We start from the raw sequence: 72,089 nt of genomic DNA on the forward strand, positions 1-72,089 counted from the left end.
ATAGCAAACGATCTCCAATTTTAACAAAACAAAACCTAAATCTAACTTTAAAAGCCTTCTGGATACAATGGAACAAATGAAAAATTTCTTTGAGATACCAAAATGCTATATTTTACCATTTTAGAGAAAACATGCACATGCATATATAGAGGCTATAGTACTTTCTTTAATCCTAAATTGATTCTCCAAACCATTTGAAGATGAGAGTGAATAGTGTATATGGTGAAAATGGATAACAATAATAACAATATTGAAAGGCTAAATGAATTCAACCACCAAACCCTAGCCCAACAACAACAAAGATCCACCATAACATATGAAGATTACCTAAGACAATGCAAATCACATGAAATCACAAAGATTATACCATCACATGTCCAATAGGGTTTTGATCTCCATTCTTCCTATCTCCATTGATCTTGCTTGATATATTTGCTCTCAGATTTTATATGCACAAGAGCTCAACAAAGAACGGAATGTGGTTGTAAGTAGGATCGTAGTGTAGTCAAGTCCTCTCAATTGTTGATTAGGATAATTGATTAGGGTTTGATAATGAAGGAAGCATCTTCTTAAATAGAAGACACAATATGAAATGGAGGGATAAGATTGAGAGGTGTAAAAGGAGGTCGGCTAGGATTAGAGGGTAGGTAGAAGAAATAATAAAATAATGAAAGGGGTAGGTAGTGTATGAATTAAGAGATGAATGACATGTGTCATGTGTAGAAAAGGTTAATGAATTAATTAAATAAATAAAGATTTATTTAATTAATAGAAGAAGCAGGATAATTAAATAAATAAGATATTTATTTAATCTAGGAAAATGATAATTTAAATAAATAAATGTATTTATTTAAATGAGAAATAAAGCTAGAAGAGGATAAATGAATTAATTAAATAAATAAGGATTTATTTAATTAATAGAAGAATTAGGCTTAGATAATTAAATAAATAAAATATTTATTTAATTAGACATGACAATTTTAGGTGTCTACATTTTGCCCCTCTTTGAGACAATGCGGCTTGCCGCGTTGTTTCAAAGAAGATAAGATGAACTGATACAGAGTTGCCCCAGTATGAGAATAATATGCCCCCTCGAGAAATTGGATGAAAATGTTTGAAAAGATTGCAGACAATCTCTCGATAAGAAAGAAAGGCTAGAATGGATTGACTGGATAAAGTGACAGAGTCACGGGATAATGAAGACTGACTCGGGAAATGAAGGCTAAGGCTAGGGTAGGCTATAAGATAGACCACGGGCAAAAGACATCCTCATTGTCATCTACACCATCACGAGATCAAAGTGCAGAGCGAGAAAAGAGCAGGAGCAATCAGCAGCGATGGCTTCCGTGCATAGATTCGACCGCGTTCGACGATTTCAGAGGCTAGCAGAGGCAGGAGAGCCGGTAAGTACCACCAAGCCTCCTCGTACTTTGATGCATTTCTTGTTGTCATTAATGCATGCTAGTTAGAGCAATAAATGCGCTTAGGAATAGGGTACAAAAAAAATCTGAAAACGTGTAACCGTGTCTGCGTCGGTGCCAGGCGCGTCTGTGTTCGACAGGCGCATCTGTGTCGGTGTCAGGCACGTCTGTGTCTGGAACCGCGTTTGCGCCAAATGCAGGCGCGTCTGCGTTGTGCAGGGGCGTCTGCGTTGTGCAGGGGCGTCTGCGTTGTGCAGGGGCGTCTGCAATGTATAGTCGCATTTATGCATAGCCTAGGCACGTCTATGTCCTACAGGCGCGTCTATGTTTTTCAGGCGCGCTTGTGCAGTCTGTAGGCGCTTTTGTGTCAGTCAAGCGCGTTTGTGTTAAAAAAAAATGCAAGTTTGGTCTTCTAGGTCAAATCGGCAGTTCTGTGATAAACATACGCTGTCGATTGGATAAACTGCTGAGAGGATACGCTCAAGCAGGTCCTCTAGGAAGACTAGGATAGATCAAGGCACTTTGTGATGAACAGTGAGTACCAAGATAGAGTACTTTGTGATGAACAGGGAGTACCCCAAAGTATGAGCAGCACTTTGTGATGAACAGAGAGTGCAAATGTGAGTAACACTTTGTGATGAACAGGGAGTGTCACACACGTAGTACTTTGTGATGAATAAGGAGTACTACTAGAATAGAAGTAACACTTTGTGATGAACAGTGAGTGTCACTAGGATAGATAACCATATGCATTTAGATAAAAAAAGTAGCATTTTGTGATGAACAGTGAATGCCACTATAACTGACATGATTGATTTGCTTGACTGCAGGAGTACTTGCCTATGCTAGAGTCACGGAAGAGATTCCCGTCGACACAGAGATTGCGACCTGAGTTGTCGTTTCAGGATAGAGCTGCCATCGAGGAGATGGGTTTGAGACATGTGTTGTATGTGCCTGAGTTTCGGGCGAACATGGGATTGCTGACTGCGCTGACTAAGAGATGGACTCTGAGACATGCACGTTCCATTTACCGATGGGTGAGATGACAGTCACCCTTGAGGATGTCTAAAGGATTCTGCATATACCGATTGATGGAGATTTGATTCCATATGATCGAGATGGTGACAGAGAGGCATTGAGACGGGTGTTTCAGGATCCCGGCCTAGAGATGAGGGCTGGTCATGTGGCATGGGACACCATGACAGCCACAGGGTTAGCATTGCCAGTTGTGATCGGAGGAGTGATTAGTGGGTTCTTGTGTCCGGATAGGGCGACACGGGGATTGGTAGTGGGCTGGGGCGGAGCATTGGAGACACTGGTGACGCAAACACACCAGATATGCTTGGGGACCATGTGTGTTGGCCCACTTATATTATGAGCTTCACAAGTTTGTATACCATGGGTCAGTTGGATTGGGCTGCGGGGTGACACTACTGCAGGTTTGGGCCTACGAGCATCTGCCAGTGACGAGGCCGATACACTTCCGAGGCAGGGGACATGGACGCAGCTTTGTTCATTTGTACGACATGATCACCTCACAGCCGTGGATTGGCAGGTTAGAGCATTGGCGGCGAGTGCTGGATGATATTGATGTAGTCATCTGGAGATCGTATCTAGGATGCGAGGAGTGGGAGGATGACGCAGTGGAGTTGCCATACACCTTCCGGAGCAGGTACCTGATTGGGCGGACGCCCTATGTGTTAGAGAGGCAGCTTGTGGACAAGGTATGCAGGCAGTATGGCAGGATCCAGAGGATGCCACGAGGCTCGGGTATGTATGCCCGTACAGTTAGGGATCAGGCGCAGTTTGGGCCTTTATTGTCATATGATCAAGCGGTCACACAGCTGGCAGAGATGGTACCCCTACCCTGGGACATGTGGCCAGCGGTCGACGATGCTGGGATGGATGCTGAGTATTCAGCATATTGGGCGGAGCATCCATTCCCACGACTGACAGATCCAGGGGAGCTGTTGGAGGGAGATGGAGGAGGAGATGATGATGATGATGGCGGAGGTGATGGGGGTAGAGGCCAACAGAGGCGGAGGGGAGTATTTGGGGAGAGAAGGGTTGCACCTCGGAGAGAGGGTGGAGAGGAGCGGCAAGCTCAGGTGGTGAGGGGTCGCGGAGGATTACCCCTACAGGTACCAGCAGCACAGGATCCCAGGCAGAGATAGGGATAGGGACAGGTGCAAGGACAGAGGCATGCACAGAGACAGGTACCCGTACAGGCACCAGTACAGGTACCGATACAGGGGCAGGCACCTGCAGAGGGAGAGCCACAGGCCGAGGCAGAGGGTGGGGATCCAGAGGAGGATGAGCTGATTGAGCTCAGGGAGATCTGCCAGGGTCAGGCAGATGAGATACAGGAGTTGGAGAGGGAGAGAGACCGACTCAGGATGAGGCTCAGGGATACTTAGCGGGAGAGAGATCAGCGATTCAGCGCTACACAGAGGCTGAGACAGCGCTGAGGGCAGGGAGGCAGGCGGCGGACACAGGGGCAAGCTATGCATATGTCCTGCGGGCCGGAGAGGAGATAGGGTACTGGAGGGACCTCTACTACGGTGCGGTGCCAGCAGATCAGTGGACGAGGAGCTTCCATAGACCGTCGCGTACAACGACAATTACGGGAGGGAGTCGGAGGGGGCAGGCATCTAGTGGTGGGGTCATGGGTCCTCCACCACCACCAGATAGAGGGGGTAGGCGGGATGATCCTGGGGCGGGTCCTTCAGGGGCTCAGATTCCGTCGAGGCCAAGTGGCTCCGAGGGAGGGAGTTCATCATAGCCTTAGAGGGCTCCCATTGTATCAGTGTTGTACCATTCTTTTGTATTGTAGACACCTGCGGGTGATTGTAGCCATATGATTTTGACATCATTGTATCATGACATTTTTTATTATATATATGTGAGATGATTCATCTTTGCGGAAGCTATATGCATGTGTACCTATGTGATGAGATGTTCTTATGTGATGCTTATGATATGGATGCAAATATGTATATAATGCAATATTTTTGTTCTTTTATGTTTTAAAATGTTATGCCAATGCAAATGTAAATGTATGTAATGCATATGAATATGATAATGCAAATGTAAATTGTGCTAACAGGTGTTGTGTGCGGGATGTGATGCAGTTGTGATATCTATATGTATGTATGAAATGCTTATATGTGGTAATGTAGGTGCAACTACATGAAATGCAAATATTTTTGGCATGTCATTATACTCAGTCATGTGATAGCAGGCTACACGGACTCAAGAAGGGCGATGGAAGTCAATCGAGAAAGGGGGATGGAAGACAGAAGATATGAAAGTGAAAGAGCTTCTTGTGCGTTATCATCATTGAGCTTTATTATGGCAAGTAGGTTATGACAATTGAGGCATATGTTCGACCCAGAAAGTCATTGTACCTGTTTGCATGGAGATAAGACAGTCACAAACAAGGAATGCCCCAGTTCACACTAGACTCACAGTATCCTCATATCCTTGGACAAGTCATAGCATTACTAAGAAACAATCCACAGACAGCAAATACAAATAGGTGACGATACCCCATCCTCGCTTTTCTAGTCAAAGACATCCTGGAGATAGAATCTCTAGTCAGAGACATCTTGGAAAAGCTAAAAGACATGTCACTAAAAGATAAAATAAAAAGAAAACCAAGACTCGACACCAACATCCACTGTAGTCCTCAAGTTTAGTGTCTCTTGTCACTTGTATAAGTCTTATTTAATTGTGGTCACACTGTTTACTTTCACAGAAAGGATAGATAGCACTGAACCATAATGTTGTCTGAGTCTGTTGAAAGATTTGATTTGTTGAAGCCCATTGTTGCTGCTGTGTCTCATCTGAAACTGACTGAATCCATGAAACTGATACTTATTGCGGAGAAGATGAAACTTTATTGTGGAGCTGTGATGCAGATGTTGCTTTATTGCGGATTTGTGCACGGATAGACTGAAGGAAGCTAGAAGAAACTGTACTCCTCGAAGCATGTGATGTTCTCAGTTCCACACCCACCACTAGATGTAGGATTTTGCCTTAGCCACAAATAGGATCTGATTTATTATGGATGGAAAGGGAGGTTTATTATGAATGGCTAACCAATCTTGGGTAGATCAATAACAAGCCATGATGGGAATGGGTAAGTTTGTTATGGATGAATTGGTCGTGAGTGTGTGCCAAGTGAAGTGATGAAAGCGAATCCTGAAGGAGGGAGGAGCAATGTCTCTACACATGGCGCTGGTGGCCCAATTTTCACCATGGTACTTTCCCAGGGCGCCACCGAAGTGGTTTTCACTGTTGGACGAAATTATTTCCCTTTACTTTTTTCGATTTTTTCAATTTTTTTTTGTGTCACAAGGCGCCTGTTTGCCAGGTTTTTACCAAGTAACGATTTTTTTTGTTTTATAATTTTTTTTTTTGTATTTTTGAAATTTTTTTCTGATTTTTTTGTATTTTTGAATTTTTTGATTTCTTTTTGCATTTTTGAATTAGGATATTCCGAAGAGCTATGTGCAGAACCTGCGAAGGTGCATGCTGTTGATAGGATCCTCCAAAGGTTCACCTTCTGTAGTTGAGAGCTGATATGCACCAGATCCATATGCTGCTGTAATGATGTAAGGACCCAGCCAGTTTGGTTCGAACTTGCCCTTCTTCTCTCTATCTTGCTGATTCTTGGGGTTTTCTTTGAGAACCAAGTCACCTACCTCAAATGTGCGAGGCTTGACCTTGTGATTGTAGTTGCATTGTTCCTTGACTGAATGATGTGTAGCTTGAGTGACTGTCTTCCTTGATAAAGGAACTGAGATAGAATTACTAGTGTGTAGACTACGTTTGCCCATATGCGTGTCACCTGAAGAAGTTTGGGCACCTCTGATAACAAAGTCCTTCAAGGAAGCTCCATTAAAGGTCCATGATGTATCGCCAAAAGGGAAAGGATGTGTGGAACAAGTAGATGAGTGATGAAGGCTTATGATTGTGAAAAGAAGTGAAAGTAGGATAGCATGATGGAGACTTAGGATCAACAAGTATGCTTTTTGATTTAGAATTGTAGAACTTTTGCCCCCAGTTATTTTGATATTAGGGGAGATCAACTCTTTCTCTTTTTGCTTCATAGGATTTTTATCCTTGACTTTGATTTTTGTAGAGTCCAATAGCTTTTGATTTTGATTTGGACTTAAGGACTTTTCTTTAGTTTTGACTTTTAGATTTTTCTTTTGAAAGCTTGATTTTTGATCCCCAATGAGTGAGGGCTTTTGTAATTCTTGTTGATCCAAGTCTGGAAGTGGAGTGGAAATGGAATGAGTGGATGAAATGGTAAGGCTATGTGAGTTATCAAGAGGGCTAGTAATACGCTCAATAGATTCTTCGCTGGAACCACTCTTAGGACTGTTGATATCAAGAGATGCTTGCACCACTAGAGGAGATTTGCATTCGGACTTAGTAGCCACAACACTAGGTGGTTCACACCTAATTCTTTGGCATTGCAAATTGTTTGTAGGTTGTTCCTGTTGATAGAATACCTCAGGAGATAATGGGAGTTGGTCAACATGAAATATATACTCACCACATCCTAGGTCTTTAATCTTGAATTTTTCTTTGTGTTTTGTTTGTTTGGATGTAGAAGCCAAAATGTATATGGTGAAAATGGATAACAATAATAACAATATTGAAAGGCTAAATGAATTCAACCACCAAACCCTAGCCTAACAACAACAAAGATCCACCATAACATATGAAGATTACCTAAGACAATGCAAATCACATGAAATCACAAAGATTATACCATCACATGTCCAATAGGGTTTTGATCTCCATTCTTCCTATCTCCATTGATCTTGCTTGATATATTTGCTCTCAGATTTTATATGCACAAGAGCTCAACAAAGAACGGAATGTGGTTGTAAGTAGGATCGTAGTGTAGTCAAGTCCTCTCAATTGTTGATTAGGATAATTGATTAGGGTTTGATAATGAAGGAAGCATCTTCTTAAATAGAAGACACAATATGAAATGGAGGGATAAGATTGAGAGGTGTAAAAGGAGGTCGGCTAGGATTAGAGGGTAGGTAGAAGAAATAATAAAATAATGAAAGGGGTAGGTAGTGTATGAATTAAGAGATGAATGACATGTGTCATGTGTAGAAAAGGTTAATGAATTAATTAAATAAATAAAGATTTATTTAATTAATAGAAGAAGCAGGATAATTAAATAAATAAGATATTTATTTAATCTAGGAAAATGATAATTTAAATAAATAAATGTATTTATTTAAATGAGAAATAAAGCTAGAAGAGGATAAATGAATTAATTAAATAAATAAGGATTTATTTAATTAATAGAAGAATTAGGCTTAGATAATTAAATAAATAAAATATTTATTTAATTAGACATGACAATTTTAGGTGTCTACAAATAGTATATTAGGTTTTTAGAAAATCAACATGCAATTTAGTTAATCTTTCAAATCTCCTAAATGTGAAAGCTATAAAAATTCTATCCTAACACTTATGCTCTAATACCATGTTAGAATCAGCGATAAGATCTATAACCTAGAATTGTGTGTATAAAGAATATATTAAATTGACTCAATAAATACAACCATGCATGTTAAAATCTCAAGAAATGGAAATAGCTCACAAATTCTTTTTTCATTATTCAAATTATATACAACAAAGAAAAAGCTACAGATACATTGTCTTATAGTTTCCAAATCCAATTATAATACGGATAAGGATTTAAAGAAAAAATCTAAAAAGCTAGAGATTGCTTATCCAAGTTTCCAATCCATGAGGATAAGAAAAAAAGTAGAATCCTATGGATTTTGCAACTCATTATCCTATACTAGCTAAATACAAGCTTACTAAATCCTTCACCAAAAGGTCTTATATGTTTCCCATAACTCATCAAACTCTCCATATTACTCACACACACCACAACAGATATATTTCTCTTAAGGTTTTTATTTTTTGGGATTTAAATTACATCTTCCACTCTATATCATTGCATTTGAGTATCACACACTTTAGAATTCACTAAGGCTTTGTTGAGGTTGAAAGAAACCATTTAAGAGGCTTAGGTAGTCTCTTAAACAATCTAATAAAATTTCTGCTTCCCTATAGATTCAAATGAAAAATTTCAATCACCAAGAACAATATAAGGAACTCTACTAACACATTTTCAATCTAGATAAAGGGAGGAACATTCAAAAATTAGTGTAAGCCTTTGTGAGAAATAAACATTAACATCAGATTATAAAAGTGACCAACACTAGTGGTAGGCATCAAAATTGGTTAACACTAGCTCCCAAGGGGTGTTTGTGGCCAACAAGAGCACCCACCTTTAACATTTGTGATTTGTGAGTGTGTCAAGGCTCAACATTCATGTCTTAGAGATTGACATAAAGACAAAAATTTCTAGGATTTTTTGCTCGCATTGCTTCCTTTTTAGGCCTTCAATTAGTTTCAATTTTTGAAACACTTTGGGATGTGCATCTTCACTTTCTTCTTGCCATTTGCAAGTTTTTTCATTCCCAACTATTTACATTAATTTGTTTAAGTTATAAATTTGAAGTCATCTATGCATTTTGTTGAATATTAGTAGCTTTGGCTTAAAAACTAATAATGCAAGAAAGATTTGGATTGCGGTTAAGTTTTTACACACAAAACAACCTAAAAATGTTAGGTTTCCTAAAACATATATTTCAATTTGAAACAATTAAAGTCCAAACCCTAATTAAAATTAATCAATAAAGTAATTGGCTGAATACACACCCTAATAAAATATGAAATGAAGGTTTATCAATCAAATGTAAAAATTATACAAACAAGAAGGAAAACCCTAGAATGTACCAAGAGGGGTTTGAATGTTGGGTTCATAAAAAACTTTAAAAAATAAAGTAATTTCGAACAATAAAATTAAGTTTAATGCATATGTTAAGCAATACATTCTACTTAATTGCAAGTTGTCACATATCATGCAATACAAATTAGAAAAAGTAGAAATTGAAAGAAACAAAACTAAATCGATTTTAAGGTCAATAAATAAGTGTCTAATATATTTGATTATAGTTTTGAATTGCAACATATTAGTTTTGATTATGTAAAAGCAGGTATTTGAAAGGTACTCGAACCTTGTACAAACCAGGAGAAAGAACTGCTAAAAAAAGTGCCTGGTCACTTCAAAAAACAAAATGAACCCACCGAAAGGGATCAACATAACACAACATTACATAATAAAGTATCTCAGTACAGACATCAAAAGGAAAATTGCAACATATTAGTTACATTTAAAGTAGAATAAAATTTATTATGAATTGGGCCATTCTCATAAATTGATAGGTCAAGTATGTGAGTTGTAGAAATGAATTGGATTGGATTCATAAATTGTAGGTTTGTGTAAGAATTTGTCAAGTATAGCCAAGATCTAGGACACAATGAATAGCTCAAGAGAGAGACAAAAGATTTGATAAGAATAAACTGTATTCTAATAAAGATGCAAACACTATCAACTGGATCATTACATACAATGTAGATGAGACTGCTTATAAAGGCAAGGCCATATGAATATGTGAGCACACAATCATGACATGTGGCTCAATGAGATACAAGGGTAGGTAGGGGTAGGTAGGAGAAATAATAAAATATTCCACAAGAGGTGGATCACCAATCAAAGGTGGAATGCAACAACAAGATAGGACCACAAAAGGTGAAATTTCTCCTACATACATCATCCCTATGTGCACACTTCCCTAAGTGTCTCATATCCAAACTACTATGAAATGCATTACACTAAGTCAACTTAAGTAGAGTGTAATTATGAGACATAATTTACACCAACAATTTCAACCCTACACAAAAAATGAACCTTGAGTCACATATCTAATCTGACATGATGGATATGAATTTCTCTAAATCTTAGATTTGAAAGTTGCTCATCTTGATTGTTTGAAATTGCATAAAAAATTGGTTACGTGGTCGAGAGTTTTTTCGATGGTTAGGAATATGTTTCCCTTTGGTCAAGCCCCTAAGGATATTGATTTAATAATTTTGTAGAAAGATTCAAATAACAAGTAGTCATGAATATGCCCTAAAATGTTGATGTATATGTTGACATTACATGAAAATAATTCGATGCTCCTTGATGCATGCAAGAGACATTCTTAATGCACTTTAGATTCTTGATGTGCAAAAATTAGTCCTTAAATACAAATCGAAGGATATACGTAAAATATTTCACATTTTAAGTAGGTACATTATGATTAAATAGAGGGAGAATAAATGACTTCAACATTTAAATTTAAAATTATTTTATAAATCACACATCTACCTCAATAATATACACAAACTGTAAAATTAATTTTACAAATAAATGAATTGAGAATCAAAACCAATTCTTAATAATATACAATAAAATAAATATGATTTGAATTACATCAATTGATAAGAAAAATCACACCACTCATATACTAATTATTTTATTAAAAAAGAATTCACAAATCCAAAATAATATAGTTGCTTCTGAACAACTTTTTCTATTGTTCATTTGTTGATCAGTTGTATTTGGAGAAAGAGAAAGAGCTTATTTTAACGTCCACAGAGCTAAAAATAGCCTATGGGACATATCGCCTCACAAAATGATTTCTCCATTTTAGCCCTTTTCCATTTGTAATTTTTTTCCTTTTCAATAACAAAATGAAAGAGAAAAGTGCAAATGCAATTTTCACCCTCACTAATATTGGGGTTGCTCCATTTCAACACGGTTCCTTATGATATCATGTTGGTTGAAACTAGGGCTACTCTAATCGAAGCAATTACTATGGCGTGCTTTGAAGTTACTTAAAAAGAATTGAGCAAATGAAAGAAAGTAGATGGCCTAATATTGTTTCCAGTGATGTATTGTGGAAAATAAAGAAGACTTGGATGCGACAAAACAAAACATGGATGAGTAAATAGAATATATACTTGGACATGTGCCCCACAACTAATAAGGAGATAAATGCTTCTGTGATGGATAAGTTCCACAAGCGTATTTGGGATAAAAGGCTAGGGAGAAAGAAGAAGTATTATATCAATAAGTTCAATCCCACTTTTGACAATCATCAAAAAACATATATTGGGGCTAATATTTTGTTGAGAGCCAAATTCTTATTACCTAATTAAGAACTAACTCTCATCAACTTCATTGTGAAACTGAATGTTGGAAAAGGCCAAAAGCATTGTGAGAAGAAAGAATGTGTATTTTTTGCACCTCCAAGAATGTGGAAATAGAAAAGCATTTCATTTTGGAGTGTGATGCCTTCAAGGACAATGGGGACAATTATGCGCATATCTTGACAGCTGGCTTCTCGTATAATTTATTCAATGAAAAATTTGTTGAGAAGTTAAGGACGCTCATCATCACCTTTCATAAGAAGAAGATGAATTGCGAAAATCAATTTGATTAGACGATCTGTCCATAGACTATTGTTAACTTTGTGAATGTTAAATTTTATCTCTCTTCTTCTAGTTAGGTTATAAAACAATGAAACTCCCTATTCTTGGTAACCATGGTTAGTCGGTTAGTCGGTCAACTCAACTTAAAGTCTTCGAGTTAATATTATCTCCCATGCATATTACTCTTTGAAAAAGGTTTTCGACTTTAGCTTTTTTGGCGCAAGGGTTAAGACTGCTGCGTTTTTTCTCTCCAACTGTATCCTATAGACAAAACTCGTCACATAAGGCGCAAATTTTCTTTTTGCAGCCGATTAATCAAGTGATCTTGAATTGAGTTTCTCTCTTCTTGAGCGGGAGGAGCGAAAATGGTCTGTATAAGATTTCCCAGTTCTCTGTTATAAACCATTCCATTGTTTTAAATTTTTTCTTATCTTTTAATCATTGTTGATGATCGTTGCGTTCATATTTCGTCGCTTTTTTCTGGCTCTTTTTTTATACCCGAATAAGGTAATTGGAAAGCTTGCAATCATTTCGTGTATGGGTTGTTTCTGAAGTATAAAATTGTTTCAGTGTTGAAATCTAATAGCCAGGTTCCTTATTTTTAGGGTTCGTTGTATTATGGGTGGTTTGGATTCGGTAGATTTACGCCCTTGACAGAAACTTAATGGCTTGATTTGTTTTGCTTGTATGATATGATTTTGGTACTATGTGAATGACTCAGGTGGCATGTGGTTGAGTATTTCAGTTTTAGGGTTCTGTTTTGCAAGATTGATCCAAATGTTTGCCGATAGGTCCCGTTGGTTTTTCACTGTGTAGAGGCATTAATATGTTAATCATCCAAATTTGGTGTAGGTTGAAGGATTGCCGTAGATATAAGCATGTTTAATCGAATTGATATCAATAAATCTTTCTAATGAAGTCAAAATTGCAACAGGGGACAACATGAATTTTTCCTTGTGATATTTTTCTTTCTTTTGAATATTAACTTCTCAATAGTTGTCTTTACTCTTTAATTCCTAGTTAAAATAGACTGGCTAGAATTTGAACAGAGGACCTCCTAGATAACGGTCTGTATGCTCTACTAAGTTCTCAATCCTATTTGTTTAGCCATTTCAAATAAAAGTTTAACATTTTTTTGCTTGGTCAATCTTGGGTGACTTAAGTTTTTGATGGGTTAAACTTTGGATCACCCACTTAAAGTTCTGTTAACATTGGGTCACGCCCTTAAATGTGCCTAATAAATGTTGCATCAGAACCTTGCTATGTCTCCTGCTGGAGTTATGAGCGGTAGCCCTATTGTGATGAGGGTGTTATGCAACTCTTTGGAGTGCCCGACTTTACCTTTACTTTGCCCTTTGGACTCCCACTCTTGATTACAAGGAAATATTTCCTTAAAGAGTTGCATTCGAATGTCAATCTAATAGCTAGGTGGGGAACTCCCTGTAATGAAGATTTGAAAGATTTGTGCCAGCATTGATTGACAAATTTTTATTGATTTGTCTGGGGTTGAAACCTGGCCACTAGGTTAGCTCTCTGAATTCATACCACAGACCACCACCCCTACTGTGTTCTACCACAACAGTTGCATCCAGAATGAATGCAGCCTTGCCAATATACATGGCATTCACTAGCATTGATCCATCTTGTCTCAGTACGATGTGATTAGATGTGTCCAGAAGACTCAAGGTGCTAGTTCCCGTTTTTCGCAGCCACAATACTATATTTTAAATTTTTCCAAGGAGTGAAAACGCAGGGAATGACACTTGGGTTTAAGAAAGATATGGCACTTGGCCTAGTTCAGTACACTCTAAATTTTGGTCACATAATGTGTTCTTATTTGTCTAGCTATTCTCTTGAGACAATGAGCTAGATTGAAGTGAAGATTTCAAAATATTTCCGCCCGAGTTCAATTTGCATATTTAATGTAATTAGTTGAACTTATTCAATTCCACAATAAATATAGAAGAGCAACAGAATGGTAGAGAAAACTTATATGGCTGTTTATTCTTAAATAGTTACTCATTTCTGATAAATTTGCTAAAAGGATTTTTTAATTTAAAAAGGAAAGATCTTTAAAATAACAAGCATCTTTATGCTATCACTTCTCAATGTCCCATTTGTTTGTTTATATCGTTTAAGTTTCTTTGTTAGTTATTATGATTTGATAAGGTTACTGGATACTTCATCCCTGCTCTCCCACCCTTCCCTGCTCAGGTACATGTATCTTAGCACTGAATATGGATGCGATACTGCATACATATTGTATCTATATGCAACTATATATGAGTCCATATCTAGGCCATATCCAATACATACATAAATTATACTAGGCCTTTTGGAGCTGGGTTATTAAAAACATTTAATTTAATTATATAAATGTAAATTTAAATCTTGAAAAGATATGAATACTGTAGAAAAAATAAATGTTATGAAATTAAACATTAAAACAACAATATATTTGTGTATATATGCACATACATATTGCTTTAGTTCTATGCCTGTTGTAATAGCGAGCTAGATTCATATTGGGTGATCTTCAAATTTGCTGTATCTGTATCAGATACTGTATTCACTTCCACATATACTTTTTTTGAAAATCTTCCCCTTAGCCCATCCAGACTAGTATTAGAAACAGTTTACCAATCTTTTATGAGGAAATTGAAAGTTTATATTAATATCACTATCATACAATTTTTGTGGTGTTGTCTGTGTAGTTAGTAACACCAATCACTGAAAAACTGTTGTTGAATTATCATCATATAACCTTTGATAGTAGCTTGGGTTCATTTATTTTTTTACCAATTTTTCTTATGGTTGGGTTCGATTTAGGAGGAGCAATAAGCTGCTACACAGAATTTGTATGGTGCAGCCAGTAGGATGTGTGTGTACATATACACACATTCTTTGCACAAAATCTACAAAATTAAAGAGAAATCAAAATGGTTAATAGTGCAAGTGCACACGGAGAATCAGTATAAATCATAATGTTGCTCTTAATTGAGAGAATCAATGTCATCATCTGGTTCACAAACGATGCCAGTGCCACTCCCATTAGCTGTACTATGCAAGTCCTGTGTAGCAGGTTGTTGTCCCTCATCCTCAATGGAGACTAGGAAAGCTGGCTGTTAGGGCTTTTAATTTTGTGTTTTTTGGTACACGTGCAGGTTTATCTCTGTGTTTTTGGCTTGGGTACGTTCACGATGTGCTTGGGCTGAATCCACATGCCTGGGGTAGGACCCTGGCTGAATCCAGGTCAGACTTGGACAATGATTGGCACATGGTCCACACTGGTTTGGGTTTGGCCAAGGTTTCCGTAGAATCTAGTAGCAGAGCATATAACAAAACTATACACCATGCAGTAACTTCATCTTTCTTCTTTATGGAAAACCTGACACAGATCAGCCTAAACATGAAAATAATAGCTGATATAGACACAGACTTACCTATATTGTCTTATACCGACTTTCTATGGCTGTGGTATTTAAATAAAAATTCGATACTTTTTGTCATTTTCTTCCACTAAGTGTAATAACCCCTGCTGCAATTTTATGTCAGATTTGAAACTTAAGCTCTAAACCAACTCATATTTGCAAATTACAAATAGTGGTGAAATTGGGTATACTAAATATTGCACCAAAATACCACTTAACACTCTGAATCTCAATGGAAACACAAATATAGATGATTTTAACCATAGTTGAACTACTCGCCACTTGGCAAAACTCGCCAAGGCCTGAAAAAAAAACTCGGGAAAAAACTCGGCGAAAAATTCGGCAACTTAAAAACACGCTTAAATTTAATTAAAAATGCATTTTTTTTGCAAAATTTAATGAGAAGATGCATCCAATGAGCCAATAAATGAGAATACAAAATAAACAAGCCGAGTCTAGATATATTTAAACGCAAAGTGAGTACAAAATCGCATCCTCATGAGGAATGCTGATGGCTGGAAGCAAAATAGTAAATAGGTTTTGTAGAACTAAAAGTAAATAAGTCAATACAATTACATCTTCCTCTTCCCAACTCTAGTAATAACTAAGGGAGAGGTAGAACTAGAGGGTCTAGTCCTAGAACTTTGTTGTGGGCGTGATTGTACCTCCTCGCTCGGTATGACTGGCTCAAGCTGTGGCTCATCCTCCATCCTAGATGTAGCTCTGTCTCTAGCTGCACCAGGCACTGACAATGACTCCTCATCCTCCTCATCCTCCTCAATGTCATTCAGTGTGAAACCAAATCCACCCCCCTCCTCCTCCATAGCCTACCTCTCCAAATCATTGATGTCATCCTCTATAAACAATGGTGGCTACTCCTGTGATATCTAGTCACTATAAGGATCTATATCATCCAAATCAATTGAACCAGCTGGTGCTTCCTCTACCTTCCTTATGCGCAACCGAAGGTTATATTGCACAAAGACAAGGTCATTGAGGCGTTTTTGAGCTAATTTGCTCCTCTTCTGCGTGTCGATGTCCTCAAACAAGCTCCAATTGCACTCACAACTGGATGAACTACAAGGTTGACATAAGATTCCGAGGGCAAATTTTTTGAGATTTGGGTTATTTCCACCCCGACTTTGCCACCAAGCATCTACAATTTAAAATTAGGTTGAGGGTAGCACCCCTCGCTAGGGTCTGAGGGTGAGAAAGAGAGGGGTAGAGAGCTAGGTCTAGATCTTGGGGGAGAGAGGAGAGAGTGAGATGGAGAGTGGTAGAGAGGGGGATAGAGGAAGAGTGATAGGGAGATAGATAGATAGGTCTAAAATTCAGGGCAGATAAAGTGAGTGAGATAGAGAGAGCGAGAGAATGTTGATAGGAGCATACTGATTACTGAAATTTGACTAAGTCTGAAAAATTAAAAGATCTTCTAAAACCTAGAATTTGCATTATAACTCCTAGAGATCTGAAACCACTCTCAAACATCCTGCCAATATATACATGAAATATAACTTAAAGTATAATGTCACTTATACTTAAATCATAAATGTTATATTTCATGTATATATTCTAATGAAGAGAATGAAACTGACCTGAAAAAACAAAAATAGATTATTTTTTGACATGTTTGGGCCCCTTTTTTTAGTGTTGCCGATTTTTTTTATAGAAACTTGCCGAGTCTTTGTGAAAAAACTTGCCAAAAACTAGGCGAGTTTTTATGGCGAGTAGAAGTCGTAAAAACTTGCCTTGAAGAAAAACTCATGAGTTTTTAACTTCTCGCCGAGTTTTTGGCGAGTAGTCCAACTATGATTTTAACACAATTTGTAATATATTCCTCACAAATTACTGCTGATAACAGTCCACAGATCTGCCACAAAAACATTACAAATAGACTCCAAATCCGGAGCTCAAATATGCCAAATACTCATTGAAACCCTCACAGAAATTTTCCAAATCACAAACATGAGTTAACAACAGAAATACATTTGAAATACAGCTTCTCACAACAGCAAATACATTATGAAATATGCTGCTAACAATAGCAAACAATCTGGAACTAAATTGAATACATAACCACATTGAAACTCATACAAACACCTGAAACAACACAGATTAATGAAGCTCTTGAAGCACAAATGCAACCCCTGGTTGAGATTGCCACTAGATACCCTTAGACACACTGCCTGCAAGCCTCAAATCTCCTTGGTTTATCAGCTTGGAAGATCACACCTTCATTGGTTTATCAGCCTCAGAAGGAAAACAGCATAAGCCTGTTGAAATGGCAAAATAGAATACCTCCAAAGTAAGCCAAACATCTCAATAAAAGGAAAAACATTCAAACTTCATTTTGGGCACCCAAATCCATGCCAAGGAGGGAAAGATTCTCGTAATTCAAAATAGAAACATCCACTTGCCCTTTGCCAACCAACTCCAAACATTCCCCAAACTGCTGATTTTCTCTCCTTATTTAAAAACTTCTATTTCCACTTCACAAGCCACAGTTGGTAATATAAAACTTACACCCTCTTTTGGAATTAGCAATAATTCAAATAATATTTAATAGTTGGCCATTAATTTTGAGTTTTTTAAAAATTGATAGTTGATTACCAATAGCATTAACAAAAAATAATAGTTTTGTTACAAACTATGGTGACCAAGATGATCACCCCATTAGAGCCCCAACCAGGCTAGTCATAAAGAAACTACAGATCAACCCATAGGTTTAGACTAGTCAATATACATGTAGAATTTTGATCCATAAACATAGTAGCCATATTATCAAATTTCATGAAAAGTATTACAAAAAAGCTGAACATGTCATAATATTTCTAAGTGCTGTCCATAGAACTATTCATCACTGTCACTATATTCTTGTTGCTTTCCTTCTTCATCATCACCATGTTCGCCTTCTTCCACTTTTTCTTTACCTTTCTCTTTGTCTTTGTCTTTAGGCTGCACACTGCTTACCTGAAAGGATTCATATATGCCAAGGGGAGGGGAGATCCTTTCCCAGCTGGTCGTATTAAAGTTCTGATGGGAAACTTCCAAATCTCTAACAGCTGCATCCCTCTTCAATTGGTATTGATGTTCTTTTATGTAGACATTCTAGAAGTCTAAGTACTGATTTTGGAACTTCTTGTCAACCTTCCTAACAGTGGTGATGATCCATCCTCAACAACTTTCATAAAGCTATCTGCTGTCAATTTGAGCGTTAAAGTGACCTGTTCCATGATCAATAGGATTGTGCTACAGTTAGATTCAGTAAGGATTCTTTCCTTACCTTGGTAAACCTGTTCATATCTTTTCTTCCACAAAAACCATAAGATCTCAATAGTCAAACTAAACTAAACCAGAAAAAATTAGACTTTTTACTTAGCCCCTTAATATAACCAGCCATTACCTCAAACCAGGACCTTTTCTCAGTGATATTCCACCCATTAATATTGCCCATAAACAATTACCAAACAGAAACAGCATACTTACATCAAACAAAGATATGAAAACAATCCTAAGACAGCCACATAAGACACAGTTGACAGGGTTAGTGTTCAAGACTAGTTTTTGGATAATAAACAACCATCTAAAGCAACACTTTTTGGAATCAACTCTATTTGACCAGCAATTAGCAAAGATTTTTAACCACTCTTTATAATCCAAATTTAGATTCCATTTTTTATTCACATGATCAACTATTTTATGAGAGTGAGAAAGGATTTTGTATAGACACTTAGCTTTGAGATTAAGGAAAGGAGATCCATCTACCCACTTGAATTATTCCGATCGGATGTCTCATTTTATCTAACCCTCTCTTCACAACAGAATATGTTCTTTTACTATTATCAGGTAGGTTAAACTCATTTTGAAGGGTGCTCCACTCCTTAATACTGTTATTACAAAATACATCATTCAGAAAAGAGACACTAAGCATATTCCACTTTATAGTAGAGCATCCTTGCAACAAAGACAAGGGTTTGCCTTTATGCTCCACATTACGCCAGAGAGATTTGAAACCACAGACTTCACCCTTGAGATAATGTATGGCCTCAGTATGTTGCACTTTATCCTTGCATATCTCCCAGGCCTTCCAAATACCACAAAATACAGTAGAACTTGAAGGGATAGCATTAAATCTATTAATAGTGTAATAATTTCTTCATTTACCATGAATCCAATGTGTAATAATTTCTTCATTTACCAAATTGCCCATTTGAAGGCTGAGGAGTAAATTTGTCATTAAAATCTTGCAAAACAAAGACAAGGAGTCAAGATCATACAAACATTGGTAAAATATGACTAAAATGCTTTTTTAGGGAATTATCATGCCTAAATGGGTGGTATATAGATCGCATCAAGTTCCATGTGTGCCAAAAGGTCCAAGTTGTATGCACAAGTAGTTCAAATGGGTGATTGAATGGCAAAATGCCCTAGATGTCCATTGAGATGTTATTGCTTTAAGGGAGAGGTTGTCAAATTGAACATCACTAAAATGTGCTTTCTTGCTGATTTTGAGTAGTTGAATGTAGGAAGGGACACATGGTCAGCTGGGATTGTTTGGCGAAGCTTGGTGCTAGAGCTTGTAGAAGTCCAAGGTAGAGAGGGAAGTTAGACTTGGAAGAGGTTTGTGGAAGGGTTGAAGCTTTGCAAGGCAAAGTTCATGTGAGGGAATGTGGGAATTTAGAGCGTGTGAGGTTGTACGGAATTGGGAAGAAGTGCACAAGTGCAGTTAGGTTTCACATTTTTGCAAGGATGGCAAAGGACTAAGGGAAGATTAGAGGTGCAAGTGGACTCCATAAGTTTGAGGGAAGAGATGGCTTGTAGGGAAGCGAAGAAGCAAGGATGTGAGAAATGGATGAGAATTTGCAAGTGTGTGAAAGTAGCACATCCGCACAAAGAGGAATTAGCACGTGTGGATGCAAGGAATTGAAGGCAAGTCTGCAAGAAAGTGCATTTATGGAGATGTAGAGGAGGGAGAGAACCGAGAAAATTGAATCACATGGAAAGATTCATGAGAAGCCTGCAAACCCCTAGGGAAATTTTGACCTGAATGCAACCAATGTGTTAACTTATACTTTTTCAATTCATAACCATGTTTACCATTATAAAGCCATGAGCCATGCAAAAATGCAAATTCATTAGCACCAAGGATAGAGGAAAGCGAAAAGGTGGAATGAGATGAGGATATGGGAAGACCTACATGCAACCAAAGTGTATACTTATACTTCTTCAATTTCATCACCATGTTCAACATATTAAAGCCACAAGCCATGCAAAACTGCAAATTCATTAGCACCAACGATAGAGGAAAGCGAAAAGGTGGAATGAGATGAGGATATGGGAAGAAAGTCAAAATTACCTATGAGCACTACAATCTTGCAAGGAAATGGAACAATTTGTTGGATGTAGGAATGCAAAGTTACAAAGTACACAAGGACTTTAGGCCAATTATGGGTAGCCAGAGAAAGCCTACAAACTTTCAAAGGCGAAGAAGGCCATAGCGAATGGAAAAAAAGTAGGGGGATGAAAGGAATTTGTGCCAAAGTGCAAAAGTTTAAGTCGATTGCCACATTTGGCAAAAGAAGAATGTGCAGAGATGCAAGAATGAGGAGGGCTCTAGGAAGCTAGAAGAATTGCATAAGTCAATGGAAGGGTTGAATGGATGAAGTTGGGGGTTAGGGATTCATGCTACACCCTACCCAAAGCCAAAGTGATAAAGAAGTGTAGAAGAAATTGTGAAGTCCAATGGTTGGGATTTGTTGATTAGGAATCTATGCATATCACTTACTTTTTGGGTAGAGCTGGATGAAAAAGTTTGCGAACCTACCAAATAGTGGAGGACGGGACTTGGAGGACAAAGGAAAGCAACAAGAATTGGCAGTTGATTCACTTACTTTTTGGGTAGAGCTGGATGAAAAAGTTTGCGAACCTACCAAATAGTGGAGGACGGGACTTGGAGGACAAAGGAAAGCAACAAGAATTGGCAGTTGAGGATATCAATTACACAATGGACAATTAGATGCATTCTTGAAGGTTCGAGTTGACAATATAGAGGTTGATGTGCATTTTGCGGTTCGAGAATATTGCTTGACAAGTTACATCAGGGATTTGAATAAGGAAATGACGGTGAGTAGAATCTTGAAAAGATTGAAAGGAGGAAGACGAGAAGATGTTGGGAATCACGGTGTAGGCATATCACCTACGGAATACATGGCTAGTTGCATTCTTGAAACCTTGGGCTTGAGGGACTTAGAAGGTTGCAAAAAGACACCAGGGGATAAGGAATTAGAGATATTGCTTATGTGATGATTGGTTAGGTGCATTCTTGAAAGTTCAAGCCCAAAAAGGGGAAAAGTTGGGATTGAAGAAAGGTAATGCAAAAGTTAAATTTTAGAGGCTTGAATGTTAAGGCAAAGATAGTGTGGAGGTGATGGAAGTTTGGGGACCTTCATGACACGGAGTGGAGTAAGCCATAGATTTGAAATTCAAAAGGTGAAAAGATTTAGAATAAAAAGTAGAATGTAGGGGGGGAACAAGAAACTTAGTGACTGAGTATTGTAATGTCCCTTAGGGAAAATAATTGGAAATACCCTAGTTATGGGTCCTATTGGGGTTGAAAGTACGTACCTTAATTTCTGCTTGTCCAAACCTGCAAAACCGGGTTAGGAGATGCTATGAATTATTCAAGTGATTAATATATAAGTAAGTAAATTCAGAATTAACTATAAATTAAAATTAAGGTAGCAGTGTCAAAGACTAAATTGTAGATTACGAATAATGGGTAAATATACTAATGTATGGTGTCTTATCAATAGTTTCCCATACTCAGTACTACCATGTAGGGTGCCCCCATAGCAGTTCTCCCTTCCCAGTGATCTTGTAGGGTGTGCTATAGCAGTTCTCCCTACCCATTTATCAGGTAGGGTGCCCTCCAGCAGTTCTCCCCACTTAATGATCTCGTAGGGTGCCCTATAGCAGTTCTCCCTACCCATTTATCAGGTAGGGTGCCCTATAGCAGTTCTCCCCACTTGATGATCTCGTAGGGTGCTCTATAGCAGTTCTCCCTACCCATTTATCAGGTAGGGTACCCTATAGCAGTTCTCCCTACCCATTTATCAGGTACAGTGCCCTATAGCAGTTCTCCCTACTTCTCAGGGATGATTTTAATTCACATTTTCATTAATAATCATTTTATTAACAACATTCAAGTCTTATTGTCATTCTGATTATTTCACCAGTTAACTCCCAGCATGTAATTTGATTTAGTTATATCAATTACTATAGAATACTAGATTATTCAAATATTTAGTTTCCTAAATATTTCCAGTTTATTATCTGTATTAACTATTCACAGAGTCGCTGTTCATTTATTTGCAGAAGTTAATACTATTAATAGATTAATCCTATATGGCAGTGAATTACAGTGAACCGGTTAATTATTCTCAGAATTAATATATTTGCTGCTAGTTGATTCAGTCACATAATTTATTATCTGTATTTGAATGTGCATTAGGTTACTTATACATTTACCCATGATTATCTAGAGTGTGTTATTGATTAGTGAATTGATCATATAGTCATATATTTTCTGAGTGAACCGATTATTATTTTTCCAGAATTAATGTAATTACTGCAGATTTTATTTATGTTGGCATTCCCAACATCGTGGGGTTCATATAAATATTATTAGAAATAATACAATGTTTATCATATACGTAATATGAAATATAACAATTTAGAAGGAATCGTAAATGCAGGTGTATAGAGAGGATTCGTACCTGAGACGGATGTAGTTACCTTAGGCGTAGTGAATTCTTATTTTCTAAATCTTCCACCTGCCTTGTCCATCCCCCGAGTCTCCTATTTATCTTTTCCTCCACGTCTGCATTGAGAGTTGTGGCTGTTGGGAAAGGTTTGGAGGGCGGTGACTCCTAAAAAAGTCACCGCTCTCTTAGATAATTGGTTAACTTTACTTCCATCAATAATTCATTAGTATCCTTATCTAATGAATAATATTTTATTATTAATGTAAATTATCATAAGGATAATATTTTATTATTAATGTAAATTAATGATAATTTAGTAAATACTGATCAATGGATATTGTTTATTAATAAAAGCCAGTGAATATTAATATATTATTATTAACAACAATTAATAATTAACAATGATCAATACAATGAGTGAATAATGTTTAACTATTATTTGTAAATTAATAACCAGTGAGTATTACTTTATTATTTTTTTTTGGAATATACATTAATACACAAAAATTTGAGGGGAATATGACAAGTATGTAGATAAAGAGATGCCCAAAAGCCCAAAAGATCAAAGGACTTAGAGGAAAGCCGAAAAGTGTGGGGTTTTGGGGGTTTAGAGGGAAAGTGCGTTGGCATAGAAAAGTTTGAAGACTTGATTAAGGTAGAAAACATAAACAAAACACTCTCATACATAGAAAATTTTGGGATTTTTGTAGTTTAGGTATATGAGTAAATTATGAGGGGATGGAATTCAAAACTCCAAACACAAATTTGACCAAGGGGCCCATTGAGGAAACATATATGATTATATATTAGTGATGGGCCAAATTGGGTCAAAGCACATAGAAGGCTTAGTCATAAAAAGGGGTCTTTAATTTGTTTGGAAATTAGGGGGTGTTGATGCAAGGAATAAACACCCATACCATTGGTTGGTAATGGTCTTTCAATGACACATTTTTTAATGGCTCCTTTTCTCCTCCACTAGTGCTTCTCTAATCTACCACTGCGAATCACTTTGCCATTGCAGCCATCCACCCTATCATGTTGCCTCTTTGCCATCACTATGCTACTACGGAGCCCTCTATGTTGCTCTAATGGCTCGACTATCTTGCCACCAATCCGTGGCCTCTTTGGGGTTGGATTGCTGCTAGACCACCACCATTGCCAAGACTATTGCTAGTCTGCAATTACGATGACACCCACTTGGCATTGGAGTTGGACCTCCCTTTCCAATGCACTTTAAATATTGAGAGGTCAAGTTTAGAAGGCCATATATTTGCCAAATAGAGGAATTTTTTGATACATTTTTTTTAATGGGTCATGAATGTAATGATTGTATAATCTGTTTTTTCTTTTGACTCCTAAATTTTTTAGAATACCATGTTTTCCTCAGATTTTGTTGTGTAGTTGCAATTTGTGAGCTTCTAGTCCTCACAACTTTCACAAACAAACATGAATTTTAGTCTATTTTTTTGGAAGTGGATTCTTTTTGAGCACTACACATGGGTGTAGGTTGTTTGTTCTTATTTTCTAATTTGATTGCATTTTCAGCTTTCTGGTCCACATTAAATATTGGAAAATTTTGAAAAATCAACTCACTTTATAAATGCACTAATTGTATTGAGAGGTGTTTTTTAGTGTCATTGAGTGAGCATCATGCTTGTATACATATAAAAACTAAAAACAACCATCAAATGTTTAAAATAAACTGTAGTATAAGTTAACTCTTAAGTAAATAAAAATAAAAACTCTTTAGTAAATTAAAACAACTCTTTAAATAATCGATTCTTCCCATAGTGTGTTGATCAAGTGGTGGTGGTGTTTTTGCAACCATCAAGGTTCAAATGCCCACTGGTCCATTGTGATTGTAGGTTTGTGCCTTCACTGATCCAATGTGCTTGTGTGTTGGAGTCTCAGTTTTGTTAAATGGGGATGAGGTCCCTCGTTTGTGATCTCACTGGTTCATAGCTTTGGGACAAAAGTATTTCACATGGTACCGAAGGGCGTGTCATGCTAGCATCACGATCCACTTAAAAACCAACTTTTTAGATAAAAGTAAACTAAACAATGCAAATAAAATAAAATAATTCTTAAATAGTTTTGAAGTAAAGTGAAATAGCTCCTAAGTGAATAAAAATATCCTTTTAGATAAAACTCATGTAAATAGTATAAACAAAATTAAATAATTACTATTAAAAAGCCAAGGGGTGGAGTGTAATGGCATGTGTGTTAACAAAAACTATTAAAAGCCAACATATAAAAAATAAACTTTGTACTAATAAAAATAAAATAATTCTATAATAAAATAAAACAACTATAAAATAATGCTTTTTTATAAATAAGATAAAACAATATAACTCTTCAGTAAATAAAATAACTCTTCAGTAAATAAAATAACTCTTAAATAAATAAAAAATAAAAAAATAGATTTGAGAATAAAATGAAGTAACCAATGTAAAACTAGTATAACTATCTTCAAAAAAGTCAATGTAATAGACACTAAGAGAAATCAGTTTTAAGGACCATTCTATTTTAATCACAAGTCTAGTAAAAATAGGTGCCCTAGAATTACCTCTTGGCGTATGTTACTTAGGCTTCTCTAAAGATAGGTATGCTAGTTTTTAAATAGTTTTAACGTAAAATAAAATAACTAATAAATAAATAACTCAAATTAGTAGTTCAATAAAAAATCTAAATAAAATAAAATAAATGTTCTATACTTTCAAAATAAAGTAAAATAGCTTGAGATCAGTGTTACACGGGGAGGTGTTTCTTGGGAAAAATCAGGCGTCCCAGAAATGGAAACGTCTCGGGGACGGGGGGAAAAGACAGGGGACGCCTCCTCATGTATTAGCTATTACATTACATCATGTATATGAATTCTTTGAATTTTAATTCTCTTTTGAACTCTCAATTCAACTCAATTGCTATGTATAATGTATATGATGAATGATTTATCAATGTTATCATATGAATATTTGAAATTTCCCTATATATTTTAACTTTTCCCTAGTTTTTATATAGCCGTCCCCTTGTCCCCAAAAATGGCAAAAAAAAATCCGTCCCGGAAATCCATTTCCTTGTCCCCCTGTTCCTCCGTCCCGGAAACTCAGGGTAACGTAGCTTGAGATTGATATCTCTTAGCATTTATTAGATAGATGCATTTAAGATATGTATACTAGTTTATAAAGTGCCAAACATTGTAATTTGCTAAGGGTGTTTAAATTTGAGATAGTTGAGGTGGGTTTGTTAATGCTTATGCACTCAACTTATGAAGTGCCATTTCATGTATTATTCTTTGGGTTGGGGGAAGGCCTTACATATAGGTAGTTTGTAATCAACAAACTCATGTAAAATTTCAAATTTTCTAGGGGAAGTTTATTTAAGTCACTAATGCATATATCGCCTTCCCAAGTTTTTCAGGATGAGGACAATAGGGGATGTATGTTAGTTTTTCGTGATCAAATTAACAATAATGAGCAGGAAATAATAATGCAGAGTCACAAGAATCAAAGCACACAAATAGAAAGGGCACACAACACAAGTCTACCCTGGGAAAACATCCCTCTTGGAGGAAAAACCCAGCAACAACAGATCCTCAGATCTGATTATGTTATAGTGAATTGTAAGTACAATAACAACCCAGCTAGGGCACAATTATCAGCTGAAAACAAACATATCTCATAACAGCAGATTTGTGTGTGATTCAAGGGCTTCAGCTTGTTTACTATCCTTGCAGCAGACTGAAGTATTTCGCAGCACCTTCCTTGCAATTCAACAATCAAAATTGCACTTTGCAGAGCAGAGGTATTCGCTGATCATCATTATTTGTCTTTGCTGATGTGAAGGAGACCTTGCTGACCTTTGGAGGAAGAATTCGCACTATATGGAGCAGAGATATTTCTCAGTTCTCAAATCAGACTAATTCGCATAATGTAATTGTGTCTTTAAGCCTTGCAAGTGGCTTGTATATATGTGGGGTTCATCTTTTGGACTTAACTCTAAGTCAGCCCATTTAACCTTGGGTGCCAAAACCATTTTGCACGCTACATATTGATTTTTGCATATTACAATGTTGTGGATAGGTCCACATGTTTGGAGTGTACAATGCCGCCCACTTAGGGCTTAACTTCACACATTACAATATAGGGTCGGCCCTATAATGGAAGCATACGTTTCTTTTGTGCTTGGCGTGTAAGGGGAGAGAAGGGCCCAACCTTGTTATCGGATTCCAATGTTGCCTTTAAGGCAATTGGAATCCGATTAACTTATTATTTTATTTTTCTACTAGTTACAAAAACCAACAATGTAGGGATACGTTTTTAGAATATTTTCTTTTAAACCATTTTTTAAGGGACAATTGTGGATGATTATGAAAACCAAGGAAATTTTTTTAAATATAAGGAAATTGAAATTGGTAAGTCATTTATGGTAGACATTATAGAACCTTGATATATAACATCATACTTGAATTGGGATTTTTCACATGAGAGTTGACAAACAAATTAACAAAATTTATCACTTTCATTGTCAACGTGTATATGTATTATATATAAATTACAATTATATACCCAATGATTGCAACTTTCAACTACAAAATGACAAAAAATAGATAAAATATATAGCTGTCCCTAATCAACATTTGCTTTTGTTAAAACCACATCAAAATTGGAGTTTGAGTCGCTACCATTGAGGGGCTATCTCATCCAATGGAACATCAACCAATCCATCTCATATCTCCTCATCAACTTGTATACCATCTTTGGGATTAATATTCCATTGTATCATTGGTGTTTGACAATATTTAAGAGACTATTGATCTTGTAATCTCAAGGCACTATACACCACCAACTTTTTTGAATGTCTAGAGGAAAGTTTGGTCTTCTTGATCAATTAAATGAAGCTAAATATGGGCCAATTCCTCTCTGCAGCATAGGAATTGACAACTTGTGAAAGGAAGTGAGGGCAAGTATCCTTAACTTGGGCGCATCCATGCCATGCCGCAACTACCATCCAATAAGGTTGGTTGACTTAATGTAGCTCTATTCGTTCTCACCTCTGGTTTGTTGAAGGTTGGACTGTGGAGATTTACAAAGGTAGCTGCTATGTGCAAAGTATAGAAGACTCCTCCTCATTAGTTTGCATTTTTCAAAGGGCCTTTGTGAGCCCTTTTTTCACCACTTCATTATGAGATTGAGGCACTTTTCTTGGCTTAGCTACATACCATTTGGGATTTAGAGCATAAGCTAGCATATGAAGTGGGTGTTCATAGTATCTTGACACTGCATCACAATGGGCCTAATATGCTTCTCATAAAATCTCAAAGTAGGATCATTAATACGAATGGCTTGTTTCATTTGCACAAGCATGCCTTTAAATGTCTCATAAATCTCTCCATGGCTAGGAGTGTCTATATCAACATACCTTATGATTTATGCAATAGGTGTGATGAAGGAGACACTACGACAAAGAGTGAATGCTATTACAAAGAACAAAAATAATTTATGAGCTAGAAATATTAAGAAATCAACTTTTTACAAATTAAAAACATTAATAAAGTAATTTAAGGGTTAGAAACATTATTAAAATAATTTATGAGCTAGAAAATATTAACAATAAAATTTTAAAAAGTTTAATAATTAAATCAACAATTTCTTATTTCATTGCGGCGCACTTAGGTGTGCACTTTGAATTAGCCACCATTATTTGTAGAGGTTATCTCAGTTTAACCATGCCCTTTAACTAACTGAAGCAGCTAGTATATCTAGAATCCATGAGCTCGAGGAATTCATTGAAAATGTCTTTGAACAAAGCAAGTGAGGTGTGATGGTTTCAAATGAACATTTGTATGTTTTTAGTTTCTTCCACCATTGCCTTCACCTGATATATCTTCCCAATGTCTTGCAATGCATAAACACAATGTGGGGTCTAGAAAATGTGCTTGTAAGCACCCTTCACCAAGCCAACTAACTTACATACATGAGTTGAATTGATTGTAACTTATACAACATCAAAGACCCAACCTCTTCTATGGTATGCTTCAAAATCGGAAATTAGAAATTTTCATTCATTATCTTCCTTGGACAATCAATAGCTTTAAGAAAATAAGAGCCAGCGAAACATGTGACAATTATTATAAGAATGTTCGACCCATCCACGATGATAGAGCAGCCATCCCTTATCCACGTTTACTTTATTTTTTCCATCAACACATTGACTGTAGAATATTTTCAATCAAGGAGGGTGATGCGTAGCTTATGTTCTCTACTGAACCAAATGAAACATCAACAACAATTACATCTTTGAAAATTTGTTTGAAGTAGGGAGAATGTGCCACATGAAATGGTATGGCATTGGGCATAGAAAAATTTAGCAATGGAAGACTTGGCCACCTCTCATGAGTGTGCGTTAAACAACCCTATAAAAATGGTAATTCTTTTATTTTCCTTGATAGAAGTAGAACACTCTCTCTTTTGACTTCCAACATCTATGGTTTGGGCAAGTAGTGATACACTAGGTTGCATAGTCTCCATTCGAATTCTTTTATCTCTTGCCTCCCCTTCCATGTGCAGCTTGTTGATGGGGAATTGTGTAGCACTTTCGTCAACGTAGAGTAAAATCCATAGAGTACATCCTACTTTCTCTTGAATAAGGATCTCTAATGCTATTTGGATTGATCATAGGAGACGACTTCAAGGTTCCAAGGTCAGGTCTGGACTTGCTAAGGATAACTCAGTGTCAATGTGTTTTGCTGGTAATCACGAGGGGACTTATGTATTTGACAAGCTGGTTTGCATCTAGTATAGCAATCTGGCAATGCTTTACTTCTCGAAATGGGGAAAAGAAAAGGCAAAGGGACAGAGTTTAGAGATCCTAAGGACAATGATATGAATGGTTGATGCTGCAGATAGACAGATTTCAAATAAAACTAGTTAGTGCTCAGCCAGAGATAAACTCACAACTCCACAGGAATAGTGCACTCTCCAAAGGGAATTAAAGATTTTCAGACCACAAACATTCATTTAGATACCCAATTCTGGCTCAATCCAAAACAAACACTCACAGTTAAACTAAGAGCAAGAATAGGTTCAAACTAGCCATGCACAAAGACCTATAGTCAGCAAGCCTCCAATGGTATGAACCTGAAATCAAATTAAATACCCTCACACTTCACTATTAATATCACTGAACACTGACTAACTTGAAGAAAAGAAACCATGCAAACAGGTTAGGGCAAATGGCAAAACACCATGCTTCAATGCTTTTTTCATTTGTTTTAACTACTTTTACAACAATTCCCGTCCAACAATTCCCATTCTATTCTAATTCCACTTCTAATTACAGCTACTTCTAACTTGCTAGCTTCAAAAATTCTAACTGTTTAACACTTCTAACCCATTACAATGAGAGGCTTTGGCCTTTTATAGTTTTTTACATTTTGAATCAATGGCCAGGATTCAATCCATCCAATGGCTCTGCTCTGCCTTCTAGAAACCTTGACAGCTTTTGGTTAATGGTTTCAGCAACTTCCAACTACCTTTTCAGCTACCCTCACCCGTTTTCAATTAATTCTACTAGAAGACAAAAGTTCCTGGGGTTTTAGGCACAATATGGTAGCTGGGAAATAACTAACTTGTGCCCCTTTTTGAATTGCATTAAATTGGGCCAACAAGTAGTCATTTTACAATAAAATAATTGCTATTACAGTAAATTTATTTTTTGTCATCTCTAGTTGTTCATTTTTTGTTTTTGCATGCTCTTGCAGCATTTTGTTTCCTGCAACCGTTTTCCAGAATTTTGGGAATATCACAAATTGGCCTTGCAGCACATTGCTCTGTGATCCTACCTTTAATCTTATGCCCTGGCTTTCATCTTGTTGCCTTGGTGGTGGTGGTGGTCCTTGCTCATCCAACCCCTCTTACTTTGTCTGTGTTGCTTGTTCATTGACATCTTAAGGGTGCTCACATGGAATTATTCCTCTTTTACTATGGAAATTCTTCTAGCATATTCAGGAAATGCCATTTGAGTTGCATGGACCCTTGGTTTCTTTGTATGGTCCCTTCCTCTGTTGGTGCTCCGGATTGTAGTGTTGTAGAGCCTACTTTGTCCCAAGCCTCCTTTGAGCTCTTGATCCTGCATGAACACATGAACACATAAGTTAAAGATCAATCATCATTTTCTTTAGTAATTCATTCACTGTTCATTGAATATTTGTCCCTTGCAATGCTCGTTATCGCTCACCCTTTCACTCATTCCCCGAAGGAACTTAAATTGATCAACCCCTTTGTGATGCAACATTTGGATACTACTTTGCAATCGTGTCTAAAAGGGTCCTTTTAGCTTTGCGAAAGTGATCCGGGAAGAGCCAATGATCAAAGTTGGCACAAGGAAGTCCTATTGGATAAGGCCAAACCAGATTCGACACCCTTGCACTAAATTTGGAGAGTTTGTGCAAAGTTCGGGGCTATGGGAATAAGGCATAGTCTGATTGAGCATGAAAATGCCAAACTTAGGAGACATGGCCAAAAGTTCAGCCAAAAGTTTGGCATAGGGAAGTACCATGGGAACAAGGCTTATTCCAACGTTCATCGAAAACACTGAAGTTTAAAGGAGGTTAATCAAGAATTCGGCCTAAAGTTCGGCTCAGGAAATACCTTTAGGAACAAGATTTAGGATGAAAATGCTGAAGTTTGGAGGGTCATGGATGACTTTCGGCCTAAATCTTGCCTTGGAATGCCAAAAGTTTTGCAAACAAGGATTGCTATCATCTCAAATTTGAAAATGCCCTAGGCTTTGACCTTTTCATTAGCTAGTTCTGAAAACTTGGATTGAAGTTCGGTGGTGGGAAGGTAAAAAGAGATTAAAGCTCATCCCTTTTCCTTCTGCAAACACCGAAGTTTGGAGGGGATTACATGAACTTCGGTATAAATTTCAGCATTTCCAACCTGTTTGGAACAAGGCCCAATCAGATTTGATGAATATGCCAAAATTTTGAAGTGAAAGGATGAACTTCAGAGTTTTCTTTGGCATTTTCAAGGGGATTGGGAAAAGACATAATCTGACTTTCTACTTGCTAGAGCCGAAATTGAAGAGGTTTAGGATGAACTTTGGTGTTTTCTTAGGCATTTGGGACCACTTTAGGAATAAAGTGTATTCTTCCATGATAGGACTGTCACCAGATCTGATCCACTTCATTTTCAACATTCCTCCCTAGGCTAAATCAGAAAATCTTTATCACATTCAGAGTCTTTCATTATTGGCTTGAACTTTAATTCGTGATTCCCTCATCATGCCCTTATATTCCTTTACATGTGGCCAATTTTGGGGATTGATTCTTACCCCTACTCTTAGATTTGGGGAGGTGTGCCATTGGGTTCCTCTACAAGAGTCATGGGAGATAGGGTGCTCTGTAGTTAATTCAGTAAAATTCCTCTATCTACCAAACAACCATAGCAAGCCATTCCTACCTGCAAACCTGTTTCATCTTATGAACTCTATGAGTTTCAACTCTTTCATATCGGAAAGGCAAAAAGGAAGGGGTCCCTATTGGAGACAGGGAGTGTGTGCACAGCACAACACAACCAAGTAATCTCAACTTTTTCAGCTAGGGTTGTTTTCTCACAACTTTTTATCCTTGGTACACTAACACACAAAAGATGAGAATGAATTCTTGTATAGCTGGCCCTATAGTCTTTCTTGCACAAATGACAACCATACACTACTCCCTTTTGAACTTTTTTGTTGTCTTTGTCTACGTGTTTAGCAAATAATAGAAGAGGTTTTTGGGAGTAAATGGGCCTTTCGGATATTGTTTGAGGAGCTTAGAAGGGCATTCAAATGGGTTATTCGAATTCATAGTCCTTTTATCACTCCCACTCCCAGAAGAACCCCCATCAATGTTCCTATGATTTTCCAGTTCTTTGTTGAATTTCAGTGTCTTCACTCTCAGTATCCTTATTGTTGCTCATTGTTTTTTGGGTTGAAAATTCAAAACACAACTGTAAGTGGACATAGAACAGAAAATAAACAAACTATCTACAAGTGTTTCGAACTTTAAAAAATAAAATAAAAATTCAAAGGAATTTGAACAAATGAATAATGGATGGTAAACTTATCTAAAATGACGTGGATTTGATGCTCTATCACCTTCCTCCCACTGCTGTTGGCCTCTTCTTATTGTTGCTCTTTCTCTCTCTCTCTTCTTCACAAATCGGACAATGTCAAAATGAGCTGCTGCTTTGTTTTTAGTTGTTTTTAGAGTTATTTTAGGTTCAAGTTTGGTTTAAAGGGTTGGTGGGGGTTCTTGTGGGTTAAACTATCCCCCCTTTTTTTTCAAAAAAATTGTTTGTAAATAAAAAATTTGCTGATAAAGTGCCTTGGCCACAGGGAATGGCTAGGGATTTGTACCCCCTATAAAGTTGAATTACTAGGGATGTTTCCTTTTTTTTTGGCAAAGTAGGGGACAGAGTGGGGAAGTTGCCTAGCCATCCCCATGTTACCTATTATGGTGGATGGGGTCTTTTTTGGTAGCCGATGTTGGCATTGTGTTGTCATTGATATCAATAGGTAATGGTGTCAATGATGTCAACTGGTATGTTACAAGATGGAGTTAACCGGTGAGAAAGGATTGGAGACCGGTATGGAGGGGACAAGGTGGGGAAGTTGCCTAGCCATCCCCATGTTACCTATTATGGTGGATGGGGTCTTTTTTGGTAGCCAATGTTGGCATTGTGTTGTCATTGATGTCAATAGGTAATGGTGTCATTGATGTCAACTGGTATGTTACAAGATGAAGTTAACAGGTGAGAAAGGATTGGAGACCGGTATGGAATGACAACAGGTGAGTGATGTGCTGGCAGTATGTTGTTGCTAATCGGTAAGCATGTGACCGGTAAGAAAGCAAGGTTGATCTAATGAAGAATGTGCAGGCAATTGGTAAGCTGTTGGATGTCATACAACATGACTCCCACCGGATGAGGATGTCATCACAGGATGAAGATATGACCGACAATGTTTGGGCTGTTGCAAGATAGTAAGGTAGACAAAGGGGATGTCTACCGGGTTATGTGCTTGATTGTAGATGTATCTGCTCAATGTCACCTAAGTCATATCAGTGCTATACCGGAAGCAAAGAAAGCAATGTTTTGGCAACCGGTTCCTATCAGATGGTGGTCAACAAGTGACAAAGATCCACTCCCACCGGTAAGTGGTAATACTTAGCTTATCTCCCAACATGCATAAAATGCATTATAACCCTTCGGGATAAGACAGTCAAAGAAGTTAAAGGCAGGTGGTTGAAGACTTATACCGGATGACCATAGTGGAACATGAGGATGCCTCAGGTGCATGAAATCAGAGATATGCACCGGTTCAACAAGTGAAAGCATGATGAGCTACCAGGACAGAAGAGGAAGAATCAGTTGTGATCAGTTTGTCACTTTGACAAATCAGTTGAGATGATGTCCGGGCTAATGAAGAAGGAAAGGTTTAGTATTGCAGACAAAGAGTGCAACTGGAATGCAGATGGAGACAGTTGAAGATTGATGGCATGGTATCATCAAGGATGTTACCGGTATGTAGACAGGAGTAATGTCAACCGGTAAACATATCTACCGGTATGCTAGAAGGTCTGCATTGGAGATTATTGAAGTGTAGTCAACTGATAAGGATGTCAACCAATGAGACCAAAGAGGCAAAGGTGGAAAGCTCTCATCAGATGGAGATGTGCATGATGACTCACTTTGGATGTATGCCGAGGATTGACATGTTTGGTGACTGAGCTAATGTATCCCACCGACAGAATAAGTGATTGCATGGTTTGAAGGTTGACCGCTAGTGTATAACCGACAAGGTAAGTTGAACCGGTAGATGAACACCGGTAGTATGTTGGTCGGTGACTGAGCTTAAACCAACACAGTGGCCTGAGCAGAGGTGGATGCCGATGATGATGACACGTAGGACACAGGTGGTGTACGTGCAGTGGAGGATAAACAATGCGTTGGTGAGTTGGGCGACATTAATGTCGACTGCGTGAATCACAGGTAGAGTGCAGGGGTTTGCGGCTCGAAGCAGACCAAATGGCAAAGATCTGTGATGCAACGATTGTTGTAGGTTATCGAGGTGCAGATCGGATTTGGTGAAGGGGACCACGAATTCATATATGGTGATTGATCAAGAAAGCAAAGCCGACAGACAGGTCGCAGGTTGCTAAGTAGAGCAAACATGTATTGGAAGCATTGAGATTGGCGGTGATGTTTGATTGCTTGCAGGTTGTCAATCCCCATGCAAATCAGATATGATTTGATACTGTCCATGGTCGGTGGAAGGAATCCTAGCGCGCCAAAGTTTGAAGTTGCATTTTGGTGGGAATACTTGGATATAAATATGCTGACAAAAGACCTGATTTGCTTGTTGCTGGATGAGAGAATGACGCCGGTGAAGTGAGTGCAAACAGAGAGTCAATCAGTTGGAGAGTCTATTGCAGAATATTGAGGAAGCTGAGTAGAACCGGTAAGAGGGTTTAACTGGTGAGGTTAAAGTGACCAGTGAGTTGTCATAGAAACTAACAGATAATTCAACAGGTAGTGTTAGAACTGTGAGAAGGCAATAGAGAGTGAAGCAGTGTAGAGTAAGTGTATGAGGAGATTCAACAAGGTAGAGCAAAGGCAAAGTGGGAGAAAGAGTTTCAATTGGTAAGGGTTGAGGTAATCGGTGAAGCAGTTACAGTGTTTGTCAGTTCATTTAACTGACGGTGTCTGAACCGGTAAGGTTGCAGCAGAGAGGGAAGAACAACAGGAACAATTTGAGTGGAGAACCGACAGAGAACAGAGCAAAGGTGAACCAGTGAAGAGATATTTGTGAGAGTTACAAAACACATTTGTAACAAGGTTATTACTAATGTATTGTTTACAGTTATTGTAATCATTGAGTTGGTGCTTGGTGCAGGGGTTGGTGCTCCTTGGGTTGGTGGCCTAAAATCAGGGGTTGGTGCTCCTTGGGTTGGTGCCCTAAACTTTGTATTCAGTTTTATTTGTGAGTTTGGATTGGAGCTGTAGACTCCAGCAACATTTCTCACCGAGGTTTTTCCCATATTGGGGTTTCCTCATATATCCGGTGTCGTGTGATGTATCCTAGTGTGTGCTTGCATAATGTTCTCCTTCCTTATCTCATTGGTATGTCTTCTTGGTCTTTGATATGTTAACCGGTAATCACTTTTAGGATTAAAAGGGTTAAGTTTGGAAACTAATGATTCACCCCCCCCCCCCCCCCCCCCCCCTCAGTGGCATCTTGTGTTCTACAGGGGATGTGTTCTCAAAGAACATAGCAAATTATCTCTCTATCATTACCTTTGAAAAAGAGAACTATAAGTCTCGGCGAGACAATATCTTGAAGCATTGCTAATGGATTCCTTTCTTGTCCCAACAATATGGGCTTGTTCTTGAACCAGGTACTTATTAGTAGAACTAGGTATGGAGACATAGAAACGATCATATCCTAGGATTAATTGGGTCTTAGTGGTGGCAACCACAAATTGTGGGATTTGTCACATATAGAGCACGTTTGTACTCTTTGGACCATACTTTGGGACATGTATGGAGATCCCAATAATCCTTCATTCCTAGAGGATCTTGCGATGGACATACTTCCCACCCTTGATGATTCTAAGAATCTTGCATATGATAATGATACTAAAGAGGAGCTTGCTCATTGAGTAAGTCTCAACTTTTTTGATAACAATGAGACCTCTCGTCTCAACTATTTTGATGACAATAAGACTTCTCTTGTTTTTTTCTCCCTCTACACCATCAACATTGGTGGTGTTTCTACCACCTTCATTTGCAACATTGGTAGAGATACTGACTTCTCACATTCTACTATGGATTCTCTTCAACATGTTCACACTTGTCTTCTTTATCATTGAGATATCTATTTATCCAATATCATTTGTTTACAATCACAAATTCACATATTTTATTTTTGTTCTTCCTATTCTGTCTATTTGATTCACATTCAGATTCGTCATCTATTTGACGACAGCTTACACGGAGTCTCATATTTTATTTTTGATCCTCCTATTTTGTCTCCACTACATCATGCTACTATCTTGGCACATCATGATTAACATTAGTTGATGTTGTAGAGCATTGCCACTATTCTTGAATCTTGTATGACACAATTACAGTTCAACATTGGCATCAAGACACATGAGAAGCTTCTAGAACCATACATCCTTATTCCTTTCTACACTCCAACATTTATGTGGAAATTCAATAGTTCGATAGTTTGGGGTTCATTCTGAAAGGAAGATGCATTATTTGTTGCAAAGGAACCTATTACAAAACTCAACATACAATCTTTAGCATATGCATTTTCCCTCTTTTGTTTGGAGGTACACATGGGCTTTATCTTACAGGGCACGACACTATTTGTTCTAGGGGGACTATCTCGTCTTCCTATTTGTACTTTAGTTGGGATGGAATTTTGTCTGATACGTCTTTTTCTCTTTTTTACTTCTAGGCAGGTACACACTCTTGTACACTGGGGTTATCTTAGATTGCACGAGTACTCAACATGGCTTGTCTTGCAAGGACCCATTTTTACGCCGAAAGGCGTATTAATACTCACATGATGAATTGATAGATATGCGTGATTAAAAACCCCCCATGATTAAAATTGACACTCGTCATATTGTATGACACTCATCATAATTACAATTAGTTTTACTATTCCAGCGTATTAATACTCACATAATGGATTGATAGATATGCGTGATTAAAAACCCCCTATGATTAAAATTGACATGACACGTCATAATTACAATTAGTTTTACTATTGCTTAAATAAAAATAATTTAAATAACTTTAAATAACCTAAATTAAAATAAATGCATGAAAAATATTTTAATCGTTTTAACCTCTCAACTACCACTCACTCTGAGTTTAACTATTAATCAATTCTATTTATCTCCATCATACTAATAGTTAACATCGTCAAAATTATATTATAATAATAATATAAAGATATGATAATATAATAATAATAATTAGTCTTAATAGATTTTTTTGCTTTGGTGAAGAGTTTAATATAAATATAAAAATATAGTAATATCTTAATAATAAAAATAATATTGATTACAATATCATAATACAATAATATATTAATATTAATTGTAACATAATAATATAATTATTTTTTAAGTGGAATAATAAACAAATATGATATCTTTCGGCATACTTCACCTATATTTCTCTAAAGATAGGTATACTAGTTTAATCCTTAGTTGCATCAAAGGGTGTCGTCCTATTGCTTACTGCACTTATTATTTAAAGTTTATTTAGGATAGGATAATTAGTAAATGTCATTCCTTTCTTGTATGGGATTCTATTTTTTTTTATTTTCTTCAGATTTGGAAACTTAGAGGTCAGCCCCTTGTTTTTTGGTATTCTGCCTTATCCCCGTTGGATTAGGAAACTCTAAGGCTATATGCTTTAGACCTTTCCTTTCATTTACGTGCATCTAATTGAATATAGATATTGGAATGCTGTATTTATTTTCTTTTGATTGCTTTTGAGTTTGTCATTTTTCTGTTATTTTTCCTAGGGTGATTTAATTTTGCAAGTTCTTTGTTAAATCTAACAACATTCATCATGCATATATTAAACAAGTTATCTGCGATGTAGGTGTGAACACGTATAAAGAATAGTACTTGTACTAATGTTAATACAATATTAAAAGTTAACAGCATCAGCATAGATGATGTAAATCATTCTTTCATTCTCAAAGTCGGACAGTATATATAGTCAATTGAATCAGCAAACATAATAACGACGAGTAACCTGCTAGTTTCTAGGGTGATTTAATTTTGCAATTTCTTTGTTAAATCTAACAACATTCATCATGCATATATTAAACAAGTTATCAGTGATGTAGGTGTGAACAAGTATAAAGAATAGTACTTGTACTAATGTTAATACAATAATAAAAATTAACAGCATCAGCATAGATGATGTAAATCATTCTTTCATTCTCTAAGTCAGACAGTATATATAGTCAATTGAATCAGCAAACATAATAACGACGAGTAACCTGCTAGTATATCTCCAGTATTAGCATTTAATCATAGAACGCTTTTAATACACATCAAAAATTACATTGGTAATCAAAATCATTCAGTCACTGTTCTCCTTGGCAGTGGTCTTTTTACCTTTTTACCAAGAGTGTACCCATCCAATTTGATCATTTTAATTGTCAATGAGATGAGAGAGAATATCACAAAGGTACTTTTCTGTCAATTACAAACCCAAGATGGCTCCATGTGCACCACCCAAACTAGTTGGGAACCTCCCATTCATGGATAGCGTCATGAATGAGAACCACATGGGGAAAAAGTAGAGATAATTAGTGCGGGTGACTCCACAAGTGACATAAATGTTGTCAAATACATAATATGTCGGCCAAGGATTTCAAATTAAGGTACAAACATACACCTATCTCCAATGGTTGGATAGATACTTAGAGATAGAGACACTTCCAAAGCTGTAGGATGTCTACACAAATGTACAAGATTAAAAGTGCACCTCTATGGGATAGAGGTATGTGCACACTTGCTAATTGGAGATGGCAAAATAGTCCCCCAAAATAAACTAGATTTATAAACTCGCTTATGGGTTGAATATAGAAAACTACTCAGCTGTGTGAGGGTGAGTTAGCGGCAAGTGAGGAGGTATCTAATATTATCCTGATAAGGTGCCTAATATCACCCTAATATTATAGTAATAAGGTTGTAGTTGTAAATATTGATGGCCTTCATGAACTCTGCCTTCACCTCAACATCTTGTATAGGTTTAATTTTACCCTTTGCAAATACCACTTTGGGTTTTGATGCATAGGTAGCCATATGCAAGGGAGTGTTGAGCTTCTCCTATTGATGGTGAATGATTGGCTGTATGTCTTCACTGTACAATGGCCTTCATCTGGCAAAGCATACTGTCAATACGCTCATACACCTCTTCAAGGCTAGGTGCATTTGCGTCCTCCTATCTAATAACTCTGAAGACTTGAGTTACGATGGCAAAAAAGTGTCTTGCATCAGTCTGAAAAGTTTCCCTCCTCCATTGCTTTGACTTATGATCGAGCCTTGGGATCTACTTTGCTATCATGACTATTAGTTACAATGCCTATTGCAATGCAAGTATCCTTTTCAAAAGAATGAAGTATGATGCATATCTAGTCTGATTTGATCCATCTGATTTGCCTGTCCTTGAGTGCATTATTCATGGGATGCACACAACAAGGAGTCACCAAATATTTTCGTAGGTTGTTTTCTTATTGCTTTGCACACATATTCTGTATCTACCACTATTTGCACCAAATTCTTTGGACCAACCTCCTCAATAGCATTTTAAAGGATTTGGAATTGAAATCAAAATCCTTGTGGTGTGCTAAACAATCAACAGTTATAAGGAAGTAAGGGCCCTCTATACATGTGGTAGTAGTGTCGATGAGTTGACGATGACTGATATTCGCCCACCCATCCATGATTATGTTTTTGATTATATTAACAGGGAAAGGGCCCTGATCCCTCACAAAGGCAGTACAGCAAACATATCAGGAAACAGCAATTGGCATCAGCACAGCCAGAAGCACAATTCCCCTAACCCACTAAATAGCAGCCCAGAATACAATAAAAAACATCTTAACCGAATCAGAACATATCATAGCCATCACTAAGAGAAACAGAAACCTATAAACAGCATCGTTTAAAGACTCAAGTCTTAATTAACCCAAGCCCATGAAATTTACCAGTCCTTAAGATTATACCAGTATAGATAACCATAGTAGGCATGCAGGCCAAAACATTTAAACTAGTATACATAAAAAACAGAATTAAACTAGTCCTAGACAAGAGCATCATTAAAAGGCACCAAGGCCTATAAGTCTTAGACAAAACAGCAGCCAAAAACATCATAACAAAACAAAATGGTACATAGACCAGCAAACCAGCACAAATAGAGCAACTAATTGGGGCCACCAAGCAGTCCCCAGTGCCTTGAAAGCTTCCTGAGTTGGTCTTTCCAGTCATCTTGGTCTGAATTGTTCTCCATCTCCCGCTGACCTTTCCCCTGCTGCTTCTTGATCTTTCTCCTCAGCTTGTTTTGGCCAGAGACAAACCCCATTTCAGCCTTCCTCATAATGCCATCAGTAATAACACAGAGAGTACTAGCTGCCTTCCCAGCTGGACCTTGCAATTTTTAAACTCCAGAGTAGCTGAAAACTCCTTTGTCCCTCCCTGGGCACACGTATCCCTCTATCTGAAACAGATACATATCCAATACAGCCCGGATACACGTTGAATACTGTACCCACAAGTGCCCAAAAAACCTTGATTTTCCAACCATGCCGAATACTATGTGATTTGATTTTTTTAAAATGTGGCATAAATGCATTTAAATTTTTTTTTTTGCTATAAACAAAACCTACACCAAATGAGAAAGACAAATGAAATGTTTTTCTATTTCAGTAACCCATTTTTTGGGTTATCTTCCAATGCAACTCTACTATTGTTGCATATTGTAAAATGTTAAATCAACTTATAATTATTTATATAGCAATAATCTGTCTATATTGCTTTTGAAGTAATGAAAATCTCCTCTAATAACTTACAAAATTGTGTTAAATAAATGTGTATTTGTTTTTTATCAATGATGTATCCAGCCGTATCCATATTGGGGGTCTTAAAAAATGGTTGTATATGTATCTGATATCATATTTGTATTTGTATCCGTAACCATGTCCATGCAACTTTGTTAAACTCTAGTGACCCAGGTATCTTTTATTTTCTCTATAGAAATAGTAATCTCGGAAGTGTTCTTATACAAGATTGTTGTGTTCGATTTTGTCTCCCGTAATGGCACATGTGATGGTCCTGCTCTAATTATTTTTTGCAACATGCTCCTTATAATAAGAAGAGCAAGGCACATGGAACTGAATGGCGTTGGCAAAGGAGAATTTTCCAATGGCATCATTTGCCTCATTTCTTTTTTGCACTTTGAATAACTGTCGCTGAGTTTGTAGCATCACTAGTGGTAGAATGGGCTGAAACTCGTGGATTTGGGGTAGTTTGAGTACTAGGAGTAGGAGCCCTCAATGGCAAAGTGGTAGGTATGAGACTGATCATTTTAATAACCCACAATTTATTTTTTTCAATTCCTTTTCAAGTGACAATCCCATATGTACTCTCACAACTTTGCCTGTGACATAAACAAGTTATGCATTAACTCTTGTGATGCTTCCTTGAAATTCAATTTGATTAAAATGATATCTCCATATCCTAGTGCCCCTTGTTAATGTAGGATTTGCTTGCAATCCGGTGGCAAATTGTTTTAAAGATGATTCTTATCAAAGAGAGACCCTTTGCAAATTTTTTTAATAATTTGGAAGGGCAACTAAAATGTGCACTGCCAATAGAATTAGCTGCCTCACCTGATGCACATTTGTATTCTGAATCTTTGATTGAATCCCCATAGACTCTTCCTGATCCTCATGTTGTGAGACTTAGAACCCATAATGACATGGCAAGAAATGAATTTTATGGTTACTCAAGCCACAAGGATTTTCGATTTATTATTCTTACTTTAGGTTGCATGAAGTGTAGAAGCGAAGGATACACAAAAATGTGAATCCTTGTTCTTCAACTTTCATCAAACAAGGATTTAACGTTTGTTTTTCTTAGTTTAGGTCACAAAAAGCATAGAAGCAGAGGATACACGAAAGACAAAATTCTAATTTGACTTGTTCTAATTAAATATTTATGTAAATTTTAAAAAATAAATTTGAACACTTAAATATTGCTGTTATAAAACTAGTATAACTTTATTTAAAAAATATATGTAAAATATGTCAAGAGAATCATCTGTAAAAATAAATCTTCTTCTAAAATACTAAACACCAGGAATACAAATCCATTAAAATCCTGCATGCAAAAAGCTGTGAATCTAGTTGGAGACAAGTGGTGGGGCTTCTTTTTTATTTGGAGTAATAAAATAACGCCATTACAAAAGCTGAAACATGGCATATCTTATGCATTTACCTGTCATTTGCATGTCAAATTGTTTTTTACAAAAATGGATTTTTGTTTACGGACATTTTTGTTTGTGGACATTTTGATGTCATTGTAGATGCCTCTCGGCATAATTATCTTTTTAAAAAATTTGATTGTTGTAAAAGTAAAATTTAAGTCGTAACAATGTAAACCTGTAGGGCCTAAATTAATTACTAAAGTCTGGGTCCTTGAAACATTTGCATCCCTGAGGAACAAGGCATGATTCCCTACTTAATATTACTTAGTAACCTTTGTTTTTTAAGGTTACTTCATTTCCATCATTACGATTAGGCTCTCGGCCATTGCTATAATCATAATGATCTTGTTATACATGGCTTTATTTTTAAATTGAATGGCTTTGAAAATAATTCCTTTTTCACCATTCTCTCAACAGCTGCGTCTATTCAGATTGTTTCAGTTTTGTGCACGTTTTGAGTGTTCTTCCATCGCATTGTTTGCAAAATTTATTGCTACAGATTATTTTTTTGCCAGTGAAAATTATTTAACTTTTTGCTCATGTGTTGGTTTTCACATATCTATAAATATTAATATGGAGTTTTTGTGCCTACAGTCATCTCTTGCTGCTGCCAGAGCAGACAATTTTTACTATCCACCAGAATGGACTCCAGAACAGGTACTGAAAAATTACAGTAGTTTGTCTTTTTCTTTAATTTCTCTTATGAATTAAATCAAGAGTAGATTATAGCCTACCAATACCCCTAAATTTGCAATAGTTTGATAAGTATGGAGGATTTGATTATGAGGCTGAATACCCCATGCTCTTAACAAATTTCTACCTTGGCAGGGATCACTAAACAAGTTTCATGGACAGCATGCCTTGAGGGAGAGAGCAAGAAAACTAGATCAGGGCATTTTGATCATAAGGTGCATCTTTATTTTAATTTTATGGTGCAAACTTAAATGATAGATGACTGGTTTTTTGGTTTGCTGTAATTTGGGTCCAGTTGACATTTGGCATGTACTGATTTATTTTCATCTTTAGCTCACATTAATCTATTTCTAAAATACTTGTATCGTTTATTGACCAAATCTAACATTTATGCTTTTCATGTTTATCAAACTGAATTTCTAGAGGTTATCTTGTAAAAGGTGTCCACCATATGGATAAACTTTTTTGCCATCTCCATTTCTTCTTGCAGTATGCTTCTGTTAACAAGAAGCAGGTTATCTTGTAAAAGTAACTTTAGTTAACTATACTTCTAGTTCCAACAGTATCTATGGGATTTACTGAGATAGGGCTTTATTGTATAAGTGAACTATATGATAATATATGACGGTTTTGTATATCGACTGCAATAATTGTGTGCATGTTAGCTAAAAGAAATCCGTGGCCATCAATTTTTGATTACACTGTATATTGGACTAATTTTTTTCCATCTACATCTAGACCTAGTTAGACATATTAACACATCCCTTCCAGTCCATCGAGATATGGTCATTTGTGAAGCTCTGGGATAGAGAAAAGCATTGATAATATTTTCATGCTTCTGGTAGTTTCCTTGTGAATAATTAACATTTGCTAGTTGTAGACACTCTGAATTCTTTTTTGTGGTCTACCATGTTCCTAGAACAAGAGTAGCCTTGGTATCGAGAAGTTGTATTACACATGATTATGCTCTTCGGGTAGTTTTATGAGCATATGATTGATGATCTGCAGTTAATTATTTTAGAGGTTTCAGCAAATATTACGAGTTTACCTAACTTGTCGTTTTTGGTATTTTTTCAATTTCTTGACAGATTTGAGATGCCTTTCAACATCTGGTGTGGTGGTTGCCAGTCAATGATTGCAAAGGGTGTTCGGTTCAATGCTGAAAAGAAGCAAGTTGGAAATTATTATTCCACAAAGGTATATGCCAAATTTTAAATCTTTACATTAGTTTTGAAGTTGAAATGCAGCATTTAGGATTCTTCAAATGTTTTGCTCCCTCCAAGCAGAATAGATCCTTAAAAACAAATTAATGGAAGAAACTGCTAGAAGGAATGAGACAGAGAGAAGAAAATTTGCGTTAAATAGCAAGAGAGTATCCTACTAATATAAGCCTAAAATGTTGCATCATTCTTGCTTGTTTACAGATATGGAACTTTGCAATGAAGGCAGCATGCTGCAAACAGGAAATAGTAATCCAAACTGATCCAAAGAATTGTGAGTATGTTATAATTAGTGGAGCTGAACGAAAAACTGAAGACTATGATGTGGAAGATGCTGAAACTCTTGCTCTTCCTGGAGAAGAAGGTCTAGTTTTCCGTCAATATCACTCTTTTCTTTGGGTGTAGGGATGCACAGAGATTAATCTGTGTTTCCCTTCAATTCTCGTGATATTATCTATTACCTGTGTTACTTGATCACATTATTGATCAGATTGTTGAAAGGTATTATTTGCAGAGAGGGGGAAACTGGAAGACCCCTTTTATCGTCTAGAGCATCATGGAGAAGATCTTCAAAAAGGAAAGGAAGCTGAGCCTCTTTTAGTACGCCTCCAGCGTGCTGCTGATCTTAAGCATGGTGATGATTATTCTCGGAACAAAGCCCTTAGAGCTCAAATTAGAGTAAGTGTGCCGTGTATAGCATTATTGTCTTTGCTTTTGATAATGATAGTTTCATCTCTTCATGCACATCAAATTAATCTTAATGGTCTTAAATATATAATTCAAGTGCTTGGTGTCATTCTTAATATATTTCTTGTTTTTCTCAGAATCAAAAGAAGCGTGTTGCTGAAGAAACTGCTCATGCAAGGAAAAGAGGACTAGGCGTAAGATTGCTTCCAGAGTCCAAGCAAGATGCAGATATGGCTGCAAATATAAGATTTGCCCCAAAATTTGATGTGAATCGGAAGAACAAGAGGGCTGCTATTTATTCGTCTTCAATATTCTCCAATTCCTCTGCATCAAAGGCCACAGACAAGCGACTTGATCTTATTGCAAAGAGGAGAAAAATTGATGCAGTAGGGGCTCATTCTTCTCTCTGTGGAAAGTTTAAGCCATCTTCAGTGTCTCAAACAACTTCTGGTTCTCTTTCTGGTCCAAGGGGGTCTTTAGTAGTAGTAAAGCGCAGATGATTGGATGGGCATAGATAGCATTGTCTTAAGTATAAAGAATCCCTTTAGATGTAATGTGAATGTGAATGTCATAGTTATTGAGAGGCTGTCTCAAGCAAGTGTGAATGTAGTGTGATCCTTATTGTGTTCATATTTAGCAAGTTCATCATTTCATTCTAACTTTTAAAAAATGTCAATTTCAATTGAGGCTTCCAGATACCAGAAGAAGTTTCATTGACTCAAGTTTTTGTTTTGCTTTAGGGTATTGTTACTAAGAGGTGACCATTGATTTTCTACTACAACGGTAGATGCCACTTCTTACCTCTTCAGATATCTGTATTTCAGTCCTTGTAATTTAACAACCTTGGTTTGGCATAGAAGCAGTTGAAGTAGAGCTTATTGACTCTTTTGGTGCGTGGATCTCCTAGACAAAATACAGTAGGATATTGCATTCTATCATTGTCATTCATAATTTCTTGTTGTCTTGTATGTGCTTTTTGTTTGACCCAGTGATGCAACGAAGATCCAATTTTATGTGTTTCATTACCAATCACACTAAGTAGAGCTATTCATGTCACCATGGGTGATGAATTAACAATCAAGAAATTATTAGAATGCCTACTCTGCCTGAACAATTGCTGGTAGAACCGGGGTTGATTTCTTTTCCTCTTTTGTTGATTGCTGAATATATAGTACTAGTTTGTTTTGTAAACAATGGCTAGTTGTTCCGTAGTTAAAATAGAAATGCTTTTATATGATGTTGACAATTCACTAAAATGGCCCCCACAGATAATATTGGTGGTTTAACACTTGGAAACTCGTTTCCTCAAGATAATGGATGGAAAGTTGACCACATAATGATAGCTAATGTGACTAGATGCTTAGAAAAAAATGATCAAATGACACTCAACTGATTAGTAGCTTATAAACAACAATCATTATTGATACAAGTGAATGGAAAAAAAAGCCGTGCAAGAATGGCAAAGAATGAAACATTTGCATGTGAGGACGGCAGATAGCAATAAAAAATTACTGCACTTTTTCACAATTTTCAGTAGTCTCTCCAATTGTAAGTGGTGGGTCTTTTGAATTGATGATCGACGCATTGTTAGAATGTACCTTGAATATGGTACAGGTATAATTCCATTAAGTACGGTAAATTAGAGTTTTTTGCTAGGTTCTTATGGTTGGACGTTACAAGCAAATTGAACTCAATATTGACAAAGATGATTGCAGATTGTAGACTGTTGATAACGTTGATCAAAGTTTAATGCTTGAAACTGCCTTAACAACGTAATTATATTATCGATTTAAAATTAAAAAAATGGATCCAGTCTTGGTGACAGGAGCCAATTACCATTTAAAATCTATGTATAGCTTCAATAATGGCAACGAATCTAATTAATGATTTGGGCTTTTCAATCTAAATTTCGATGATTCGTTGCAAGCACAGAAAGTTGGACATTGTCAATGATCATGTACCTGTTGAGGATGTTCTCTTATTCAATTTCTCTATTGATTTCTTTGTATGTGTAAAATGTTTGAGAGCATTCAACAGCCTAATCTTGATTGTTCAATAGATATTATCAATCATGGTTATCATCTTGATTTCAAACTTTAAAGACGGGAATTAAGGCGCTATATTAGTTTTAACGTTGAATATTTTTTTATTTTTAAAAATTTATGTTAACAATTAGATGATGTCTTGTCGATCTTGTGATACACGAGTTTAAGTCAACAATTGACTTAATTAATTTTTTTTGCCAATGCCTAAATCTCTATACTATGTGTTAAACAAGGGTGAGATCTCTCTCACATGCTTAGTTTCTATATAGAAAATTATAAATATTAAGGGGTACATGGACGCTAACATAGATGGACTCATTTCCATTCATCTCTTATTAGTTGAGAATGTTGCTAGCCTTTTTCAAACTCTCGATCATTTTCATAAACAATTCGTTTTTGAGTTTTACACTTATAAATACTTAGTCACTGACTTTCGTTCTCATTTAATTGGAATCATGATGCCAAAAATACAATCACTAATATTTTGAAATGGCATACATTGGGATTGGAATGGATTTTTAAAAAATTGAACACTTCATTCATTTCAAAATTATTATAAAAAACTATTATGATTAGGATTCCAAAATCTCAGTCGAAACTTAGAATAGAATTATGCAAGTTTTTAAATGATATATAATTTAAAATTTTAAAATAAATCATTCTATTTCATATTTTCTTCATGGAAAGTGCTTCCGATAGTCATTTTTCTTATAAGATATAATGTTTAATTTGGATTTTTTTAATAATTTTATTTATATTAACTATAAAAAGTATAAAAATACACTATCATAAAATAAAGGTGGGTGGAGGAAGAGTAAATGGATCTTAAATGGATCTTAAATTCAATACTAGATATTTATAAGCATATAAATGTTTGATTTGATATATTAACTACAAAATGTTCTAAAAATACACTATTATAAAAAAGGTAGGTAGAGAAAGTCACACCTTAGGATTGTGCAAGGTAGAGATTTAAACAACATATCAAAAGAGAAAAAATACAAAGTAGCAATATTTATTGATCTAGTCATAGGAGGTAGGTCACGATCATTTGACTTTTATATTATTGGATTATCTTGACCATTTGTTATAAACTCCTAACTTGTAAGAGCACTATGAGTAGCTAGTTTATCATGAACTTCCTCAAGAGGCATAAATGGCCAATGCAAGATGAAATTTTCCATTGTTTGGCCAACCACAAACACCTTTATCATGGAACTAAGAGGAGGCCAAAAGCTAATAAGAAGTTGGAGACCATCCATGCGTATTGTGATCACTAACTTTGTATCGAGTAGCCTGAGAATCATGCTTGTAGGCATCATGAATTCTACCATGTTGATACCTTCTGAAGAGGATTAGGCCTTGTTGGAAGAAGGGATTGGTAGAACTCTTCCAACCATACATAGTGCATTAAATTAGTGGTCAATAAGCACTTGTAGGTGGGTCAATTTAGGTGTAAATTTATTAAATTGCACTTGTATTTGCATTAATTTCTTTGAACAAATAATAGATTGAGTACATGGAGACATTACCATGCACAAAAATAGTCAAAAAGAGAATATTTTTTCAAATGCTAAATACAATTTCCTCTTTGAAAGCATGCCATATCTTGGTAAACTTAAAATGAATTTTGGGCCAATCTCTTAAAAGTATCATGTTCCAAGAAAAAGGCTTGCAAAAGTTATGAATCAACTCCATGTTGTTTGTGGTTCTAAGAAAAAACAAAAAAATGCTTAATAATTTCTTGACACGCACAAAAAATACAACAAAGATTGATCTCCCAAATTAATCAATTTGGAACTAATAGGAATACCTTGATATGAATGCACAAGGAAAAAATAGCAAGCTTTAACTCAATGAGAGCCAACCAAATAGTTTGCTATCTATGTTCCCATGATCTAATGGAAGGTTGAAGAGCCCATATATCATTAATATTTTTCACCACATGAAAGTATGGTGAGAGCCAAGATACCCTTTGAAAGGTTTGTAATTATTAAATGATATATCAAGATACCATTTCTAGTCTTTCTTCCACTATGAATTGAAATTGCTTCCTCCAGATTTATGTACCATCTCAATAGGGAAAGAGTTGATAATAGTCTGGAAGGATTCAAAATCTAAATTGGTGTTTGTATTTGACTTTGATTTTAGGCCAGGAAAGAAGATTCCTAGTGGTCTTTAAAAAAAGATTTGAAAGGGTCTTAATGGCTCTATTAATTTTTCATAGCATATAACGAAGGAACCTTTAGAAGAGGTCTATCCTAGTAAGTCATCATATGAGAATAGGAAATAGGTTGGTCATTAATAAATAACCTAATATGGAAATCATTTCCATTCTAAATAAGTTATGTCTTAGTACCTTTCCAACCTTTCTACATGTTTTCACACCAAGAATACCCTAGATTTATACATGCCTTTTTATGATTAAAGTCGAATGGATACCAAGGTCAAACATGCCCTTATGAATAAAATTGAATGGAGACCAAAGTCTCTCTAGGCTTTATGCCCAAGAGAGTGTCAAATCAAATTTATAAGCTTAATTACCCTCCAAGTTTCTAATTATCCATTTAGCATATAAGACTATACCTTGTTATATGCTAATAAAATCTATTAAATAGCAAAACTAAATCTTACACATCTTTGAAGTTAAAATAAAAATTATATCACAACGAAATTTGTTAAAAGTTGTAATAGTACAAGATTGTATAATTCTTAGTTTCATAAATCAAATTTGTTTTTCCAACATTATGAGCTTAAATGAACATATTAGAACTCAAGCCAATAATTATGAATATCTTTGGAATATAAAATTTGTGATACTTATGAAGTCAAAGATGAATAAAATACTATTTCCTTTCAACCTCTTTACCCTTGAATAAAGTTAGAATCAACTAAACCCAATAACACAATTTAACTAGACTTTATATTGACTATGGTTTCTTGTATATTTTCTTGAGAGTTCATAAACCTATCTTATACTCATATATGTATTTAACTTATCGTTTTGAAATTTTTTATATTTGTAGATTTTAAGTCTAACTATTGTTGCTCCCTTTCCAATCGTTCAATCAAAAATAAAATAGACTAGAAGAAAAATATAAAACACATCTAAAAAAAAGTCTATTAGTGGAAGAATTTAATTTCCTTTACTATCACTTAAATATATAAATTTTTTTTATCCCAAGCCTAAGGATATATCTTGTTATACTTCCTTAAGAGCTACACTAATGTTCTATTATTTGTTGTGGTTTGTATATTTATTTGTGAAAGAAAAGAAGTAATATTTTCAATTTTGTATCAAATTTTCTCCACAATGTAGAACAAAAATTGCTCAAAAATCTCGATTCTTTATATGAAAGGATAAAATTAGGAAAACCAATTTGAACCTGAGCATTGATAGGTAAATTAGTTGCATCTTTATCCTTAAAAGTGTTCTTGTGTGGATTGAGAACACATATCTTACTAAAGTAGTCTACAAAAATTACACCCTTTATTTTTAAAAAGAAATCCTCCCATAAAATACATGAGATCCTTTCCATGATCTAGAAAGGAACTAATAGTGACATATATAATACCAAATTTCTAGTACCAAGTCAAATTGTGCTATAGAAAACATCCCCCTTAAGAGTTTTGCAACATTATTTTGCACTTTTAGCAAAAGACACAACTCTTTTAATTTTCCAAGTCTTCATGTGTAATGAAATGACTTGCAGAATAGAAATATAATAATAAATATACTAGACATGCTTGATTATCATAGACCACTTTAAGGGGGAAATCTCTAAAAGTCCTCAATAAGAACATAATTCACAATATTATTCTTAACTACTACTAACCACCTCCTACAAATAGGCACCATTAGGTAATTATGGTAATCCCAATGAAGTCGACTTAGCATACCAAACATATAAATAATGACTCATAATAGGCTCAATTAAGGATCATGCAACTCATAATAGGTTATCACATATCCCATTACATTCTATATGATAAGGGTGTAACATGCCTGTCCCCTTCAAACCAATAGTTCCCTCATGTTAACGATCCATGAATGCTTCTACAAGAATGCTTCACTTTCTCATGTTGCATCTTTTCTAGTCAAATTATTCAACTTGATTGGATACTCAATAATATCCATTGCACATTATGTTGAAATAATCAAGAACCCATAGTGAAGCTGTGCACACTTCAAAGGATCAACCAAGAAACATGCCTTCCACAAGAGAATGTTCAAACATGAGCTTGGATAAACAAGAGATTGAATCGATACAAAAGATGGTTCAATTGATATGATACAATGTACATATGAGCCTTTCTTATATAGGCAAGAGGATGAGGTAGGAATGCACAAAATATGGACATGTGTCTTATTCCTATGTGACATGACAACTACCTTGTTACAAACATTAAATGCATGATGCATAACAATAAACACCTAAAGAAAATATTAAATAATGAGAACTGACTCATATCTTCTAAAATGCCACCTAGGATAACTAGCATGATCCTATGAATATTAGTAAATGATAAATTACATAGAAATTTTATGATAACTAACTTATGCCAACTAAGATGAAGTAAGCATAACATGAAAGTGATATTTAATGACAACTAATTGTCATATATGCCTAAGTAAACTTAATATATGGATAGGTTCCAACTAAGAACTAGTTAGGATAAAACTATATTTACACCAAGACACCCCCTTAGGTGCAACTTAGGAAGTGAAATTATTATGAAAATGATTCAATACTAATATGAAAATGCAATGGATCCTGAAAACTAGGCTATGTTAGGTACCCATGCAAAAATAATCATACAACTAATCTCTCACAAACAAATAAGAGGAGAAAACCTCGTGGGACAAAAATCCTCTCCAAAAAAGAGATGCAAATCATGTACAAGTGAAAGACGAAGTGATGTATGGAGGTATCAACATCAATACCCCCCCAAGAACTACATACATCACAGGGATCCAATAAATTTCCTCTCCATAGGAGGGAAAGAGAGAGACTATGTAACCCGCTTGTAATGAATTATTGCCCGCAAGAATGGTAAGGGTATGAAGACAAAAGAAGATCCAATGTTTACAAATAGATTGTCTCCCCTTATGAAGAAATAAAACATGTGTAGATGTAGGTATGCTTTTGATTTAGGATATTCTTTGAAATATGGAAGCATTAAGAATGATGATGATGCCTCTAAGAATGGCTCATGTGCCTCCTTGTCCAAGTGATATGATGATGCTATAATCTAATCAAGTACATGCCCAATCAAAGAAGAAGGTGACACACTAGAACTATGTGGAAACAGATGTAGAATAGATTCCAAAGACAAATATAATGTGAAAAAAGGAATGCAATGGTTTCCATTAAGGAGGAGAGACAACCCCTCAAATGTATCCACCAAATCTGAAGTAGAATGACAAACCAAGTATGAGAGATCAAGTAGGAATCCATCTTGCAACCACAAATTTGAAATACTAAATATGTTTTCCAAATATGAAAGACAATTATGGTGTTGTTCACAAGGAATGATGGAAGTCTCAAATTACTCTAACTAATAAGTCCATAGAAATGAAGGTGGATCAACCATCTTTGAAAATAATTAGGAACCTCTGAAGCAATTGTAACCTTATATGAAGTCTCAAAATACTCCAAAGTATCAAATTTCCTTATAGTATCATAATCATAGCTTATCCTCTCTGAGAAATGAAGAGGCACATTGCAATTTGAAATAGAATTAGGATATCCATATGAATTCCATCGTTTAGTCCAAAGAGAACGAGGACATTCAAAATCAACAATAGACTAAAAAATGTCATCATTTACATGCATAGTAATAACTCCTAGGACATGATCCCTCTTGCAATTCTAATAAAATCACTAACTAGGTGTGCAAGGTAGAGGAACAAGATCATACAATTAGAGAAATAAATGAAGCCATCTAAGATGAGTGATAATGCCATCTCTCCATTGTTTGTAGTCTCCCCTCTTCAAGATGATCAAAGAAGGATGAAGCGAAAAACCAATTATAGACTATATCAATTATTCAAAATCCTCAAAATAGAACCAACACATGATTATAGAAACCTCCAAATATGGTAAGCAATTGAAAATGAAGCCCCCCACATGTTGTACCTCTCCAAGAAGTAGGATATCCAATCTATCAAGTAAATACCTCAAAATGCAAAAAATCAATAGATAGCACCTTTCCAATGCCTCAAGAATGACGAAAACCAGAGCTCATGGCAAAAAGTTATGGGCTCGGGAATCCAAATAGAAGGGTTTATTTTAAGTTGTAAAAAAAGTTGATAAACAATGAAATCAAGTGGATTGACCTACACCACTACATAGTTGGTAGAAATAGATTTCCAAAGATATATGAAACTCTAAATTCTAACTCTGTACACCCATGTTATGCTCCATGGAAAAAAATTCCTATATGGAGCCCATTGAAAAAAAGGGAGCTGAATTAAGCCTTAGGTGGATTGATCCCTGGTCGTTGATGTGACCAACCTTCTTGAAAAGGCAAAAATAAAAATTTCTGTTCTAGCAATAACTCAATACTCCAATATGGGGAAGAGTTTACAAGGCCATAACTTTGATACCATGTTGGAATAATCAAGAACCCATAACAAAGTTGTGCCCACTTTCAAAAGATCAACCAAGAAACTTGCATTCCATAAGAGAATGTTCAAACATGATCTTGTATGAACATGAGATTGAATCGATATGAAAGATGATTCAATTGATATGATAAAATTCACAAATGAGCCTTCCTTATAGAGACAAAAGCACGAGGTAGAAACACACAAGATGTGGATATGTGTCTTAATCCTACATGACATGACAAAGACCTTGTTACAAATATTAAATACATGATGCATAATAATAAGCACCTAAAGAAAATATTAAATAATGAGATATGACTCATAGATTCTAGAATGCCAACTAGGATAACTAGCATGATCCCATGAACATTATTAAATGACAAGTTAAATAAAGAAACTTTATGATAACTAACTTATGCTAACTAAGCCTAAGCAAGCTTGACGTGTAAATTGCATTTAATGACAACTAATTGTCATGTATGCCTAAGTAAACTTAATACATGAATAGCTTCCAACTAAGAACTAGTTAGGATAAAATCATATTCAAACCAACACATAAACTCTTGGTCCATCTTTGAAGGATTCCCTTAAGAACTGTTGGGTAAAATTTTTGTAAACTGGGGAAGTTCACAAAATTATGGTTTCAGCCATAGTGTGTGAGATTAAATCTCTCCTCACAAAGGGGAGGTTGCCTTCTTATCACCTATTACCTATCTACTCTTGAATAAGAACTTAAAAACAATTTACAATTTGGGTGTTCAATCATTAACTCCTCTTGTTTTAGGATTAATGTTATTCCTACTCCCTTATTTCTGAATAGGTATTTCTCACAATAATTACAACTAAGGAAGACAAAAAGGACGATAATAACAGATGTTGTCGACATAAATTGCCTATTGTTATGTTTGATAATATTTATTATCCGACAAGGTACTAATTAATTGTATTGAGTGGGTTGTTAGTCTCGAGTGGTTATGTGTCGGTTGGTTGATAGTTGTGTACCTCTTGGCAACCGTCGAGTCCTTTAAATATGTCGTGTACTGCCAAGGAAGGGGGATGGTATTGTCAGATCTATTGTAATCCTTGGCCGACCATCTTTGGTCTCTTCTCTATAATAATTGAATGTGCGAATAAAGATATATTTTACTGCCATGTCTGGTATGCATTGTCATGTACATTATTATTTCTTGTATTTAATTTACCAGTTGTACCAGTAAACATTTTGGCACCATTGCCAGAAAAGAAATCGGGTCAGCCTTGAGTGATTCATGTCCGTAGATCCCATCAAAGGTGAGAAGAGGCCACAGGGTGGTCAAGACAAAGCGATTAGGTGATCTGCCGACCTTTGGCCAGAGGGAGCATAGAGACGAGTCGAAGCCTGGAAGTACTCAAAGTTTTGGGACGCTAGAGGTGGACGTGTAGAGGATGCACGCATGTCTGAGAGTGCAAGGAAAGCATCAAAATGTAGTGGTCAAAATAGTTCACTCAAGTCTGACACACCTGGAAGTACTCGAAGTGTTGGGGACGCTGAAGGTGGACGTGTAGAGGACGCCTGCATGGTCAAGAGTGTAGGGAAAACACCGCAACATAGCAGTCAAAATACTCCACCAGGTCCGACACACAAGGAGAATACACACGTACCTTCCGAGTGAAAACAATGTTGAACACCCAGGAGAAGCAGAAACTACCGAAGTTCACAAGAGATGGGTTAGAGTACCCAGTAGGACATTGCAAAACATGCAATACCATTTGGGAGGCAAATGACCAAGATGACAGGGACTATTGGCTGAAGGCATTTCCTGCCACCCTTTGAGGGATCGCCATTGACTGGTTCATAGACCTCGACACCCAACACAAGAGGAGATGGAGTGATTTGAAGAGGGCATTCCAGGAGGAATTCAAATTCTTGAGGGATGATAATGAGATCGTGGCCGAAATCTATAATACTAAGCAAGGGAAAAATGAGAGTGTACGCGCTTACAACCGTAGGCTCAAAGAACTGTTGAACAAGATGGAAAACTAGCCAGCCGATGGGTTGAAGAAGAGGTGGTTCACGAAGGGATTGACCCTCACTACGCAAGAAGATGAAAGTAGTGCTTCCATCCTCATATGCCGATGCGTACAATCAAGCGATGGATATCGAGAGTGAAAATAAAAATTCCTCCCGAGAGAAGCAAAAGACCGATGATGATGAGAGCACCGAAGGTAGCAGTGACGAAGAATCTAAAACCGTACGAGCCCTTCGATGAGATATGTTGGGAATGATGAAAGAATTGAAGGCTGAGAAAGGAACCGACAATGAAGGTAGCGAACTATGGTGTATTGAGTGCAAAAGGGAGGGGAACACAAAAGGTGATTATCTGAGAAATATGTTTTGTGAAATTTGCCAAGTGCTGGGGCATTCAATCAAGGAGTGCTCGTACAATTTGAAGATGAGAAGTACACAAGTACTCTTTACACAGGGAGAGTCCAGCCCATCGAAATCACATAATGTATCGCCAAGTGGTTATGGAAATCAACAAGGGCGAAACCAAATACAGTACGACTCCAGAGGATGTCCTATCATACAGTGTCGACAATGTAGTGAATGGGGACACTTTGCGAGAAACTGCCATAACAAGAAATACAACATACAATTATTGTGAAAATGGTGTGGACCAGGTGACCATGAAGACACCAACTGCCCGAATCAAAAGGGTCTTAATATGCTGGATGTGGAGGAACAAGAGGACATAGTTTTGGAAATCATAAGAGCACAAACAAAGAAGGCGATGTATTCAAACTTTGGTACAGAAAAGGAACTAGCCAAAGTAGAACAAGTGTTGGCGAAGGAACAAGTAACTTCCAATGGAATTGCAAGTATATCATTGCAGGAGTCAGAGAAGAACATAGTCCGATAGTTGCTACAAACAACCGTATCCATCAAGGTGGCATACCTTCTTCAAACTATGCCACAACTAAGAATGACAATTGCCAACACAGTCAGTGATGACACAGTCATCCAGAAATAATGTAAGCCACATGAGGAGGAACTGATGGGAAAACCATCAGCCAAAGGGAATGAGTCCAGTGATCCAATGTTGTTGACGGTGAGCATCAGGAGGAAGCCGTCGGTTGTCGAGATGGAAATAATGGGGAAGAAGTTGAAAAACACCATCATCGATGGATGCTCGGGAGTAAATGTACTGCCAGAAGACACATGGAAATGTCTAGGGAAGTCAAAGTTTTGGCCGCCAACCTTCCACTTGGTAGGTGCCGACCAACACGACATCCAACCGTTGGGAACATTGATGGTGCAAAAAGTAATGATTGGAACACAACACTTTTTCTTGGACTTTGTAGTCATCCGGTTACAAAAGAAGGCGTACGATGCACTCCTCAGGAGGGGATGGTTGGTTACTGCCAAGGCAAATCATAACTGGAAGTGAGACACACTCTCGATCGAGAGTGACGGGAGGAAGCACGTGATTGACTTGAGGAACCAGGCGGTGAGTGAAAAACTTGCACCCTCAGACTCTGAGTCTGAGGGTGGAGAGTTAGGTATGGATGGAGGGAGGAAAGGCGTGAAACCCAACGATGAAGGGGTGCTCGAACTGGAAGATTGCTCGAAAGATGAGACAAGTTCCTGAATGGACTATTCCACTAGAAAATGGAGGACTATGAGGTATTTTCACCAACATGTAATTTTTTGGAAGCTACAACTCCTGGTGAAAAGCAATTGATGGAAGCATGTAAAGTTATGAATCATACATTTGGTAGTATAGAGATGGAAAGTGGACGGAAAAATCCCACCGGTGAAGGACAGGGGTCGTACAAACAAAGGAGCTTGCATGGAAGGAAATCATACCCGTACTGAGTCAGATCATATGCAAGCGTACTGTCAAAGAATATGGAATTGGGAAGAAAAATCAAATAGAAGGAATCGTACAAGCCACAATGAAATCCATCTCGGTCGTATGACATTGGCCGTACATCCTATAGAGTAAGGGATCACACAACAAGGAGACCATACGACCTAGACCCACAAAGATACACACAGAACCTAACCCATGCACTGCATGGGGACGAAGCATAACTGGCCACTCTAAGCACATTACATAGCCATGAAGCAGGAGGAACTCGACACAGAGAAGGCAATAAAGGTAGAGGAATTAGTCCATACATGACCATACATCAACATATAAGTGATCCGTACATATCCATACGAGCTAGACCAGATCATCCGTACAATATTCGTACGGGGTGTGCAGAACCATATAGAGAAATTCGTATGGGGATTACAAAATTGCAAGGAGGAATCTGTATAGAAATAACTAAAGGAGAAATCTGTACGAAGTGCACAAAATTGGAGGGAGAAATCCGTACGGTAATTCGTAAAAGGTGTGAAGGTGTGTGAAGGAAATTTGCTGAGATTTGTACAAAATTGGAAAAAATTCGTATGGAACTAGCTTGGAAGGTAACTCCGTACGGTGGAAGACACACCACAGTTTGTGAGGAGGGTGAAATTGATCGTGCAACAACCATTTGTTCGTACAAGAACCGTACGAAACTACAAGGCAAAATTGGAGAGGAAGTGGAAAAAATCTATACGAAATTAGCTTGGAAGGTAAGTCTGTACGGTGGCAGGCACAACGCGGTCCATGAGGAGAAGGACAAAATTGATCATGCAACAACAACCATATGTCTGTACAAGAACCATATGGAACTACCAAGCTAAGTTGGAGAAGTGCGACCGTACAAAATCAAGACGAAGGAATTGGCAGAATGCACTCGTACGAAACTGTGCAAGACAATATAAATCCGTACACAATTGGTAACGAATTCGTATGAAAGGAAAAATCCGTACATAGTCTATACACAATCAACTGGAGGAAGAAAATTATACACAATTCGTATGGACTTAGTTGAAGGGGGACACACAGGTAGTGTGTATGGCGACCAATCAAGAGGGAAGCTTGGTGCGAGGGTAATTCCGTATGCACAAGTAGAAGAGGAAATTCTGTATGAAGATGAGAGGTGGTCCGTACGTAGTCCAGATCGCATGCCGTGTGGATTTGAGGTAGAAATCAATGTTTTTGGTGTCTTAAAAATCACAAAAATCATGTGCGCTATGGAGTTCCATATGGTTTTGAAGGTTGCAATTTGCTGCCCCGGGACCCTGCGCTGCCCCAGGACCCTGCGAGGGGCGCTGCCCCCAAACCTCCATTGGGGGCGTTGCCCCCAAACCCCCATTTGATTTGGCAGGTACACTACAAATTGGGGTTGTCAAGTCGAAGTCACTATCTGTCGTTAGTCTTCCCGAATATTACTTGATGTTTGCTTTTCATCTGGAAGATGACTTTTTCTTTTTTTTTGGGAGGGATGATGTTGTTGGCATAAATTGTATATTGTTATGTTTGATAATATTTGTTATCCGACAAGGTATTAATTAATTGTATTGAGTGGGTTGTCAGTCTCGGGTGGTTATGTGTCGGTTGGTTGACGGTTGTGTACCTCTCGGGAACCGTCAGGTCCTTTAAATATGTCGTATACTGTCAAGGAAGGGGGATGGTATTGTCAGATCTATTGTAATCCTTGGTCGACCATCTTTGGTCTCTTCTCTATAATAATTGAATGTACAAATAAAGATATATTTTACTGTCGTGTTTGGTATGCATTGTCATGTACATTATTATTTCTTGTATTTAATTTACCAGTTGTACCAATAAACAAGAGATACCACTAAATCACACAAAAGAGTAATCCCGTGTAGTACTAGTGCAGCGTCTTCAACTAAGGAGATCATGTAGCACAAAGACTATCACAATTTCTTATATTGAAGCTCAAATAATTCAATATATTATTATCTAGAATGTGTGAGAGAAGGAATATTTGAAGCTCAAAAACTTACCAAAATCTTCCTTATCTATTGACTCTGATTCCTAAATTATAAACTTTTGAAGCTCAAAGACTTTCAGATATCAAATTCAATCCTCTTTTAAATAATTCACAATATTTACACTATGCTTCAAGTAAACTCAAAGGTCAAATGATTACACTAACATAAGAATAATGCATTCACATGAAATAATGCTTCAACACAAAGTTTGAAGGCACAACTGATCCTTTAGTCACTTGAAATCATTTCGCAAAATTAGCTCAAAGTCTCAAAATGCTAGATAATTTGATATAGTTTTGTTGCAATAATTAAAGACAATATTTACAAAGAGCACTCTCCTATTTATAGAAGGGTTGAGCGAGAAACTAGGAAAAAACAAACTAATTATGACTAAGTCAAAAATAGAGTTCGATTTGACTTAGGAATTGTGGAATCCTACATGCAAAATTGAAAATACAAAAAGATATCTGAAGTGTCAATTGGAACTACAAAATGCCACTAAACTAGACATGCAATAAAATAACTAAGTGTTTGGATCCCCATCTTGCACATCATCATCTCCATTTTTCTTCAAGAAATCTTCAAGCTTTTGGAGAGGTGATTGTACTTTTAAGTCATCTGGTTCATCAACATGGCCTGAGATAACTTGATCTCATGTGATTGAATCCATCAAGATAGATCCCATCCTATCCAAGATAACTTGAGTTTCTATCAATTTGTCAATTGGTGAGAGAGTGAAATCAACTCTCTTGACTTCAACTTGAACAAGCAAACTGAACTCTTGTATGGCCGGATCTAGGGGTAGTAGCTTGCGATCTCGATCAAGTAAGTCAGAAGAAGCTCATTAATCTTGTCAGCGATCCTTTTCACTATCTTCTCATCTAGGCCTTTTGCCTCCTCTACATCTTCAATTAGTTTCTATAAAAATTCCATATGATGCTTTAGCAATTATTTGAACTAAACATACATTTTCCTAGAAGGAATCACATCATGGTCAACCAAAACTTCTAAGGAAAAATCCTTGAGTTTTTACCAAGCATGAAAAACTCTTTTCATATGTGGTCATTTCTTGTGAGAAGACATTTAGTGTTGCATCCAATTCAAATTTAACACTTTCCACATTGTTAATCAATTTGGTAGCAAAAATCACAAGGTGTGTTCCTTGACTGAGCATACTGTCCATCCATTCACTTGTTTCTCTACCTTGTGAGGTAACCTACTCATCTTGTTTCTTGACATGCTCATCAGCCGATGAAGTCACTGTCTCAATTGCTTCTAAAGACTTTGTATTTTTTACTAACACAGTAGTGAGTTGTTCCACTTGTTCTTTAAGCTTATCTTTCCTAACCTTTTCTGCATTATATCTTGCCGCAAGAGCATCAAAAGCTAACTAAGTATTTCCACTATACCTTCATGGGTTTGTTTCCCAAGCTCAATCCTTTTTATTACATAGTCCTCTGCTTGGAATTCACATATTTTTATCAAGAGGAGGCTCTGCTACTTCTGCATATTTGTTCTTAGCATTATCCACCTTAACCCTTGAGATAGTTTTAGCTTTCTTAATGGTATTTGGTTTAATATGCACTAGTTGACTAAAATCAAAATAATCAGGAGAAGTAGCTTGCTTATTCCTCTTAGGAGTGCTAGAAAGAAACATCGGTGGCATGATGGAGTCATCTTCAATACCTGTAACCAATGTTTGTGGAGTAGTTTCTTGACCTTGAACAATAATGGTTACAATAGGAGGGGTGAAAGTCATAACTGAAGATGGATTTTCTGCAGATAACACATGGGGTAAGGGCCTCATATCTAACATACATTTGTCGAATTCCTCAAACAAGGTTGTGGATACTTCAAACAAATTTGGAAAAGTGGAAAACACATTCTCAATGTTATCCCAAGGAGTATCTAAGACAAATTCATTTGTAGCAGAAGAAGGGACAATACAAATGGTCACACTAGGAGTATTTGACACATGGAATAGTGGACCCAAATGACACAAAATTAGAAACTTGAACCCATGAAGATGTAGCAACCGAAACATGACTTGATACCTGGGAAACGTGCCCCTCCGTGTCTTCAAGTTCAATGCCCTTGAGAATCTTTGGTAGACCCTCTTCATCAAATTCTTCTTGTTCCTCTTGATGTTGTTGCTCCTCTTCAAGTTGATCTACATCAATAGGCTCATCATCAGGCTCCCCTTTTTCCATTTATTGTTCTTTTTCTTGCTGAACACTTGAAGTAGAAGATTTTTATTATTCCTTCCCTTTACTTGTTCCTACAATGAACTTGTGTTTGGGAGCTTTGAGAGAAGCAATATGTTCTTTCCTATTCTTAGTTCTTAGTTTTGACCTTTTTCTAATAGGTCCAACAGTATCATGCTTGGACCCAGTGGTAAATAGATTCAACTGAATTCCCTTGTGTGTTAGCCAAACATTTGTATTTTCAAGAATCTTTTGGAATCTAGTTCTTTTGAAAACCACCTTCTTTTGGGACCATTGGAAAAGAGGAAAATGAGTATTAGCAATTTTCCTACTTTCATAAACAGGATCTAAGACATTACCATCATCAACCAAGTCATTAGGAACATTTGTCAAGTTGAGATTTACTATTTTGTCTTTGGTGAGACGTCAGTAATCAAGTTTCGTGATATCTTCCTCAGTTCTACAATCTGCCCAGATATCCTCAACTCTGTGAACATAAGTTTAACTCTTTTTCAACTTTTTCTTCATGCCTCTATAATCAAAGTCACTCCTAGAATTGAATTCTCATTTTCACTCTCCTCATTTCATCTTCTATAGCTCTTTCCTTGTAAACTAAATTGATAGAATACCTTCCAATGGATAGTGAAAAATTCAAACTTGCTTTGTGAGAGCCCGATTGTTTCTCATGTACAACCACCATTTGCCTCACCAACTCCATCAGAACAATCTTGTCAGATGAATACCTTGGGAGCATGAAAGGTCGATCATCATAAAATTCTATCCTTAGATAGGTGAAGGAAATTGCAAGAACATGCATTCATAGTTATTGACAACCTCCCAAGCTTCATCAAATATGCTATTCTTTTCAAGACCCTTGTAAAACATGCACATATAGTAGCCAAATAAGGCATCATTAACTCTCTCTAAATGATGTAAAATTTCCTTACAAGTTAATTGGGGATAATGTTTCCAAACTGGGACTTATCTTCTATCTCCATCTAAAGATAAACCTACAAAATTCCTCATAGCGCCAACAACATACACCAAGTAGGAAGTCAAATAAAACATCAAAGTGGTATGTACCTTTGTGAGCTACTTGCATAAGGCATCATTAATCTACTTATCCCAGAAGATCTTCTTGTTGTTCTGTCTGATGACGTGAATGTACTAATACATCCGCTCATAATATGTATTTGAAGTAGGAAGCCCCTTTATCCTACTGAGATCAAATCATTCACTTCTTGCTTGAAATCACTTTGAAAGAAGGTCTTGGGCCATCTAGAAATTGTAGGCCTAGGAGTCTTAACCAATTACCATTAAAATTTCTCCTGCACTTATTTGAATGTTTCTCATAATAGGCCTCAACAAATTTCATATCCATGTTTGCATATTTCCCTATACTTGGACACTTGAACAAATAAATCTTCATTTAGCATTATCACCTTCTTACTATTTGCATCCTTCACACTTCAACTTATAGGGTCAAAATGATTAGCCATTGCAAGCACAAATTCTGGATTCTGAGTTGACATAGGAAAAGCTACAACCAAATGAATACTACTATTAATAGTAGGTTCTATTAAATAATAGTGTGGAGGATTTTCAACTCATCTCTTAAACTCATCAATGTCTACATGGCCTATTTCAGTGTCCCTGATGTTTTTAATGTTTGATGCCACTACAAATGGTGGAAAGATTGGATGGGGGTCTTGTTTCTTGAACTTTACTGTCTTCTTTCCTGGGTATGACTTTGACATCTGCAAACAACTTGAATTGCATCAGAGTTCAAAAAGGTCCCCCAGAAATAGAGAAAAACACCATCATGGAAAAACATCTTCAATACTGATAGATCTCCAGCATTGATATATTTTTTATACTTAGATTTTTTTATAGTATTAGGTGTAAATTTGGTTTGTAGACCCGATCTGCACCTTGACAAACTAGGACAAACATATCAATGCAAATTAGGTCTGTAGGCTCGATATATACCTATATTGAAAGAGGTGCATAGATTGTATGAATTGGGTTTATGAATCCGATTCACAATTTTGGGAACAAAGTGACTTGATTCATGTAATTCGGGTTCATAGATCCGATTCACACATTGGTAAACTTAAGATAAGGTAAAGTTTGGGTTCGTGGACCCGAACGAGGGTAACACAAGTTGGGTGTAGGTCGGGTTGGCTGACCCGAACCACACCATTTGAATCTGATGCAGGAGCATTGGAGTAGTTCAAACCGACATTTGGATTTGATCCCGGTGAGACATCGATCCTGGTATTAGTCTGGTATTGGTATGTTCTTACCGGTTGGTCTTGCGTGTATGGAATGAAGATGAATTGGGTTGTGGGTGGTTCCCGTAACTTGCGGATCATTGAGCGATGTTGTTTTGGACCTTGATCGATGTTTCCAGAGGACCGCATGAAGTTTTATGCATTTAGGGATGTTCATGGTGATTTGGGCGACATGTTATTGTTTACACGTTTCATCATGAACCGATTGGTCTTTGGCTGACTTGATCGAGTTGTTATTGCTTGTGGATGATATACATGGAAAGTTTAGAGATTCATTTTGGAGGAAAAAGGTCAGAGGAAAAAGAGATCGAGTGAAGATGTAGTTTCCAAAGAGATTATGGTCTCGGGGGACTGAAGTCCAGATGGATTGAGGTTCGGATTAGTGTAGAATAGTGCAGACTGTTACCAAAGGCCTATTTTTGGAGCATAAGATATGCGGATCTTAGATTTATGTTGTAAGGATTGTTTTGTAATCTTGGGTTGGGGTCCAACATGTGTAGCCACTGAAGGCATACGTAATTCATTAGATGGTTGTAATGATTGATTTATCTGGTTATTGGTTATATCATGTGTTGTGTCTACTGTTTAGGTTGCTCTTTATTTGCTTATCAGTTATATCTTGTGTTGTGTTACCGGTATCTTGCATGGTGTTTTGTGTTATAGGCTGCAAGGCAAGGATGTCCTTCATTGGATCTCCCTACCATGATTACGTTAGAATCTTTGGTTCGAAAGAGTATAACTAGGTGTAGGTCAGGTTAAAGAACCCAAACTACACTATAAGAATTATTGCGTGTAGTTTAGGTCTGTTGGTCCGAACTACACCATTAACAATGCGAAAGTATAAGGTTAAGGTATAGGTCGGGTTTGTATGCCCGAACCACACCATTCAAAAGTTCAAAGTTATGTAGTTTGGGCATATAGACCCAATCCACATAGTTTGAAAGTAACAATAATTCTTATGGGTAATTAAATTCGATTCACCATTTGGGAAGATTGATTCACATAGAAAAACGGATCTTTCGGGGGTACAAGCATGAACTTTCCAAAAACATGACAAGAAGGGAAGACAATTTGGAGCCACAGGCTTGAACCATAAAAATAAACCCTAAATAAAAAACAACTGAAACATTAAAGAAAAGACATAAAAAGAGAGAGAAAATTGACTTGAGTAAGATAAAAAGTTGAAAAGCCTGGTGATCTATGCCTTCCAATTCAAAAAACATACAAAGAAAGAGATAAAAATGATTATAAAATAGATTCTAATGGATAAAAAGAGTCATAATATAACTCAAAATTAGAAACATAAATTCCCAATACGTGAGCATTAAATGGGATGCATATCGGGTACACGTGCCCGATTTACACATGGATGTGTATTTCGGGTCTATGAACCTGAAATGAACTTAGACTAGTCCCTAGGTGTAATCTCAGGTTAAGCACCCAAAAATACACTTCGATAACAAAACTAAAAAATAACTCTAAAAATGATCCAAAAGGTAATTAATTACCTAGGATAAAAAAAGAGTTAAGTTCATGGGCCACAATTTGGACAAAAATTGTGGGGCTATCCCAATTTTGCCAACCTAAAATTGGGATAACATGATCCAATATAATTCTTCCCTTCACAACAATACTAAATAAATATTTCTCAATTAAACTATTGTATCGATCAACTTGCTATTTAATTTTATTATGTGCTATTGCCTTGTTCTTGTTGAGACTTGAGAGTACCTTTTTTTGGCACTAAACATGTTCTTCCATTGTTTTAATCTTTTAGTATACCTTAATAGTGTTGAATAGGCCGAAATACTAAGAGGGAGGTTGAATCAAAATTCCCCAATAAAGAGGGGTTGCTTTGATAATGTGAAACTTATCTTAACATGAATTGAAATATGCAAAAGAAAGAAACTTTAGATAACCATAAGAGAGACACCATAATTTTTTTATATGTGAAAAACCCAAATGGGAAAATCCAAAGAGAGGGTTAACTCTCTAGATAATATAACTAGTTATATGGAATTACAAAAAGTAGCTCATTGCTGGAGGGCTCATTGCCCATATTACAATGACTCACTGACGAAAAGGTTCATTGGTAGAAAAAAATGAACGAACTGAGAAATTTGCATCTACATATGCATGGGATCCGTTCCAATTAAGTTTAGACAACACACCAATTATTTGTTGTAGATTTGGTTAAGAAACTTTGCAAAATATTCCACTATCTGCCCACTCCAAAACACTGTCGCACTAGATCTATTTTTCTCTTTTACTCGACTAGCATCAACTTCTTTTCTTTATCACTTGCCACCTTACTCTTCACTTACTTCATCGTAATTTATCCATACCATATGTTTCTTTCTCATTCACATTCACCTCATCATCATGAAACATAATGTGACTATGTGTATATATCTATAAATATATACATACATACATACATATATATGTGTATTGCACACGCGCGCGCACACACACACACACATCATGATTAGGTTGTCTTGACAATCGACCTAGATGGGGTTGAGAAGATGGTAAGAGAATATGATCTTATTGATAATATTTATAAGGGATGACACTAGAGGATTGAGTCTAGTGATTTATCCTTGTATTTTTTGCATAGTCTCTTCTAGATGAGGCATTTCTCCTTGTATTCTAGATTGCATGTTGTACATACTCTTCTATATTCTACACTTTCTCATCAAATGAAGAAAACATCATACCAACAATCTCATATGATCCTAGCTCTAAATCCGTATCTTCTTTGTTGGGAGATTTCCTTGGTTGTAGGAATTCTCACCTTTGTTTGATTTGTGTCCTTTCCTTAATGCCAAAAAGATATTTTTGATATTAAATTGCTTAAAACAAATTAAAATAAGATTTTTTTATTGTAACTTACTTGAGTATAAAATTCACAGTTTAAAAAATATGTAAAAAGTTTGCTGATTTGCAAAGTTAAGATCAAATTTAGTTAAAACACTAATTTTATAATAATTCCTTAAAATTTCTATACAACATTGATTAACACTCCATATGTTAAGAAAAAGTTCACCAATTTGAGAGAGATATACTCTTCACATATTGACATCCTAAATTAAAAAAAAAGGCTTATTTCTTTGGGTTGATAAGATGATGCTTCAATATCACTTGTAATGAAATAATTTACTCAAAAGGAGAATCTAATAAGAAATATGTTGGGAATGCTTATCAATTATAATATGCCATGTTGAGTGGGAAAACCCCCAAAAGTATTTGATAATAACATAATGAAAAATATGATGCTTAACTACTAGAGTTTACTACCTCCATTAGATGCATCATTAGGTAAACATGCTAAATAACTTTTTAGTCATCCCTACTATATATATATGATAACCAAATGAAATTGCTGTAATTAATATATCAATTAATTACAATTTATAGTGCCATGATTTAAAATTTTAGCTTAGTATGCAATCAATGCAGATAGATTTTTTCCCCATCAAACATTGTTAGTATCCAGTCACTTATACCCCTCCCTCTCCCCACCTTGAGTGGTAGCTATCTATTAATTGATTTTTAATTTGGAGCATTTGTAAACTTTTGTTTGAACTCAATATATTCATTTTACTAATTTCTCCAAGATTTTAGTGCTTGTTTTAATGGAATGAGAGGGTGTTATCATTATCGAGAATGAGAAAGAATTAATATTATTTTAAAAATATAAGACAAACCCTAACAAGCTTCTTGTTGCATTGACATTAGAATTCTCCGACCACTTAATAGTGGATTTTTTTTTTGAAAAAAAAACTTGATTTCTAACCATATATAAAGGAATTTAAACTTCTTCTTGATGGAAAAAATATTCTCCTTCTAAACTTGTCTGAAATGCATTAGATGCACATTATAGTTTTCCTTAATATTTATCATGAATAAATAATAACACGAAAAAATCTAAAAATGGTGTCAATACCTTATTCACGAATACCATGAAAGTTATAAGATCATTACACAACCCACAAGTAAGTATAAATAAGTAATGTAAGCCCTTTCTTGATTTGCATGTAATATTGATAGATCCTCCTCTTGGATCCATACTTATGATATTTATATTTGAAATTTAACTAATATAATGAGGATAATTTTTATTGATAATTTTCTTATTTATGTCCTTATAATCAATACACATCATCCATGAACCATACTTTTGACACAATAACAATATGAAAACCACTTAACGAAGGCTATGCCTTGATATAATATAGATTTGAGTTGTATTTTTACCTTATTATCTTATCTTGTGAATGTTAGGGTAAGAGAGATCTAACCAAAACTAGATCTAATGATTTGCAATACCTTTAGGTAGCACAACACATTCTTGGGTTGTTAGAAAATGTTTCTAAATTATTTTGGTAAATCTTTTTATTTTTTCGTTTTCTTGTAGTTCACATTAATGTTAATATATAAATTTAGGATAATGTTAAGGTTTCTTCAAATATAATTTATTTTTGTAACCCTTATTTTTTTTTATGGGAGAACACTTTAATATCAAGGTTGATCACATTAATTAAATTTCGAGCAAAGCCTATCTCCATAAGGTATAGAACAATGGGTCATTACTATGCTTGAATATAAATTTAAAATAATTTATAGGAAAAGAAAAGATGTTACTATAGTTGATGGACTATCCAAAAGAGAACACCACGCCAAGATATTTTTTATACTATTCAATACTTAAGAAAATTAGGTGAGGATATAATAAAATGATAGTGGGATTTAGAGACATCACAACTTCTTTAAATATTACAATAAAATGCTTGTGTGCATCAGATTTATTTAGAGAGGAGGTAATTTATGAGATCAATATTATCTCTACAAAAAACACTCTTAAAAATAAGGTTCTAGGATAGTTGTATTCATCCACAATGGAGGACACTTAGTTTTTTTTTGAAAACCTATCATCATAGAAAACATGATCTGTATAGAAAAGAAGAGGACTATTGTTTTAAGAAGACACAAAATGAAAATTTGAAATAGGGTCGTAATTTAACTCTCCTAACTTAAGTGAAGATGTCGACCTTGTAGGTATGCATGAACAAATGACAGTCATGTAATAAATTATTATTGTCATTAGTTTACAATGAACTCATCATTTTCTTTAGATGCATTTGATTTAATTACAAGTGTCCAACCCTTTTGCTATAGATTCACAATATTTCAAATTCATGCACCAATTATTATGGTTGTAGGTTAGTGAGAATTTATTGGCTTCATGTTGCTGCTTCCTTTCACTACGTGATAGATTAGTATCTTTTACAAAATACTTATTTCTTACAATTAACACAATCTACCATAACATATCATCACAATTCAACAATAATCTTATACATATGCAAATTTATCAAACTATTAGCAATTAAGTCTAGTACTCATAAATCAACATAGAGTTTTAGAAATATTTGTCAATAGAATGGAAATGTCTAGACATATCATTAGAACATATTAAATAAACATGATTAAAAGTGGAAATTCTAAGGCCCATCACAAAACAAAAGTATTATTTCTTTGCATAGTAAGAAAAATGAGATCTTGAATGATTCATTGCCAAAATTTCCTAACCAAAAATATTGTAAAACAAAAATGAAAAAGAAGCTCAAATATAAATATCGAAAAACCAAAATGACAGAGAATCCTTAGCTTCAAAAAATTGTCAAAAGTTGGTCATTAAAAATCTGCCTAAGACTACAAAATAAAATTCTAAAGAAATATTTGAAGGTAAGCCAATAAATTCCATGACAATGGAGAAATAAATAATATTGATGGAGGGTGTTGGATAGTTGAAACAATATTTACCTATCTAATTAATCTTGATGCAAATGAATATGTACCCACGACAAACATCTCCCCTGCCAACCTTCCTACCTTTTGAGGTTTTGTTGGAGATTCTTGTTAGCATGAGCTTGTATGGTTGTCATTGATGTCAAACCTGGTTATCTAGATGGATATTGGTCCATATATGCTTTGCTAGACCTTGGTTATTTGGATGGATGTTGGTCTAGATACTCTTTTGGTGTTGGTTGTGTGATGTTGTATTCAAAGTAGTTTAGAATGCTTTTGGTGCCCTTCGAATATGTTGTTAATTGCATTGCAATTTAGTGGATCATGCTCCTTTGGTTTGAATATGTGTTGGAATATGTGTTGAGATGTTTATTTAGGTGTCACTTTAGTTTGTGGAGATCCAAACAGAGTATTTTGCATTGGAAGTGGTTATGTGGCCGACTAGTTGATTATATCTACACATTATACTTTGTAACATCTTTTGGAATTTGTGTTAGTGTGTGTAGATTGTTAGATCATTCATGGGACGATGTATTATGATATGTTTTGGTTTCCTATTTCTCTTGGAGTGGATCAATCTAAGTATTTTATGTCCAGGTGGCTTATTGTGTGTAATATTGCTTATTCTATTTTGGTCGACGCTTGCTTAGGATATCGATGTTGTATATCATATATAAGTTGTGAGGATAAATGATTGAGGATGAATGAGAAGTGAATTGTGTGAGAATTGTATGCAAATGATTTGCAATCAGATTTGAGTTTGTGGTGATATGAAAGTTAGTTTGAGAAGAGATTTGAAGCTAATATATTATGCAAGACAGAGTGTTGTGATAGTGTAAATCATTAGAGATTTTTCCCATCTTACTGGTCGCTTAATTATTGTTCAAGGACACTTTCATGATCAGGAGAATCCTTCTTGATTTCACTTCAACTATTTCATTTGTTGTTGGCTGACAACGAGTCCTTCAGTAGTAGTTTGTATCTTGTCTCGAAGAAGTGTTCTTCAACTGTACAAGTCATTTTTGTATCTTGCCTAAGGTAGTGCACCTTAGTTCAGCAAGTTCTTCAAGTGTTGGTGCTCCTTGGTTGCAAGCCTAAAATGTTGTAAATATTGTTATTCATATTGCGAGTTAGATTCTCACTGTGGTTTTTCCCTGTTTGGATTTTTTCACATAAATTTGGTGTTGACGTGTTTATGTGTTTCTGCTTGATGTGTTGATGATTAAAGTGTCGATATTAAATAAGATGATTAATAATTATTTTTAAAGTTTCAGACTGATTTACTCCCCCTCTCATTCTGTTGGGTGTTCGACATTTGGTATCAAAGCAAAGTTCCTCTTTGGAAAGCTTAACCGCTTGAGGTAGATCTAGAAATGACATAATATCTTCATGTTAAAGCTCTGATGTTTAATAGAACAAACTTTAATTATTGGAAGGAAAGATTGAAATCTTATTTGGAAGCATTGCATAATGGAACCTAGGAGATAATCCAAACTAGTTATCAACAATCTCTGAATGGACCA

General features: G+C 36.1%; 1 protein-coding gene across 1 annotated transcript; it reads left to right on the top strand.

The window, feature by feature from the left end:
* Positions 1–12,042: 12,042 nt before the first annotated feature.
* LOC131042479 (uncharacterized) lies at positions 12,043–46,603 on the top strand. Its single transcript, XM_057975779.2, has 7 exons — positions 12,043–12,220; positions 43,713–43,775; positions 43,947–44,026; positions 44,900–45,008; positions 45,236–45,395; positions 45,546–45,709; positions 45,856–46,603. The coding sequence occupies exons 1-7, from the start codon at positions 12,218–12,220 to the stop codon at positions 46,216–46,218; spliced, it is 942 nt and encodes a 313-aa protein (XP_057831762.2). The 5' UTR covers positions 12,043–12,217; the 3' UTR covers positions 46,219–46,603.
* Positions 46,604–72,089: the final 25,486 nt, after the last annotated feature.

Source organism: Cryptomeria japonica, chromosome 1, assembly GCF_030272615.1.
Source record: "Cryptomeria japonica chromosome 1, Sugi_1.0, whole genome shotgun sequence".
Classification (NCBI taxonomy): Eukaryota; Viridiplantae; Streptophyta; class Pinopsida; order Cupressales; family Cupressaceae; genus Cryptomeria; species Cryptomeria japonica.

Bases quoted from the DNA above. Each gene is read 5' to 3' on its own strand.
- LOC131042479 (XM_057975779.2), top strand. The intron at 43,776-43,946 runs GTACTGAAAAAT...CTACCTTGGCAG, and splicing joins CAGAATGGACTCCAGAACAG to GGATCACTAAACAAGTTTCA. The intron at 45,396-45,545 runs GTCTAGTTTTCC...TATTATTTGCAG, and splicing joins TGCTCTTCCTGGAGAAGAAG to AGAGGGGGAAACTGGAAGAC.